Source organism: Phoenix dactylifera, chromosome 10 (genome assembly GCF_051530095.1).
Source record: "Phoenix dactylifera cultivar Ajwa chromosome 10, Ajwa_hap1_PhDact_Kaust_v1.1, whole genome shotgun sequence".
Lineage (NCBI taxonomy): Eukaryota > Viridiplantae > Streptophyta > Magnoliopsida > Arecales > Arecaceae > Phoenix > Phoenix dactylifera.
In genome coordinates, this window is record NC_143199.1 from 29,486,192 (window position 1) to 29,542,084 (window position 55,893).

Genomic DNA, 55,893 nt, shown 5'->3' on the forward strand with positions numbered 1-55,893 from the left:
TTCACACTATTTGTAGGGTGAATGAAGCTTCGGATGCAAATGAAACAGCTATTCTTCAGTCAATGTCTAAAAGCTCTCTATTGATTTTTCTTTTCTTTGATTTCCTCTAACTCACCAATCAATGCCTTATTCCCTTTTATTTTCTGATGAAGGAATGGTATGTATGTCAATGTCAGCGGTAGCCTTAAAGGATTTCAAGACGAGAAGTGTGCTATTGCCTTCTCCATTTGGTAAGCTATATAATGGCTCTTATGTTCCTACAAATAATCTCTAAGCCTTGTTCTGTCAATGATTGTTGATCAATGATACTTTAGCTTCCTGACTGGTTGGGTGGAGTTGGATTTCTTATCTCTGTTACATCCATTGAGTGGTTCCTTGTTCTGGTGGCTGGAAAAAATTTTCATGGGTACACCATCTATTGTCATGAAACCAGGATGCGCCAAATCTTATTATATTGCCCAAAACTTATCCACTTTTCTGTGTCTGGTTGTTGGGTTTTGGTGATTCTTTGGCAAAATCTGCCATGAATGTATTACTCTGTGGAGGTTTATGCATTTCATGGTGCAAATTGCTTGCATGGCATGGTATGCAAGGGAGACTCATGCAGCATGAATTTGAAGGGAAGGACTTTATGGAACAATCGATATGGTTGAAATATCTAGAATCACATCATGGCCATCTTATGAGATTGTTTAGCTTGTTGAATAGCTCAACATGTCTACTTACAGACCACTATCTTTTGTAAAAAAAATTTATTGCTCTTTTGTGTTTTTCTTTCTTGCAAATCCTTTATAAATAGTTTTTGTAAACTCTTCCTTTTTCTAATAAAGGCCGGGGAGCTTTGCCTCCCTCTTCATCAAAAAAAAAAACAGTTTGGTATCTATTTCAAGAATAATAAAGAGTCTAGTGTCTATCAAGATAGTGATATACTAAAAGGGAACAAAGTTGGAGAAAAACTGAAGGATTAAGGGCATCTGTACCTGCTGTTAAACTAGTTGATTGTCAGCTGTTACAGCAGAAAAGAGGTGTAATGGTAATATGACAACATCATCACATGAAAATGCCATTGTTAACGTAACAAAACTTTTATTTTTGAACATGCGTGAAGATTCAAATTGAAAATGTCATTTTAAATTTTTAATCGGATCACCAATGAAAGTATCGAAAAAAAATTATTGAAAAAAATTTAAATATCATAGCAAGGTTTTGCTAACCTTGCTCTATCCCAAACCTTGTGCGATATAATTTTTTCTTTCAGCTTCTCCTTATTGATCAATTAAGCTTGTGATGGAAGAAATGAGACTTTGCATCTTCCACTTGTAGGTGAGCAAAAATGATAGGAGGTCACAACCTAGTGTTTTTCAGGGATTGCATTTTAGAAATGGATACAGCTATGGTCTTCAGGTGATTATGTTATCGAAAATCTCCAACTAGACAGTCATCTGGATGTTGAAGCTTGTTATGGAGACTATTGAACCTGTTATGTCTTGCTAGGAGATGGATGGGGAGCAATCATTGGATGTGATTTAACCCAACACTCCTCCCCTCCGAGTTGGCTGTCAGTTTGATGTCCACTCTATGTGGAGAACTTAGTGTAGTATTTGAATGATATTGGAGGTTTATGTGTGCCCTGAAAAAATTTGCATTTCTGTTCTATGATAGCATCCATGCATGCACTTGACTACGAGTATGCTACTAGATGCATGTCTGTGTACATCAACACTTGATCTTACTTTAGATCACCATGTGTTTAACAGCTTGGAGTTCCTGCCTAAATTCAGGCAAGTCCTGTCATGGGGAACCTCTCTTCTGACGGGGCCCAAAGAACCTCAAAATCCTCCTCCCAATCAAGCTCAATTAACATTTCTGATTTCCTCCCCAAGCTTCTTAGTGTGGTACAACTGAAAACAAGAAGACAGACTCATACAATATTCTCTCTCTCTTCTAGATATCGGAGCCCAAAATCATGAATGGATTTTAGGAGGACATCTACAAATTGGTCATGAATGTTTTCCAAGAGCCTGCAAGCCAGTAAGTTTCCTGCGGTATCTTTTTGTATTTCACAATTATTTTTTAGCACAAGTTTTTTTTTTACTGAAACGGATGATTCATTCAGATCTAGCATGGATATATCTAAAAAAGCCAAAATACAGCATATCTCGAAGCACACTAGGCAGCTCACTCTCTCTATCCTATAGAGAGTCTCTGGAGTGGTTGTCCATGTACAAGGCCATCTAGTTCGTAGCCTCATTGGCTTCTTTATAGACATGCACAGTCTGAAAGGCCATTCCATTGCAGACAGTGGCTCGGATGTCTCGGACCAGGAGGTAACACTTTTTCGCACCGCCAGCAGTCCGTTGAATCCATCCAATGACCGTAGCTGAATCTCTCTTGCAGTCCGCACAAGTTTAACTTATATCATGATAAAAGGCAAAGACTTAAATTCTTTCTTTTAATTTATTAAATATAAAAAGAATATATTTTTTAGATTCAGCATAAAATCTGGTTAGCTTTATTAACCATGATAATTTTACGTTGGGACACATCCATCCCTTATGTCTGGATCTATATGGTTATGGAAGCAAGATTGCTTGTGTCTAAACTGAAAATATAATTCATTAAAGAAGGCACTGTTGCCTTGTAATCTATATTGATTATTGAATAATCATGCCTAGGTTTAGAATGTCTTATTTTTAACTCAAAAATGAAATCCCTAGTGAGCACCTGCTCAAGGCCCGCCACTTCCAATCTTCTTAGTGGAGGATCCATTCAAGGGGAAGTTAATCCCTACGGAAAGCACTCGAATCCAGGCCAGATTCCACTCTCGAGATTGCTGGAAAGCACGTGTACCCCATTCAGGAGGACACCAAGTGGGCCCGGAACATCTCCCACGAAGGATAACTGGTATGCGGTACCGTTTAAATCGCACAAAACAATCCTTCGCACCATTCATCTCCCTTGAATCTTACCGACGCTGTGAATCGCGTCGGTGCTTTTCTGCCACGTAGATAAGAAAAGTTCTGGTGAAGTTTTCTGGGACCTCTAGCATTCCTCAGCTAATCTGGTGGTCCCTCCCTTCCCTATCAGGCTCCACTTCGCCTGCCACGCGTCAGTCTCTTGTTGGCCTTTACGTGCGCGTTCCCACCATGGGCGTGCCACGCTGGTGCACACGTGATCGCCGAGCCGAACACGCGCCCGCCACACCACGTGGCTCACCGACTCCCCGTTCTGGATCCCGTGGACCACAACAAATCCCGACCGTTAGATCGCCGCGCGTCACGCCGGTCGCAATCTTCACCGTGGGTTTTAGCACAAGGGAAGGGTAGGTCGGCCTGACCTCCGGTTGGTCCCAACCCACGCCACCGTCCCTCTAAAATAAATAAATGAGGGAGGTAAAGCCGGCCCGTGAGGAGCTGGAGGCCTTGGAGAAGGTTTCCTCCTCGAGGCGACGGGTTTCTTGGTGGCTCTGTGCCGATACCTTTCGCGATCTCTTCTCGACAAAGATTTCACTGTTTGTCGGTCAGGGCGGCTCGGGTCGGCCGCCTCTCCGCTCGTGAATTCCAGGGCTCCAGTCGTTGGAATCATTTCACGTGAGCAGATTTAAACTTCTCGCCTACCGATTTGCTGGAAATTTGTTCTTTTGGGAATTTCTTTTATCGGATTTTAACGAACATTTCATGTGTAGGACGCCATGGCGGCGAAGAGCGGGGCGCTTCTTTTGACTGATGATGCCATCTTTCCCGTCCAAGCGGGGCTGTCCGCGATAAAGAATCTTGGAAGTGAAATGGTTGTAGAAGATGATAACGTTGTTGTTATTACTCAATGCGGTACCCTGGGTAATCATCGCTTCCTCTCTCTTTTTCGTCAGCTGCAATCGTTAAAGTTCCGCCTTTTCTAAGTTACAATGGTGAATTTGATTGACATTATGAATAATTTTTATGTTTGGACCTGGGATGTTGCCGAACTAGTTATCTGAAGCTTATTTTTCAGTTAGATTCAAGAAACATGCCGATAAAATTTTTTGAGAACTTTAGGAAGCAAGTTAGGGATCATCATTCTCGCTTCCATAATAAGGGTTGTTGGCTTTGTGTTATTTTTTATCTTTTCGTTTTTCTAAGTAATTTTTTGTAATTACTTACAGTGTTTCTGGTTGATTGGAAATGTGGATTCTAATCTTATGGTTGATAAAAGACATTGGTTCTTCTATTATGTATCTGAGGTTTACTTAATTTAGCTGTATAATTGCGCTAAACTGGATGGTTTGGCAACAGGAGGGAAGTTGCAGATCGAGCCGGGGTGTTTGGATGTTGTTGTTTCGGTCTGGAAGAAAGCACCAGAACTTGATTTAGAGCAGTGGCTCGCAGAGATCGGTAGGGTGTTGAAACCTGGTGGGTGGATCTTGGTACAGACACCTCTTCTTTCTACTGAACAGGATAAGGTATTATTTCCATGTTTCGTGGTTGATGAGTTCATTCTGTTTCATGTTGATGAATGTTTGATGCCCGTGTTAAGATGATAAGAAATTTTTTTCTCGCAGCTGAACTCCACGCTTGAGCGCAAACTACTCATATCGGGATTCTTGGAAGTGCAAGCTTTAGAGTTGAAATCTTTCTTATCGCTTGATGATGTTCAATCCATTACTGTGAGCGAAGACTCCAAACCGAGAGAGATTTATACCTCTTTTCTAGTTATACTTGTCATAATCTATGTTTTACCTTCAATTCTTCCATCTTCTTGCAGATTAAGGGAAAGAAGGCATCTTGGAGGGTGGGATCATCTTTCCCCATTAAGAAGGCAGTAAAGACTGTGCCCAAGATTCAAATCAATGATGAATCAGATCTCATTGATGAAGATAGCCTCTTGACTGAGGAGGATTTGAAGAAACCACAGCTACCACCTGGTTCAATTCAAGATCGAACTGATTTTGGTTATGTTTCTTCTGATGTTTCTTGTGGTAAAAAAGATTTTAACACTTCATTGATCTTGTGCAGTAGGAGATTGTGAAGTTGGAAGTACAAGGAAAGCTTGCAAGAACTGCACTTGTGGTCGGGCTGAGACAGAGGAGAAAGTGCAGAAGCTGGGGCTGACTGCCGAGCAGATCGACAATCCCCAATCTGCATGTGGCAACGTAAGCAGCGATAGCAAATCCGACCTATAAATGTTGTTAATGCTTCCACTTGGTGTTTAACCAACGCTATCTTGCTTTTTAATCCTGCAGTGTGGGCTTGGGGATGCATTCCGGTGCGGTAGCTGCCCTTACCGAGGTCTTCCTCCATTCAAGTTGGGTGAAAAGGTAGCCACTAACTAGGGTTTGTTGCATGTCACCCATTTTTTTTATTTTTACTTGGTTATGCATGTATAGAGATGCGAAATACATTTGTTGTTATGTTCTGCTGATATATGATTCTCAATTTTAGGTTTCCTTGTCCGGTAACTTCCTTGCGGCTGATATATGATGGTCGAGAAGAGCCAGCATCAGAGTAGAATGATGTATTTGGCCATGATTTATTTTGGTTCTCACTGTTGGATCCTTAGTTGTTTGTTCTTGCCCTGAAAGAATCGGACCGATAAAGAAGAATGATTCGGACAGACATTGTTCTCAATGAACTAAGATAATCGAAACTTTGTTCATCAGTTTACAATGCATCATGTTGGTCACTGTGTGAGTATTTTTCCGGGACTTTTTCATGCACATTAATTCTCTTAACTTGTTTAGATAAAGAGCACCAGGAGCCCTTGAAGACCAACTAATATTTCGTTTAAGAAAGTTAATCAATTCAAACTAGACCACTGGGGCTACATCCACCCCACCAAGAGGGAGGTATCAGCTTCCTTGTTACTCTGAGAAGCGGTTCTGTAGGGTGCATACAGGAAGTTCCCCACTGGGAGCTTTGGATACCAAGACATGACTACCCGGAGGATGAATAAATGGCCAAAGGCTGCAAGAAAAAGACCTGTGATGCCAAGTGCTAGCTTTTCTGTAGCTGGGTCCAGATCTGCTACTACCAGAGCCTGAGATCAGTCAGAGATGTCTGTTTGTAAGCTCTGAGGTATAAGCAGTTCAGGTGCTTGCAGGCATCCAAATAAATCTGGACCGGCCAAAGCATTAAGAGATGTTGATTGTACCAAGCAGGCAGCTGGCGCTGGTTTTACTTCTTCTCAAGCCTACGCTGAATTCTTAGCAATTTATCAGTATAAGTTCCTAAAATAAATCTTAGCAATTAGCAAAATAAATTCCTACAGTGAGAAGGACCATTGATGTGCTGCAAATCATATGCAAATAAGGCAAACAAATTATGGAGTAAGCAGTTTCATAAACATTTCTAAGCTTAAATCTACTGCTGATCTTGACTTACCCTGATAATAATGGTCCATCTGCTTGGATTCAACATGCTTTTGGGTTCTGAAAAAGTCTTGACGGCTGACCATGTTTTAGATCCTCAAAAGGAGGTTAGCTTGCCAAAGACTCGTCACTGCCTTCCAAATCTAGGGTGATTCATTGCAACTGTATGTTTCGCTGGTGGAAGGAGTTCGACTTCAATACACAGACCTGCTGTCTTGAGTTAGATACATCAGTATAGTCACTTGTATCATCATGAATCAGCTTTGAAAGAATGGGAACAGTGAGGAAAATTTTACGATGCAAAACTTTCATAGTTTTATTTTAAGGCATGAAACATTGAAGATTATCCTTTCTATACGCCTAAAATTGGTCGATCTGTTTCTTCTATATGGTGGGAGGGTTTGACTTCTCAGCATTCCACATCTGGCCATTCTGAGACTTGATACGAGAACATTAAATAAATCCGAGGTCTCAGACAATAGTGTGACTGCTTGACATGGAAAAATCAGCTTCGAAGAACTAAAGATTGGAAGCAAATGACGCTAGGTAGTGTTGTAGAAGCTACACAGATACCTTTCCACGTAGTTGGAAGTTCAGCAAGACTCCATTAATGAAACAGCCCCTGTCATTAGAACCTGGCTGTTATCATTACAAATAACATAACCAACAATCTTAGAATCCATTTTTACCAATCCTAAGGTGCCATGGTTAAGGGGACTTCCAAGAAATGAGTTTACCAGGAGAATTATGGGAGGTAGCTCTGACAAAAGTGGAGTTCAATCATCCCTAGACTGCATGGTAGTGCTCTGAAAGGGTCCTAATTTGCCAAAATATGTAGGCCAAGTCTTCACTCTATTCATTTTCCTCAAAAAAAGTCTTTCACTCTACTCATATTATGAGCAGCATGGGCTGTGGGCTGAAAGAGTTCTCTAGAAGTAGTCGGGGAGGTAATTCGTTGCAGCCCATCAAGACCAATTGTGGGCCGTAAGAAAAGTTGGGTTTGGATTTAAGGCAATGCCAGACCCGCTCCAGACCCGGGCCGTTTGGAGGAGACACCGTAGGGAGAGAAAGGGACAACCAGAAAGCGCGTGCGAAGTTTATTTAAATGAAATCTTCCGAGTTTAGCCCTTTTAAAGACTTAAGGGTACCGACAAATCTTGCGGGAAGCTTCAGAGTCTGTCTCCTTTCCCCTTCTCTCCTCTGTTGTAGTTGGCGTAGAAGGAATTCCAGCTACTAGAGAAACGGCGAGAGGATCTCTTCCTCAAAATAACCGATGGATGATGAAAGAAAGGTCAGGGTATCATCTTTTTTTTTCCTTCTTCTTTCCCCTTTCAGTTCTCTGCGGTTCTGTTTATGGAGTTCATTCTTGGTCTTCTTTTCAGGGTTGTATCTGTATAGGGTTTTTCTGGGTTGTGCAGATTTGGGTTTGAGGGTTTAATTAGCTGAGCCGTGGCTTTTGATTGGGGATATTTTTCTCTTGATGCTTTCCTTGCCTTTGTATATTTATGGGTAGTGATGGAAAACCACTGGAAATTGGACTTTGCTTGTTGTTTTGATAAACTTTTGATCCATTATTTTCACATTCATGGTGTCCCAAAAGGTCGGCTGTGCGGATCAAAATTTTGTGCAATTTTTGCCCAGCCTGCAATTCTTTTTTTTTTTTTTAAATTTATAAAAAACAAGGATTGCTGAGCCGATAAGGGTCTCTCCTGGACTTCCGATATAATCTTTTGTTTTTTTCTATAAATTACATTGAACTATTCTTCTACTAATTTTATTTCTTTTATCTTGTTTCATGATTATGAAAGACATGCCCAGAACTCTAATAGATGTGTGTGTGTGTGTGTGTGTGTGTGTGTGTGTGTGTGTGTGTGTGTGAGAGAGAGAGAGAGAGAGAGAGAGAGAGAGAGAGAGAGACTACCTCTCTCTTCCCCTTTCTTTTTCTAAAAATACCCTACAAGAATAATAATTGGCAAGCCCTTCAGTGATTTATAGTTTCTTCTAAAGCCTTTAACATGTGCAGCGCAGTTTATAATTAATAAGAACTAGTATCTTGGGTTATGAAGAATGGAAAAATTGATGGAGATATTCAATGTAATTCGAGTGTGATGAATGGAGTGGAGCTGCGCCTCTTGAGAGTTGACATGAGTAAGGCGGCCGGTGTTGTATTGAGTTTCAAAATGCTAGGGACAAAAGAAAAGTGAGACACATTGGATGAGCATTGCATAGAATATAATGCTCAAATAAGTGTATTGTACATCTAAGAAAGTTTTGACTAGAAAGCTTTTACAAGTGATTTACAGTTAAAAAGGATGATATCATACACAATAAAGACCAGGAGCACGTTGCCAACCCTTGATACTTTAATTGGTTAGGCGCCCTGCCTTCATGCGAGGTGATCTCATGTTGAATTTCCATTAATGTTGCATTTGGCCTTCAAAAATGGGATTATCTTGTGTGGTCTTGTTTAGTATTAGGTGCTAGGGTTGCAGATTGGTATGGGCTTCCGGAACTCTTTTTTGGGCATGGATGTACTACATTTCAAGGGATCTCTAGAATTATGTTCGGGCTAAAAGCTCTTTCAGTCTAGGATGGTTTACTAGTCTTCTCCATCAGTCTATTGATGTGACTGTGGGTTTTCACTCATTACCTTGCAAAACAAACTGCTTGGCTGGATCAGCTAACAGGAGGCTTGATGCTGATTCTTGATTGAATTGTTTCTTTTAATGTTCTTTGATGAAGAAATACCTTCCAAACCTCAAGATGTTAGTTGTTTCATGTATGAGAAAAATACATTCATACCACATCACTTAATTCCAAACCTTTATTGTATGTAGGAAGAGCAATGTGTTGCATCCATCTTAGAGAATCATGAGACAACTTGTTGGGGCTGCGGGTTACACCTTCTTCTTGAAACCTATTCATCTATATTCAAGTGTGGATGGTGTGGAGCAATAACTCACCGAAACAAAGCTCTGAGAAAACCAGACAGTGCATGCTTTTCTCATTGGAGGCTTGTGCGAGATCGGTTCTTTGTCACTATTCTTCTCTTCTTCATATTGTTTGTGATATGTAAGTTGCAAAGCCTTTCCTTTCTGCACTTACTTTACGTGTTTGATTGGTAAATTCTGTTTGCATTTTTTAACATCAGTATGTGGATATTAAGTTTTCTGATGCTGCATTCACTTTTTGGATTAAACCATCTCATATATCTTTTATCTTGCATTTTTTCTGATGACAGGTGCTGGTGTTTGGGCGGTATACCCAATTGTTTTCTCAGTCAGCTATTTCTGTGGGATTTTTCACTGCACATTAACTGCCATTTTGTCTATCAGTACCATATCTAGCTTCTGCATGGCAGCCTTTAGATCTGCTGGGGCACCAACAAACATTCTCTGGGGTAGTTATCCAAGTGTGGCAAAAGGCGACCTAGAAAACTACACTTTTTGCACGTACTGTGCAAAGCCAAAGCCTCCAAGAGCACATCATTGCCGTTCCTGTAGAATGTGTGTGTTGGACATGGATCATCATTGCCCATTTGTAAGTGAAATGATTACTTAATACCCCTTCTTCCACTGTTAAGATTTATTGGACTGGATTTTTCTGAATCGTAACAGAAGATGATGGATTGACCTAACCATGACCAACAAGCATTTTTCCATTTCGTTCGCCTTATGATTATAAACTTATATAAGCTTAGAGCTTGGACGGCTGCTCATATAGATTATGTGGATCTTTTGGGAGGCTATTAGGTTAGATACTAATCAGTGCATGCAAGACATACTCAAACTATACTACTTGAAGTAGAGAAAGCTTTTAAAAGGATGCAAAAGGTTATGCCTCGTTGTGGGACGGACAGAAGAAAAATAATCATTACATGTGATGCAGCACATGGGCCTGAAGCGAATAACAAAATTAAAGAAAAGGAACTTTTGAAGTGGGTGTGTGATTACTATGCCATTTCATGGGGTACATGAATGGGATAAGTCTGACAACTTTCTTTGAAAATCAGACTTGCAAATCTAATGCTGTTCCAACATATATTAGACTGTGAAACATTTGTGTTATATTTACTACTAGTTTCTTTAAGGGTTTGAGGTATTCGAAGACTCAACTAATTAGTTAGATGTCTTATTGTCGTCCCAAGGTTTGGTAGTTTATTGCATTAAGCAATTCCAGGTTGGGAATGTTTTAAATTCAGTGAACGAGATCCATAAGGATCGGTGCTATCATGTATGAGGAGAGAATTTGTTTATTCTGTATGGTTTTTGTCAGAAATCATTATATGCGCTTTATACCTAAGATGGATAGAGTCAGTATTTGTACAAGAAAGGACATTTAGGAGTTGTAACAAGTGGTAAAACTTAATTGGTATACCATGTGAAGAGAGACAAAGAGATGTGTAAGATTCCATTTCTCGTAGGGCTGAAATGGATTAGCTATCAGTATTTCCATATACATATATGTTTTTATTTGACGAATACCATATGGATATTGATATTAATCGGATTCTAAACTTTATAGCCATATTTATGTTGAACAGATATAGATACAAATTGGATACAGACAACATGGGCATAAACACATATACAAATTGGGTAATTAAATTTTATGAGTCATCAAATAAAAAATATCACTGAATGGAAGATGATGTCGCCTAAATTTGATCCACCCATCATAGGTCAACATCTGGCGAGCATTTTGAAAAGATTTGAATTTTTTTTAAAAAATAAATTCTTGGTAGGGTCCAAACAAGGAAGGAGACTATAACAAATTTAAATCTGGATAAGGCATGAAGAAAATTACGGCAAGCCCTTGATTTTTGCCTCCAAATCACGGATCCACGCTCCCTCTTCTATATAAACAAGGCGAAGGGACTCCAAAAAGAGAAGGTAGGAATAGCTGGAGGCTCCCAAGCACAGACCGTGAGAAGCTCCCAAGGAAAGGCTGTTAAGCTTTCATAGCAACAAGCTCTCATGGCGAGAAGCTCCTACGGAGAGGCTTTCAAGCTCTTATAGCTAGCTCTGTGCCCAACTCCTCTTCCACGACCATCCTCGTATGCTATCTCCTCTCCAGATGGGTCGCGCATCCTTGGAGACTAGGATGCACATCCTTGGAGGCCGTCCTTTCATGCCATCAGAGATTCGAGCGCCCTGCATATGGATCCACATGCTTGGAGACCAAAATGCGAGTCTCTGGAGGCTGCCCTTTCATGCCACCCAAGATCCGAGCGGCGTACATACAGGACTCGCATTCCTAAAGACCAAGATGCGAGTCCCTAGAGGTTGTCCTTGCATGCCACCTGAGATTTGAGTGCCGTGTGTACGGGACCCATGTCCTTGGAGATTGAGATGCGCATTCTTGGACGCTGTCTTTTTGTGCTGCTGGGGATCCAAGCACCTTGTGTATAGAATTTGTGTCCTTGGAGACTAGGATGCGAGTCTCTGGAGGCCGCCCTTTCGTGCCACCTGAGATTTGAATATCGTGCACACGGGACGCGCGTTGTTGACCAGAGCCATGTTGAGCTTCTAAGCCAAGTTTTCAGTCTGCGCATCCTTGGAGACCAGGACGCGAGTTTCTGGAGATCAAGAACGGATCTCTGGAGACCAGGATGTATATTCGCTGGCTAGAGTCATGCCAAGCTCCCAGGCCGCATCCCATACTAGGCACTCAAAGCTGAGCTCCCAGTCCGTGCATCCTCAAAGATCAGGATGCGTCCCTGGAGACTAGGATGCACGTCCGCCGATCAGAGGCATGCCGAGCTTCCAGTCTGCACATCCTTAAAGATCAGGATGCGAGTCCCTAGAGATCGAGATGCACGTCCGTTGACCAAAGCTATGTTAAGCTCTCAGTCCGCGCATCCTCGGAGACCAGGATGCAAGTCCCTAGAGATTGGGATGCACATCTACTAACTAGAGCTATGTCGAGCTTCCAATTTGCGCATCTTTAGAGACCCGAAGGCGAGTCCTTAGAGATCGGGATGCGTGTCTGCTGGCTAGAGCCATGCTGAGCACTCAGTCTGCGCTACCAGGCCACGCTCTCATGTTGAGCATCTAGGCCGAACTTTCAGTCTGTGCATCCTCAGAGATCAGGACACGAGTTCCTAGAGACTGGGATGCGTGTTTACCAGCCAGAGCTATGCCAAGCTCCCAGTCTATGCATTCTCGGAGACTAAGATGCGAGTCCTTGGAGACCGGGATGTGTCTGCTAACCAGAGCCAAGCCGAGCTTCGAGTCTGTGCTCCCAGTCCATGCATCCTCGGAGACTAGAATGCGAGTCTCTAGAGATCGGGACACACGACCTCTAGCTAAAGCCATACCGAGCTCCCAGTCTATGCATCTTTGGAGACCAACACGCAAGTTCTTGGAGACTAGGATATGTGGCCACTGGCTAGAGCCATGTCGAGTTTCCAATCCACGCTCCCAGGCCGAGTACTCCAGGCCGAGTATTTCGGGCAAGGCACTTAAGGCCTAACGATTCAAGAAGATCATTCTACTTTGATACTTTTTATTCTCTTGTTATCTTATGTTGTTATTCCAAAGCATTGCCTGACTTAAGCATTGGAGGAGGCCCGGTTGGAGCTACCTCAGCGGGTCTTTCTCGTCTCTTTATGTCCAGATCCGCGACTCTGCACGATAGTTGGCGCTCCATCTTCCACCACTATGGACTGAGTGGGTTGATCTGCGCCCTCTACGCCTCCAGATCATCAAAACATGGTCGGACATGATTTGGGCATCAACAGAAGATAAATCAAGGAGATGCCAATTTTGTTGCTCATTTTTCTTTGAAGTTTATAAGAGCTATGTGAGATTAAATAGGATTGCAAACAGAATTGGATTTTTGGATATGGATTAGGTAGTTATACATATCCACTTTTTTTTTCATGGATACAGATACGGATATGGATATTAGTTATCATATTGGATAGATTTAGAAATGGAAATAAATGCATGTGGATATTACCCAATCTATTTTCACCCCTAATTTCTAGGGTAGATTTGCTAATCGAGATAAATATTTTAAGAGGAGATTCAAAAAGGTATCCCTTGATAGAGAATATAACCTTTGGTTGGAACTTATTTTGAAGAATGACGTATAAGATTTTTTGTTTCCTGAATAGATGGATAGAGCTTTTTGATTATCGTTTAAGCTAGCATTTATTATTTAAATTTGCTTAATAAAATGTTTGTAAGATTACTTAGTCATGTATAAATTAAAATGAATGTTAGAATGCAGTGAAAACTAACTGAACTAATGAACATGTGTAAACTTGTAATAATGATAAGAACATTTGTTGGGAGTTCATATGGATCCGTTTGTATGTTTTTTCTTTGCAGATAGGCAATTGTGTTGGAGCAGCAAACCACCGGTTTTTCGTTGCATTCCTTATCTCTGTAATCATTAGTTGTATTTATGTCGTCCTGATGATGTTATATGCTGGGTTTCATACATGGCCTCCTTTGGAGTTAAGAACTCTTGGCTCAACCGGCTTCCACACTGTGAGTGGTACAAGGTTGGCAAAGGAGATTGTCGCAGCCCTAGCTAGCTCAGCATTGCTCTTGTCAGCAAGAGGCCTTGTTCTTATTTATTTGGCATTTGCATGCCTGACTGTTGGGATTGGTTTAAGTGTGTTATTGTGTCAGCAGCTCTATTATATCTTTGAAGGTAACACCTACATCAACCACATAAATTCACAGAATGGTTGGCGTGGAGAAAAGGGGTTCCAAAACCTTTTGCGTTTCTTTGGTTGCCCTTACTTAGTTTTCAAGGTATTACCGGGTCTTGCTAATGCTGGAAAGTCGCAGGACACATCAGGATCCAAGCTCTTGTAGAGGTAACCTAAGGTTCTTTATTTTCTTATTCTAGGCAAAAGTTTTATCATTCCTTTTGAATTGCCTTTGGCATAATATTACAATGTAGATCAGAGAAGTGATGATAAATTGACTAACAATTTTAGGGTCATGATAATTTATATCTGTTTGACCTAGAATTATGATTACATGTTAGTGTATTAGTTAGATGCCCCAACCATGCTTAGCAGTGTATATGTTATGCTTTAATTTTTTCCTCTACCAATGCCAGGCAGCTTTCTTTTTTCCCATGAGGGACTTAAATGCTGAACTTTGCCCTTAAAGAATTTGTCATTGTACATTTTTATTATATTATGGAGGCTGATTTGCAGATATGATACTTAGATGTACTTGCCTCAAATAATATGGATTTTCATAATCTTCATTGTGAGATACTCTGCTTACCAAGATGTCAAATGCTAGGAGCAGCCTCTTATGGTGTTCAGTAGGCTAATGAGGTAGCAGATACTTCAGCTGAACTTGAGGACATTCTGGTATAGACGAAAACTAAATGGATTGGCAGCTAGCTGGATTTTTTTTTTTCATTTTTCTTTGTGTTTATATGTCATCTTGCAATCCACCAGGCTTAATTATTACTGTACTAGCCGGTTTCATCGGTGCAAGGTCCTCTGTTGTTAAATTAAATACTTTAAAAGCAAAAACTTCATTTTCTGCTTTTATTATATTCTTGTTGTACGAGGAAGAGCCCGACATTGTTTACATGTAGGGCTGTTCTATGGTTGACTATCATAGACCTGTGAATTAATTTGTTAGAGATAACTGCATGATTCATATATATGAAGTTTTGGATGCTTTCATGGTGAAAGGAACATTCTGTGTGATCAAATAGTAAGCAGATCATCTGCAATGGAAAGTTGAAAACGTGGTTGGAGTTCGAGAGAAACAAGGAGGCTGTTTCCAGATCCTTCATTTTCAATAATTCAGTATCATTTCATCTCTAAGCTGCAGAAATGTGTAGTATGTGTACGAGAGTTCGTTTTATACTGCATCCGTTAATTTAATTGTGTGCAGCCATCTGAAATGGCCGTTGTTTATAAGGTGATAAACATCATTCAGGTCATACACTGCTATCGGGAGCTCACTATATGGATATTAAGTGGTGTGCAGAAACCCAACATTTTTTTAATTTGTTGTCTCTCATAAAAATTAATAATCACTATAAAGTTCGTCGAACTTTTTTTTTTGTGTGTGTTTGTGTGTGTGCTTAATCTTGCATTGTTTTAATAAGATCTCCATAGTAATAATGGTTTTCTTGCATCTGCGCATGAAATTGAGTGGAGCATATGTGGTGCTATTATCTTTAAAATTTGTTTCAGTTCAGATGTGAAAAATTATAATTGTTTTCTATCTTTGTTGTTGTTAGCTGCAAATTGCAGTGCCAAGCATGAAGAACATTATTCCTGGTGTGGCTGCTTAATGAATTTTACTTTCTGACAGATAAATGGAGATCAGATGACAAAATATTGGCCTACTGCTGAAAGGTTAGCAGTTTTTCTTTAATGTTTGTGTGTTTTATTAGATGTAACTTTTCTAATGTTTGGCTAAATGAAACATCTGGTGTCATCGCTCGGTTTCTTTGACTAAACTATATTTCAACCTTGTGTTAACCATATATGTATTACTTACCAAACCTCTTTGACTTAACCTTGTACATTAAAAAAGAAAGAGAAAAAGAAAAAGAAATGAGTGATCTCACAGCCTTGATATAAATGTATTCAAAATCGATGAAGAGTATCAAAGTGCAGATCTAGTTTTCTCTGTGTCTGCCATCCGGTAATTATGCTCAGAATCAGCTAGGATGTTCGACCATCTCCATCATCACCAACCTGGTCAACATAAGCCGCATCCGGTCCACCAATTGACTGCATCTCCTCAGCTCTGGCATCCTGATCCATTTTGTTACCCTCCAGTTTCCCACTGCAGAGTTCGGCCTACCCACCTGAGGGCTGTAAGAAGTCTCAGAGCATCTTTTCTTGGGACTTCTCTGATGCACCATCTCGCTTGCTCCGAGCTGCATTATCGCCAATCTTGGCCAACCACCTGCAGCTTGGAAACCCTCTGCCTCATCTTCCATGTAACTGCTGCATCTCTCTCTCTCTCTCTCTCTCTCTCTCTCTCTCTCTCTCTCTCTCTCTGTGTGTGTGTCTGTGAGCATGCACCACTTGCACCACTATAAAACACATGCGACCATGCATTCAATGTTGGATTCTTCCATGTTACTAGAAGGAAGATGAGGTGGAAGTCACCTAGGCAACTCCATGTAGAGGTTGCCTCATCGGGAAGACAGGACCTCTACATGGAGCTGCGTCACCGTACAGCCTGGAGCTGGTGTTTAGATGGATGAGGGAGGAGCTCTAGGTTGTTTTGATTGTTTTAATTTATTAGGTTGCCAATGTGCTAGCTTATATTATTCTTTTGAAGCAAACACTTACGTTGCAAATAACAAAATTTTAAGGATTATTGCATGCTTCTATTTTTCTTTAATACTATAATGCTGTTTTGCTGCTCCATCCGAATGATTCCTGTGGAACCCATTGGCAATGTGTTGGTCAAGGTGTAAGGATTGGATTGAATAGAGGATAGGATAGGATTGGATGTTAATCACCAGAAAAGGTACAATGATTGGATAGACCCATGATTGCCTACAATTCTCACAGAATTCTCCTCAAGGAAAAAGGAACAACCTTTTTGGCGATGAAAAGAAAAAGAGAACAAATTTCATGGACTCCTGATTAAATGGGAATTGGGACCTAAGTAATCACGTTAGTTAGTGAATGGCGGCGCACTTAGGTTTTGAGCTGTTCTACTGGAGTGTTATTGCCTTGTTGCTTCGTTAGCATTGCTCTGATATGTTGAGTACTTGAAAGATGTAACTTAAAAATATGATTGCATTTGGTAATTAATTGAAGCATAGCCTCATATACCCGCCAATGTAACAAGCTAACTTGCACATACTTTACATGTTTTTTATTTTTTTGTACTTTAATTAAGCTAATTAAATGACATAGCTGTAATCCTACAGGCTTTAGATGTTATGTTCTCTCTCCTTTTCGTCCAATGATAGGTGAGCCTTCTTCCTATTGGTCTCATTAAAAGAGCAACAAAAGTTCCCAAAAAGCCAACCATTAGCGTTTCAGGTTTCAACATTAATTCTGCAGTTGACAAAAGCTACAGAATGCAACCATCCAAAAAACAAAGGATAAAAGCTACATTGTTCATGAGTAGCCAACGCCTGTTTTGATTAACACATCTGTGAATAGCTGTGTCTCATTTGGAGAGCATTCTGTGAGAGGCTCTCCCTTCTAATTATACATTTTCAGCGGTTAGCCATGACACTCGGCTCCCTCTAGACCTCGTCATGCAGGTTTGATTACTTACCGATAGATTGTGCCAGACTTGGGAGCCCAAGAGTTGATGGAGGCATCCCTCCCTGCATTGCAAATGGTGGAGATGGGAACAAGACATAGCCCTCTACTTCTCAAGTCCTCTTTACCTTCCATTTCTTTTTTAATTTCATAGCTCTGGAAAGCATGAGCAGAAATATTCGAGCATGAGTCTGAAAATTCTCAATTGTTATCAAGGCTTGCAACGGATGAAGAGAGAAATTCAATAAGATTTTTGTTTTTTTAGAAATTTGAAAACCTTTTGATCTGAAACACAATGGTCATGAGTCGGTGATTGCAGTTTGGTTAGTTTTAGTTTCATCTCATGATTGTTGCATTTCGGGTAGTATTTAGGGGATATTGGTTAGAAATCGAAGTGAACTACAAGAACAAATAACATCAAAATTCACTGTTTGTTTAATGGTTAATGTATAAAAGGATACCAACCATTTTCACATATGGAGCGCATAGCACCTGAAATTAGCATCAGAAAATATAAGATTCAGCATTTAATTACGAGCAACTTATGATAATCCATAACAAAAAAGTGGTTTCCAAAAGTTTAGTGGAGTAGAACATTACAGTCAACTGCTCATGATGACACTTGATGTATTCAATTGCATCCAACAATACGGAGGCTGTGTCAGTCTGAAAAGATGCATACAGAGAATGAATTAGGATTTTCCGATAGGATCTGGTACATTAGTGCCCGTATGATTGCATCCGAACGAATTAGGGTTTTAAGCGATTGTAATATTCAGCTTATCATTTATTTTGAGACACAAACTAGTGAGTTCTAAATATTTGCACCTTCCCAAATGGTGAAACCAGCTGCTGCAGCATGGTGATTCTGTCACCAAGTTTCTCTTTTCGGACCTGGAAGACCGATACAGCATGGTAGTTACGAGTATTTCTGGCTTTGTACATGCAAGATTGTTTGAGGACTTACCTTAAGTGGTGCAACATGGGAGATGATGGGTATTTCCGGGCACTTTCGTCCAGAATAAATGCAGCAACTATCAGGAGATGTCTTCCTTCTTCGACTATTATCATATGATACCATATGGCTGCTCTGATTCAGCACTGGAAAAGGTGGGCATCTTCCCCCTCCAGTGTTCTTGAGCAGTGATGATGGAACTTCAGAAAAGCTTTCAAGAGGTTCCTCCGAATCCTGCTGATGGCCTTCTTCTTTGATGGGGTGGAGAGGTGCTGCTTCTGCAAACCAATTGCTAGTCTGAGAGCTGCTTGGGCCACTACATATTGGAGGAAAAGAGAACCAACTTAGAGTTCATGTTTGCTTGCTTTCCAGCTTAACAGTAGAGTACAATAACTAATAGCTATCGGTGGAATTCTCCCTCCCTTATTCCTTAGAAAAAAGTATAATAACTACACAAAGAAATCACATGATTAAAGGCAAAGAAAAGGTTGTAGAACCTAAGCTCAACCTTAGACTCCTCTTCTCCACTAGGAGACCAAACTTACATTGGCTAATATGTTGGAAGGAAAATAAGTAGGAACATTAACACTAACAAATTCTGATTGCTCCAAGCTCTCAAAGGGTCATTGAATTCGAGAGACGTGGGTGAGTATGTGGAGATCATGGGAACATTTTCAGGCAAGTTGAACCATTGTTGCATCTCCGTCATCCATCCGCCTCCATGCGTGTCTTCACCCATTCACTGTCATCTATTTGCTTCCCCTCCTACAGTCTAGTCTCAAGCAATTCAGGAGTGTGATCTCTGAACTCACTGTACTGTTTGAACTACAATTAGTTCAAAGATTTTTCTTTCTTCTAGATCTCTCTTTCGACTCTGGCTTCTATTTTGTCTGCCTCCAAACATCACTTGTGTCCAAGAAAAATTTAGTGGGCTGGGGAACATTGGCATGGGAAAGTCGGAGGAGGAGGAAAATTCTCCTCCATCATTAGTCAAGTTGATAGAATCTTCAAGAAGAAGCAACAACACATTTGCTATAAAAAAAAGAAAGAAAATTCTTGGAATATTTCCTTATATCTTTTGTGATGTCAATGGAAGGGCCATCGTTTTCTTCTTTTTTTTACTTGGAGGTGTGGGCTGTTAAAGTAAAAGAAGCTTTGGAAAGACCCTGCCATGGTGCAAGGGCCATCTCTAATGAAGAATTGCTTTATGAATGCTACAAGAAGAGCAACCTAAACTAATTAAAGAAGAAAACCAATGGAGGGAGGGAGGGAGGGAGGACCTTCAGTGTGGACATAAGTGATTACACTACAAGACCACATTTCTCCTTTGTTTTATTAGTTTATGAATTCGTTCATTATTTTGATAACTTCATTTGTGAAAGCCGTACATTTTTAAGGTTTCAGGCATGCGATTAAAGATTAATTACTATGACGATCTCCTTAAGATTTTATTACATCAATGATAATTTGGCTATGTAAATAGTATTATCATTGTAATATAAATTACCCAATCTTACATGGGTGTAGCGTTTTTTTTAGACCAAATATTTGAGTCCCAGACAGGTCATTAGTTAGCCCTGCTGAAAATTCTGGATATTATAGTTTCAAATTAACCTCACTTATTTGTTGCTATGATGAAGTTTGGCTCTCCTTCCACACTTTAGTACAATATTTTGGCTTATTTTCATGCACATTTTTAGAATACGCAGCTCAAATACTAATTTTTCTTTTATCAAAAACATATCAATCTTCCTTAAATTATGAAAGTTTTAAGTCCTTAAGTTTTAGGTGATGATCAAGAAAAGGTGAAACTGAAAGCTAGAGTCTACTATCCTTTTTGTTAATAGCAACGCATGGTATACTTCCAAAATTATGTCACCATATATAGACTACCAATCTTTGTTGCTGGCTTGCACTTGATGAACAGCCTTGACAGGAGGGCCTGTGAATTTGTAGTTTAAAGAGCATTTTCCTTATATCAATTCTGAAATTTCATCTTGATTCGTTGCCTTTCTCGGTGGAAATATCCTAATCAATGATTGATGGTGGAGATTATAATTCTAGGTGACAAAACAAAAATGTTTGAAAACTTAATACTAAACCTTAATAGAAAAGGATTCAGAAGAAACACTAGCTTTGCCTGATTATGAAGAAAAAAAAGAGAGCAGATTTTGAACTACATAGGTACAATTTTTTCACCTTTTCTCTCGGATCTAGTTGTTGATTTGCGGACCAACTTGATTGAATAAATAATTTTTGGAGGTGAATTGGCAATGTAGTAAAATATACGACGAGAAAAAGCAAATAATGACAGCTCACCCACAATGAGATTAAAGTTGGTCTTATGCATAAACAAAAACTAGGTTGTTGAAAATATGTCACTGATGTGATTAATGATGTGAGTTTGATGGATATTTGGATTCCTTGAGATCATGGCTTCTATCTGAAAGATAATAAAATATTATCAATCCTAGAAGCAAGATGGAGATGTAACATGGCCAATTGTGCCAATTTATTCTTCCTTTATCTCATTTGTTCTCTAGGAGTTACTGGAGAAGTGATTGAGAATGCTTTTTTAATTATGGCAATTAAACTGCACAATACACTGCATAATATACTAATCTTTTTATAAAAAAGTTGCTCATAATCAGAAAATAGAGAATATGACCCTCTTCTTCATCTACTAGCTTGTTCATGAAAAGTATATCCAGATTCGAAAATTTGCGATTTATCGCATTTGAAGGCCCTTATTTGCTGAATATCAGCTATTTTAATGTAGAATAATAACAATCAAATAACAAGGAACCCTCAGAAATTATCATAATCCATTTTATTGCCTTCAAACTAAGAACCAATAAATATCTAAGCTTTTAGTGGCTTGTTACTGTGGTGTCTCCAACACAAAGTGCTTCTCAGGAATCATGATGGATAACTCGGAGGCTATCTTCAATGTAGCATCACATCGAAATGCTAAATCTAAGACCCATTAGCCTATTTTATGTAGAAATAGGCAGATCCAGATGTATTTTAACCAAGTTTTCCAATAGGCCTTGTCAAATGACAAGTTGGCTCACAAGTCTTCCCATTGATGGTCTCAACTACACTATGACCAGTTCTTCTTACATTTAAGAGGCACCACTAAAAATCCAGGCATGTAGATGGATATATAACCACCATAAAAGTTTTTAACCTATCTGATATGCCATCATTAATTTTTAACAATTACAAACAAAAAATTATATATTTTTTATATATAGTAGTTCATAATTGTCATAATTTCGCTCTATTTCAAAGATCGGGATTTTTTTCCGCTGGTCTGAGATCATATGCATATCAGCAGATCAACATATTGTTCGAAAAACAAAAAAAACCCACAATTAATTTGGCTTCCACTGCTTCCCTTCGTGCAGATAATTTTTCAGAAAATAATGACATCCAATACATATCCCCAGATATGGACATAGGACTTGCCTTACGTCAAAAGAAGAAATTTAGCAGAACAATGCAGTTTTCTTCCTGTAGCCACGTCAGGATCCATATCTGATGAGATGGATAATGTTGTAAATACTAAGCAACATGATGCTGCTATTTATATCAGAAATTTTTGTTTACATAGTTTTTAAAAAAAATAAAACTATATTCGTTTTGTTCTTATTCATGTAAGGCAAAGACGCAAAGTTTGGGTAAGATTTAATATTTCGTTTATGTCAAGTCAAGATCTAATACATCCAAAGAAGTAGGTTTGATATAACTTAATATGTTATTATTTTTTCCCATCCACTGCCCAATACTCTCTTGTGGCTGCTAATAAGAAGTTTAACAAAGACATTTAGGATTATGACTCATGGGGGAAATTCACAAATGATGTGCAATCTTATCTTAAATGTTGTCTGTCTCGACTTTGCTATGTAGATATTCTCTACATGTACATGTCACACTGGGGACCCATCTAACTGCTCCTGCTTCTATGAACTCCCATGCAATCGTCACATCCAATGGTGCATGGCATGACATATTGGGATTGACTTTCTAAGAAGAAAATAAAGAACATCAGCTAGAGACAAGAATTACCTTACTAGTTAGAAAGAGACACCTACCAAGTGTGCAAAATTATGAAATGGAGCCACAACATGTCGAAGCTATCGTTGCAATGCGCAAGCTAAGATTTATTGCAATTATTTACAAAAATGTGAGAAAGGTAGATGGACTTGTCTATGAGATAGAAATTTGATATAGTGTTTATCTTATTATAATGTAAACAAACTCTAGACGTGCGTAGTGTGGCAGGAGCAGCCTACATTCCATCCTCTAGATTTCCTATACCTTATGCACATTTGATTTTTTGACAATATTATAACAGAAAGTCACCTTCTTAAATAAATTTTTAAAAAAAATGGCATCAACTCTGCCTCCCATTCTAGTAGAAATAAACATTGTCCTATGCTCGGTAGGTAGGGAAGCCACACCCAAGGGTAGGATGCTTGAGTATGTAATATTTGAAAATGTGGTTTTTGCATATTTTGTTGATTATGGAAAAGTGACATATTTTAAAGTCGTTTATGTTTGGTTGAGCGTCTATTTTTTTGAAAAAATTGTATAAAATATGCATTACGCTCTTAATTCTATTTCTCTATAGATTTTTTTTTCATAAAATGTAGGAATCTTATGTCCGTAGAAAAGCTATTTTTTTCATTTTTTTTTATTGAAAATTCCAACCAAATATAAGATATTTTTTCGTTGATTACACTTGCCTTCTCAAACCAAACGAGTCCAAAAGATAATAAGAAACACAACCATATTCCATTATGAGGAAATGGACCATTTCAATCGGGCATTTCATGAGTTGATTACTAAAATATTTATATATTTAATAGTATTTTTATTTTTGATAGTGCGGATAGTATGCATGCTAGCTCTAACAATGAGGCTTAATTTCTGGACTTTTATGCAGGATGCGAAATGGGAAAGGAAATGGTCGTTGGTTGCCTAGACCAGGTCTTGCTTTAGTTGTCCTTAATTAATTTTCCATCTTAATTGTCCTTGATCTATGGTGTGGTCCATGATGGATACATAGCGGTAGTAAGCTAATGATCACCAATCTCAAAGGTTCATGGTGGTAGTAAGGGATGATCACCACTGTCACAGTCTTATTGTTGCAGGGGAAAACTAACCCATGCGAAAACTAGCATCTCAAAGCCTAACCAAGCTGATTCTTTCACCCGAAAAAAACGATTCAAAGCAGAACTTTGATATCTCAAAGCACTTCAAACTCCATCATTTATCCATTGACATAGATTTCAAAACGAACATCTAATGATCAAATGGCGGCTTTGCGCTACAATTATTGTCAAACTGAAAGAACGATAACTTACATAACTCTCAAAACCAGCATCCTTCTGTGCCACCTCCATTTCTTGAGGTAAAAAAAGGTGTATATAACACCCTAGGAAAAATTGAAACATGTTATGATTCACAATTAAATTTTTTTACCATTTTTTAGTGTGATTTAGGAAAAAAATATCTATAACAACACCAATAATCCTCTCATCCCACGTAAAACTAGAATATGGAAAACTCCCCCCATTTGTCCCTACCCTTCTAGATTAATTGAATCCTTTTCCAACCATTTATACTAATACTAACCCATTTTAGATGTGTTTATAAGCGTTTTTAGGTAGGATTTTTTACATGGATACCCTTCTAAAAATATCGAATTATGTATAAATATCCTTCCAAAATTGATATTTACATGTATACCCTCGTAAAACTTTATTATTGTACAAATGCCCGTAATATAACACTTGTTCTAATGATTTTAAAAATATATATTTATATTAATTAAAATAAAATAAAATTTTAAAATTATGCTATTGCTCCATCTTCTTTTCGATCTATTTGTATGTCTATCTATTAAGAGTATTTTAGTTATTTTAATTTGAAACTATTAATTTTTTAACGTCGTTAGATAACATCAATGGATACGACAAAACAAGTATTTGACGAAGGTATATATGTAAATTGAAGGATATTCATGTAAAATTTGATATTTAAAAAAATATTTATGTAAAAAACTCTTTTAGGTATGTGAAGCGCCAGTCTTCCTAAATTAGGGGAGCGGCTAGTTACACCCTGCTTCCGTTGGAAGAGGAAGAACATTGCTACGTGACCGGGTCCCATCAAACAAAGGCATCCGGCGGTAACCACCGGGCCCCATCGCCAGTCTGCCCCTTCCTTTCCGTGGCTCCTACCGCAGTCCCCCACTTATTCTGGAAGAATCCGGTGCACCAGAAGACGCTTTTACCAAAGTATCAACGAGGAAACACAAAGACACCGAAGCAATTGACTTGCAAGACTAAAGACTCAAGCAGGGCCCACCAAAGTAAGACGTGGGTTCCGTTTTAATTCGGTCTTTTTAAAGCCTCACGTTCGAAGATTCTTTTTGTGGCAACCGTTCGGCGGTTAATCCGGCGGGCGGGGCGGTGGACGTGGAGGCGAGCCCGGAAAGGGCGGGACGGCCGTCCAATCCGCGATGGACGACCCACAGGAGCCAGGTAGCGGTTCGCTGAACCCGGCCGCCCTGGACCATCCAGCTTCGGGAACCACCGCGCACGACATGGAAAGGGCACGCGTCGGAACAATATTCGCAGAAGGCACGTGTAAAGGGCATCTGGACCGGTTGCGGTACTCGGAGATGGAGTCGCCGGTTTTTCCGACTCCCCTTTTTGGTTGCTTCCTTTCTCAAGTAAAACCCGGGTAGGACGGTTTTTCCACTCACGAAAGTCTGCTCTTCTTTTTTTCTTCCCTTCGGCCTTCCTTCTTCGCCTCTGTTTTCCTTCCTCCTTTGCTCATTTCGCCTTTTATTTTCCATTAATTTTTAAATTTCCTATACCTGCCCTTCAAATCTCTCTTCCAATTCTTCACTAATTCGATAACATAATTCTATATATTAAATTTTTCTTCTCGTTTGGCAACGGATTTACTCCTCGGTTTCTTATAATTATTTAAATACCTGTTCAGCATTCAAATTTCCTTTTTGAATTCATTTCGTTCTGTGCGATTAATTACCTTTTATTGTACCATGCCCACACCTTATCTTCTTTATCTTTTTAGCTTAATTTTTCTTAGATTTTAGTCTCCTTTTCCTACCCATTTGCTCAATTTTTCTTTGTTGAACAAGGACATAATGAGATTATCGATATGTTTTCCCCAGAGCTTTCTTGAACTATGCGCTTGTTTGGATTTCTTCTTTATGCGCTTGTTTTGCAAGGAAAGTTTCAAGAAAAAGGAAGAAAGGGGCAGATCAGTTAGTACAAGGCATGGGAAAACATAACAGGTCTTCGAATTCCACTCCTCATATAATTGGTAATTGCCTACACCTCCTTTCCAAATTCTTGCAGCTGTATTCTAGATTTCCTGGTGCAAAGGCAATTTATAGGGAATTGGTTTGTATTTTGGTCAGTTATTCTCCACATTTCATTTATCCTGGAAGGCTTTTTAATTTCAAGAAAATTTTCGTTTATTTAATTTTAATGTTTCCGAAATTTGCAGAGAAATGGTATTAATTGTTTTATGCTTGACTAAAGCAGAGTTTATCTGATTAGGGTTCTGAAAACTTTGAATAGTTTGAGCCTCCATTTGTCCCATTAAAGAACAAAATAGAGGGGGGGAAGAAGGTAGTGACCTGGTGGTATTAATCTTAACCCACCAATCGACAGAATTTTCAGGAATTGTCACTAAAGTTACCAAAGGCTGAGCTTATTATCTGGCCACAATCTCCTTGTAATCAAACAATGAGTGTTGTACACAGTAAAGATCCTTCAAATTGCAACCCACTATTTTCTCACAAAGAAAAAAGAAAAGAAAAGGAAAAGATTCATTCAATTATATTGTGGAAAGCAGTGAGTTTTTGATACATTATAGTCTTGCACCATTATCTGCTCAGATGATGCAACAAGCAAGTGCTTAATGATCATCTTCTCCTTTATATCGGAGTAGTATTCATCTGGCTAGCATTTTTTTTTTCCAGTTTATCAGTATCCACAATAGATGTTATGATATGCTTCTATTTACAGAGATATTTCTTTTCAAAATCTTTATGGAAATATTGGTGACGGTATACTTTTCTGTGCATGAATGGGCCTGGAAATACGTATTTCAGTGCATGGAACTGGTCACGAAAATTGGAAATTGATGGTTATAGGATTTTCTTCAAAAAAAAATTTTCTTTCATTTCCAAAATAAAATAAGAAGTGAATGGCTATTGGCGGATTATATGAATTATTCTTTAGCAGTAATGAGGAAGTGCTCAGCTTTTGGAAGAGCAGCACTGGGCAGGCAGAGGAAATATCAGAAAGAGAAAGGTACAAAGGAAGAATATGGGGAAAGGAAAGAAGAAACTCATGGGAATCCTATGTAGGAGGGGACTTTACAGACTCACAAGCACACAAGGCATGAAAGGGAGGTGGACGTATGTGGCTTTTAGAAAAGGAGAGAAAAAAGTGCTTAAAAAATACTCACAACCGACGTCTGTCCCATGAACAAAGATCCCAGTGATTTGCATGCAGAGACCTTCAGATGTATTACATATAGAGACATCTTTTGGAAGAAGGTCCATTGGAAGTAGGATTCAATCTCAGAAGTTTTTAATAAATATAGTAGAGCTTGAATGGGAAAGTTAGGGATAGAAATAATTGCGACTTTTTTTGGAGTCACTTCATGAGGGATTTTAGTGATTACCAAATCTTAAAAGGTGTTCACTTTCTTGAATTATAGGGCTGTTATTTTGAATGATAGCATGCAAAAACTAGACCTGCTCACATTCTTTGGTAGAAAGGGCATGCAAATTTGCCAGTTTTAGCATGTGCTAGTGCCTCCTTCCATATGGAGTTATTTGACATATATGTTTTTCTCACTACTTTCTTAACCTATCTTACTTCTACATACATGTATGTATGTATGTATGTATGTATATATGTATGCATGTATGTATGTATGTGTGTCTGTCTGTCTGTATGTATGTATGTGTGTGTGTGTGTGTATGTATGTATGTATGTCTGTGTGTCTGTATGTGTGTGTGTACATATATCTATCTATCTATCTATCTATCTATCTATCTATCTATCTATATCTATATCTATATCTATCTATCTATATACACACACACACAAAAATATATGCACATACAAACATACATACATACATACATACATACATCCATACATACATACATCTCTCTCTCTCTCTCTCTCTCTCTCTCTCTCTCTCTATATATATATATATATATATATATATATATATATATATATATATATATATATATATATATATGTTCGCACCATTGTTTTTTTTTAACTGATCTTAACCATCATTTATTCATTTTTGTAACTGTTCTTACTTGACATATATGTTTACATCATCATTGACTCATTATTATAATTGGTCTTGTTAGGTGAGAGAGTGACAAATGTACATGATTGTAGTCTTCAAACATGTTGTTTCACCTGTGCATATCAGTAAGCTTTGGACTAGCATTAATGATACATAACCATGAGATGACACTGCATGACCAATGCAAATGTATCATGATTTCTTGACTCAAAACATTTTGCTAACGAAAGCTGGATGGGGATGACTCTTATCCCAATTGTCACTCAAATATTGGGGATACCATTTCAATCTAAGCTCGTGAGTAGAGTTTATGATGGTGGTTTTTATTACCATGGCTAGCAAATAAAAACTGCTGATAGAGAGTTATGGCCTCCTACATGGACCTTAGGGATGTTTTAGGGCAATCTTTCCGATATGGACATGATTGGTTCGAAAATATGAGTTACGAATGGCGTATGTAGGGATTGAGTTTCGAGATGTTTTAATCCTGACACTGATCTCTTTCTTCCTTCACGGGCTCTTCCAAGCACCCTAGTTTATAATGGAGGCAGTAGAAGATTGCTAATTTCATTAGGAAATGTTGTTTCGAAATTTTTTTTGAAGTTACAATTTATTTCTTTTGAATATTTATGAATGCAGAAATAATTAGTGCAAAACTTTTTCTTAAGGAATCACTTGGAGTTGTGACTGCATGGTGTCAATGAGATTGAAAAGTCTCTACAGCTAGGTTGGATGGTTAAATGAAAAGAGAATCTAACAAAGACTTTCATGGCCTACCAAAATCCTCTACACTACTTGTAGGATTTTTCCTTCAACTAGGGCTGCAAATGATCCATTGCCGGTTAATATATGGAACAATGGGGAGTGATTACATCTGTTTGAGGGTATTTTTCCGTGAACTCTCTAAGCTATGTTAGTAATATGCTTGGTGAAAATGAATAAACATGTAATGAAAAACTACAACATTTGTTGAGTGATTTTATTGAGTGTATATATCTAAGATACACTATCAGCCTTTGTCCTACAGATGGATGAAGCAATGCAAAACCACCATATTTGTTTACTGTAGTTTGGAAAGTATCTAGATATGCTAGCGACTTTTATAGTGCTACTAAAAAAGAATAACTAGAATTGAATTGCCACATCTAGTTAGGGTTTGTTTCACTTGCATAAATTCATTAGGAATAAAACTTTAACTTGCATATGTTCCTCATCTCTTTACTCCTCTTTGACGAAGTAAAACTATTCAATGATTTGACACCTCCATCTAAGTAGTTAACTTTATATAAACATAGTTAAGTACCACCAACTAACTTTTCCGCTAACCTAACAAAATTGCCCTTGTTTGCAATGTTATTCAAGTACGAAAAAAAATTCTAATCCAAATAATCAAACTTTATCCAAATTATTCAAATTTCTTTGTGACTAAATAGGGTTTTTTAGTGAAATGTCTAAGATATGATAATAGCATTCCATATGGTGTAAATAAATGAAGTAAAAGGAAATTGTCACATTCATTGAATAGTTTTATTGAGTTCATATATCTAAAATATACTAGCAACCTCTTAGGATGAAAGGATATTGGGAACCACCATATTTGCTGATTATTTTTTTCTGAGTGGAAAATATTAAAGATATCCTAGCCATCTGTACATTGCTAATGAATGAATAAGCAATGGTGAATTGCCACATCTACTTAGTATTTGTTTATTTCTAGCATAACTTTATTCAACGATTCAACCATTTCCTAAGAAAGAATTTTAACTCAATGAAGAATAAGTATCGGTAGGTGCTTCCTAAGCTAACTTGAAACTCCAAAATTGTTCTTCTTTATTGCTTTGTTATTTGAGCAACGAGAAAATTATATTACTAATCTAAATTCGTAAAGTTTATTTAGATTTGTTTGTGAAATAAACATAGTTTTTTAGTAAAATGTCCGAGAATGTTAACAATTTGTATGGTGCAAATGAATAAAGAAGAAACGAAATAATGGCAAATTTGCTTTGTGGTTATATTGAGTGTGTATGCCTAAATATTGATAAATGAGTATACAAGCTGCCTTAACCTTACTCAGATGCTCACCCTTGCTCCTCGACATTCATCACTTTTCTGGTTATTTATGGGCAACCACTAGTGATTTCCCGTAGGAACTTAGAGATGGACTGTTTTTTGGCATTGCCGGATGTATTTACACTCTTATATATGTGTTGTAAGTCCATCTACCTCTCCAATATGAGGAAACCACCATATACATCCACTAATTTCTAAGTGAAAGATATCTAGGATATTCTAGAGATATGTACATTGCAAATAAAGGATGAAGCACTAGATAATTGCCACATCTATTTTAGGATATACTTTACTCCTGCATAACTTTAATAGAAATAAAATTTTAATTGACATAAATTCTTTTTTATTTTCCTCTTTTGCAGGATAAATATTATTCAGTAATTTGACTTCATAGAGTTTTCACTTGTTTAAAAACAAATATAAGTACCAACAACTAATCTAAAATTTCAAAATTACTCTTCTAAATTGATGCAATATATATCCAAGCATGAAAAAATTATTTTGAGAAGCTAAATAAGTTAACTGCACTCAGGTTAATGATATTTTTGGAGTATACTGCTAACTTTAATTTAATTGACACTCTAAACCCATGGCCTACCGCAGGATATGATGCATGCATGTATACTGGCTAAAATGATAGACGTGAAATAGACTGCGGCGTCCCGCCATAGAAATCAACGAAATCTTGACCCCTTGGCGTACCCGCAAGTGGATGGAGCGGGGCACGCACGCGCGCAGTCACTCGAGAGCGCGTGCGAATGCGAGCAACCCGGCGAACAGATACGGAGGACGCGGACAGAACGCGAGAGCCTCTCGTTTCCTCTCACTCTCATCCTCGGGAATCGTCGCGTACGGCGGATGGAAGAGGACGCGCGTCGCATGGGCATTGACCACACGCACGTGTGGTGGAGGGAATTGGGAACGTTTCTCGCACGGACGAATCTCTTTCGGTTACGGCACCGGACGTCGCCGGTTCCCGCGGTTCCTGCGTCCGGTTTTTGTTAGTTTTCTACATATATTTAAAGTCCTGGGTGGGCCTCGCTCTTATCGTACTTCTCTTTATATCTCTCCTTCCTCTCCCCCGCTCTCCTTTTCTCTCTGTGGTGACTGTTTTCTTTTTTTTCTTTCTTTTTTTTGATGATAAAGCTGTGGTGGCTGTTTTCTTCGCTTGCTTTTGGTTTTGGTTTTATTGCAGTCTCCCTAGATTTTTTTTTTGTCTCTGTAGATCTACTGTTGTATTGTTTTTTTCACTAGTTCTATATATGGTTATCATTTGATTACAGCAAACGAGGTTAGATCCAGGTTTCTTTTTTCAGTTGTTTTCGATCTATTACCTTTCATTTTCTTGTCTTATGTTGCTGTTGTTTCTTCTCGCATATGTTTTCTTTTGCTTAATTTTGATGATGATTAGTGTGTGGATTTCGATATTATGGGCTTCTGTCTTTGTGATCTTATGATTTTTTGGTGAGTTTTTTTTTTTTTTTGGATTTAGTTATCTGTCTGTGTTAGCCACCTTATTTCAACAATTCTTGTTTGCATGTGAGGTATTATGAAGGAGTGATCACAAGATTCTCAGCATGTTTTCCACGCTTTTTCGAACGGTGAACTCATTTAGGTTTCAGCTCTTATTCCGTCTTTCCCGGAAAAGAAAAAAAAAGCATGGGAAAGAAGATTAGGGATGAAACATACTTACCGTTGACTGTTCAACAAAGCCGCTGGAAAAGATGACAAATCTTTTCGAGAATTCCACATTAGCTTCTACTTCAGGAAGTAGTGAGTTCTTGGTCCCCCCCCCCCCCCCCCCCCCCCCCCCCCCCTCTCTCTCTCCAAACAATTATTTAGAGAATCATTGGAGGTCATACCAATATTAAGGGCATGTCTTCGGCTTTTGTGAGAATTTCAATCTAGCTTCGAGATCAAGTATTAGTGATATCTCCATTCCTCTCCCTGCAATTCAACAATTTTTGGCTTTGTGTGAAGAATGATGGAGGAGATGATGACAAGTGGCTTTCCTGAATTTCTTGAACTGTGAAGAACTTGGTTTCAGGAAGTCGTTGGAAGGAATTGCAGATTGTTTCATGTATTTCAACCTACCATCCATCTTCGGTATTGCTGATATTTGAATTACTTTCCCTTTCTCTCTCTCTCTCTCTCTCTTTCTTTTTTTTTCTTGATGAAGAGAGAGGCAAAGCCACCCAGCTTTTATTAGAAAAATGAAATTTACAAAAGCTATTTATAAAAAATTTACAAGAAAGAAAAATATAAAAAAGCAATAAAAAACTTTTACAAAAGGTAGTGGTCTGTTAAACTATTCAACAAGCTTTACAATCTTATAGGTACTTTCCAAAAAAATTACTTTCCCTCTCTCTAGTAAGAATTTTCGCTTATATGTGAAGAATGATGGAGGAGATAATAACAAGATTATGGATATGTCTTCCACAGATATTATTGAACCGTGAACTTGTTTGGATTTGTGATGAAAGAACAACACTGTTGATAGCTCAATAAAGTCGTTGGAAGACATGCATGACAGATCTTTATTAGAACTGCAATCTAGCTTCCATATCAGGTATTATTGATGCCTGAATTACTTTTTCTAGTTCACAACTTTCACGTACGTGAAGAATAATGGAGGAGATGATAACAAGATTATGGATATGTCCTCCACAGGCTTTCTTGAACTGTGAACTCTTTTGGGTTTATTAAGAGAGAACCACACTGTTGATAGTTCAAGAAAGTCTCTGGAAGACATGACAGATCTTTATGATGACAATTTCAATCTATAAGGTATGGTCATCTCTCTCTCTCTCTCTCTCTCTCTCCCTTGGGCCCCGCGCCACCCCCCCCCCCCCCCCCCCCCCCCGGGGCAACACACATATTAGAGTTCATGGAATTTAGGAATTTATGTTTTATTTTATTATCTGTCGAGTCTGAAAGATTACGGTTTTACATTGCCTGCTGTGGAGTGATATTATGTCATTTGTTTACTCTGATCTGAATTGTGTCCCCAAAGCAAGACTCAACATGCTGGTTTGAAATAGATTGATTTTAATTTTGATTGCCTGCTCGGAAGTGATCTTCCATCTTCTTCTTTTGTTTACTTCAATCTAAATTTTATGTTCTCAGATCAAGATCTGACAAGTTCTTTTAAATAAATATACACTGATTGATTTTAGTTGCAAATTACCTACTCTTGAGTGTTTTTCTAGCTGCTTTTGTTTTCCTCAAATCTGAATTATGTGTTCCAGATCAGGATTTGACATGCTTTCGTGAAATTTATCAAGTATGAAGGATTTTAACTGTAAATTACCTAGTTTGAAGCGGTCTTCTACCTTTCTAATTCGTTTCCTATGATATATTACCTTTGTATGGATCTGGAATTTACATACACTTGATCCTCTCTGTCTTTTTTTCTTTCTTTCTTCTTTTTTGAGAACCTTCTATATATTTCCTTTTGGTTTTGTTCAGTCTAAATTAGCTGTATCCAGACCAGGAATTAGTATGCTCTTTTAAACAATTCCAGATTTAGCGATCAGTGTTTATCATTCTTTTCTACTTTCTTTTTGCTGTGAACCTTCTATATTTCTTTTTTGTTTTGTTCAATCTAAATTAGCTGTGTCCGGACCAGGTATTAGTGTTCTCACTAAAATAATTCCAGATTTACCGATCAGTATCATTTCTTTCGAGTTTTAGACAAGACAAATGGAAATGGAATATAAAAATTGATTTTTTTTTGGTGAAAATAATTGAATTGTTCAAGCATCAAGTGGTTTTTGGTTTTGTGAAGGCTGAGAATTCACAGGACTTCTCCCTCACAATTGATATGTACTGCTTCTTGTTGGTGGATTGCTGTTGTTTCTGCTGTTTTTTATTGTTCCTGCCGCATTAGTAAATCATTAATCTTACAATTTTATATTTAAACTATGGAATTTTTCCAACTTTTTTACTTTCTGCATTTCTTTTGCCCTGCAGGTCTTCAGCTCTAACCAACTTGCTCTCGCGACACTGAAATTTCCTTATTTTTGAGGAATTTCCATATTCATTGGTATGTTTGGTTTAAATGGAGGTTTCATTTTGTAGCATTGTTGTTAGCTGCTTAACTATTCGTTGGAGATCGAATGAGTAGAATTGAGGTGCTTTTGAGCCTAGGAATAAGCTTTTCTGTGCAAGGAAGTGGGTTTATGGAATACGTTTACATTGTTATAGTTTCCTTCTCTTTTTTCCCCCTCTCCTTTGACTACGGAAACAGGCTTAGTGATAAATATTTTGTGGGAAGTGCTCAACTTTTGGTTCTCTGATAGCCGCTGCAGGTACAGCCAGAGAACAAAAAGGCGAGAGAAAGGGGAAGAGTGTGAGATAAAGAGGAGAAGTACACATGAGAATCATCTCTAAAGAGGGAGGCTTTCAGGGCTCAGAAGCACAGACATGCAGATTGGATGGTTTATGACATGAGAGAGAACTCAACCCGGCCGGTGAAGCCTCTCACTCTAAATTTTGATGTGTTACAAAAATTTGGCAATCCTTTGGCCATACTTTTTTTTTTTTCGTTTTTTTTTTCCTTGCATTATTTGATCAAACAAGGGTGTCCTTTATGTTCATTTGGGGAACTCTTCTTAGAACTGTGCTCCATTGTAAACATCATATTGCTGGCAGAAGTAAACCCTAGTAAAGTAGTGCTCTCTCAATGGTTATTTGAAAGTTTACCAGTCTTACAGGCCAACATGGATGGATCTCCAACCTCAAATCCTTGATGAGACCCCTACAGAACAAACTAGATCCTGGAGGGATTGGAAGCAGACTTGGATCCAGTTTAGACTTGATGGAAGGGATATCCATCAACACTTCACTGATGAAATGTAATGTATCATAAGAAACAGCCAGTGAAAGGGGGATTTAGGACTCCTTAAGCACACCAAAAGCAGAACCAAAAGAGAAAGCAAGTTAAAAAATAATGACATCACTTCTATTAGGAGTTTCTGCACCAAAATCTGATTCCAATGGAATTGCTGAGTGCAGTCTTAAGATCTTATTTGTGAAACTATACTCCATCCTCTGAAAGGAAAGGAGCTTGTTTATGGTAGTGCTGAAAATCTATTAGGAGATTAAGGGGACACATACCAGTATTTATTTTTGTAAAGTTATTTGGTTGATTTGATATCATAATCTGAGAGCTATATGAAATTTAAATTTATTCTGAAATTGTTCTCCCTAATCCACCGTATCTCCCATGAAAGGTGTGCAGTAATACTTAAAGGCTGCCCACAAAGCTTAGCTGGTATACAGATGGAGTAAATACTAGTATAACTCTGCTTCGTTGTTTTACCCTCTACTTCATTTACTGTCAAATCTACAAAATCTGATCATATTTCTCTGCTACTTTGCTGTCTTTCAACTATGGAAACTAAGATAACTTTTCAATGTAGGTTCGACCAATTCGTACTCCCGAACTCTTCGATGACGGGCACTGACCCTTGTCTATATAAATTTTTTTCGAGTGAACCCTCCAGGTAAGTACTCTCAAGCCCTCTTATACGTTTGCAGTACCACTCTGCCACTCTGACAACACCTTCATTGTTTCTTGAGAGTTCGTTTGAGTTAGGCATCGGATGGTTCCTCGCTAGACACTCTTCGGCAAGAGGACTTTCTTGTCTTTGTTGTTTCATGTCAATTCTAACTATGGAGTGAAGGTGCGAGGATAGTCTCCTCCTTCCAACACTATCTCAGGAGCAACCAACACTGTAGCTATTGTCATCCGAGCATGGCGGCCATCACATTTCGGAGATATATCGCAATCTTTAGCCGATCTTTATGGCTTAAGCAACTGATCATCCGAGCACTTCAGTAGCTCAGCTAGCTCGGCACCTTAATTAGGCCAATTCCCAATGGCAACGCTTATGTTGTGCTTTTAAATGATGCTTCTTTTTTTTTTTGACTTTAGCGTTTGAAACTAGTCATGGAAATTTAAGAAAGTGAGAAAATGAATGCTAATGGGCTTTTCTATATGGGTTTGCTTCCATCATTCGGTCATTATCAGGCGCCGAATGTTTATTCTTATAATCTACTTGTACGATGGATCCCAACTGCGCAGCAAAACGACCCGTAGAGAAAACCCGCCCGGTTCGTTTTCTTGGACCAAATATGTCTACATACAAGTTCCTCGGCCAATCTTAAATATATTTACATGCAAGTTCGAAAAGGTACACGGAAATGAAATTATATTGTATTACTTTTTGATGCTGCATGCAATGTTTTCTTTGATTTATTTACGACTGCACTATACCCCGACCATTTTTTTTTTTTTTTTGAGAGTGAAAATTTGTAGATACCCATGATTTTATGAATTATGACTATCCCGAACTGCTGTATATAGTGATTTTTTATTTCATATTTTTTCCAACCGAGTGTTAATGGTGAACTCATCCACTAAAAGAAACAACCTCGTAAACTTTTACCATGTTATAGCAGGGGAAGAGTTCTGGAGCATGGCTAAGATACAGTGACTAAACAGCCTCTTATTTAGCAGTGCAAGTCTTTTCTGAAAGGTGTCCGTTTAGACCCCTTTTGTTTTTTAATTTTAAATCTTCATTCCACGTAGAAAATAAAATTGGAAACAGAGAAGGGAGGAGTAGGCTGAGAGGGAAATCAAGTTCGGGCTTCCTTGAAACAAATTTTCGGACTTTCCTGTCTGAACGTGAATGGAAGCCTGGACTGATGAATGTATGATGCCCAGCGATCGTTTAGATTGGAAAGAAACAAGCGAAAAAGAAGCCTAGGTACGAAACAGAGCATGAGACGGGGAGAAAGGAGAGACCCTCCCGACCCACCCCATTCCCTGTCTCTGTGTTGTAAAAGAGGAGATCCAGTCAAGGAATGGGTTGAGGTACACAAAGTGCTATTCCATTAGAAAGATTACTTCCACACATCCTACCAAACAACGAGACAGGTTATCCCTGTTTGCATTGCTCTGGCTAAGCAGTGAGCTCTGTTCTTGCAGATCGGCTTGATCGGTCCTACGATGATTATTATCTGAGGAAACCTTGGGATGTGGCTAGCTTCGATTGAGTCTTTAGGTAAGCTTTGGTTGTGCTTGCTTTCAGTTGAGGCTTGTATATCCGATGAGGGTAAATGATTGTTTGATGGGCTTGTTTGGATTGTTGTGGTGGAGCAGTGTATTCTGTTCCTACAATTTGTGAGCTTGTGATAAGCCATGTAGGTCCGAAAGAGCACCAAAGCAGAATATCAAGTATGGGGGAGGAAGATTAGGCATAAGAACAGAGCAGGCGTGAACGTTGAACCCATGCATGCTTAGGCGTGAACGTTGAACCCATGCATGCTTGAACGTAGGAACCGAAGCAGCTAGGCAGTAATTCCAAATGGCTATGAGAGGCTTTACCGCATCAACTAGTCATGGAGAAGTTTTAGGCATCTGTTTTTCCATTCTGTTTTACAGTAGAGTTGATTTCTATTATTTTCTTAGTAGAACCTCTATTTTCGGCTGTATATCTGAATAGTTGGTTAAAGTTTATGTATTAATAAGTTCTGGACATGAATAAACGATATTTTACTTTTAACTTTTTTTGGATGTATTCATGGTCGAATAGTGTGAATCATCCATCTTAGCAAAAAAAATAAAAAATAAAATAAATAAAAGATGGGAGAGGGAAGGGAAGAGATTTTGTCGCTTCTACATGAGATGTTTCCATATCGATGCAAAAAGTTTAGAGCTACATTTTCACATAGAAGGTTCTACTATTTTCTCGAAATATAATTTTTGAAAAATTAATAAGTTATCAAAAAAAAGATATGGTAGACATGCAATGGGATTTCTTGATGCAAGCAAACAAAGCTGCTCCATCATCCCTTTTTATTTATTTATTTATTTTTGTGAAAACGGGAATTCATATAGCTCTAACATGAGTACATCCTACCAAATCAGAAGAAAGCAAAAAATATAAATAGGACGGAAGTTCTACTGTGGATGTCCAGTGGAACTCCCCGGAATGCCGTGCAATATAGGAGGCAACCCAGTCTGCTGCCCTGTTCGCCTTTCGAAAAACGTGTACTGCCTGAAGCTCATTCATCTTCATAGCCAATATGCGGGTCTGACGAATAAGTGGATGATCATCTCCATATCTGTCCGTACTCCGGATTCAATCTATAACTATAGAGGAATCCTCCTTGTCCATCACCTTTAGCTACATACGTGTTTACGCAGTATCTATCCAAGAAGAAAAGAGGTAAGATCATTTTGTCTCTATCCTATGATGTAACTCTAAAGAGAGAGAGGCTCTAACACTCCTCCTTTTATCATCTTTCTATCTAAGTTGATTAATAATAATAATAAAAAAAGACTACAGAAGTACATTTAACTAATCATCACTAATGGTCCATCTATATTTATGTCTCAAAGTCAATGCTACGCTGAAATGGTGTGAAGCATCCATCTTAGCAAAATAATAATAACAATAAAATAAATAAAAAATAGGAAAGAGGGAAGGAAAGAAATTTTGTTCGCTTCTATATGAGATATTTCGATATTGATGCAAAAAATTTAGAGCTGATTTTTTTCATAGGTTCTACTATTTTTTTTCAAAATATAATTTTAAAAAATCAACAAATTACCATAGAAAGATATGGTGGACATGCAATGAGATATGTCCACGCAAGAAAACAAAGCTGCTCCGCCATCCTCTGCCGTATACGTGTTTATGAAGTATCTATCTAAGAAAAAAAATGAAGAAAGGATTATTTTGTCACTATTCTACGATATAACTCCAATACTACATAGACAAAGAGGATAAGATACTCCTCTTTTAATCATTCTTTCTAATCTATGCTGATTAATAATTAAAAAAAAGACTACAGAAGTATATTTAACTAATCATCATTAATGGCCCCTCTATATTAACGTCTCAAAGTCTTAGCCTGAACTTCACCTTATAAATTGCGAGGAAAACCGGCTCTCTCTTCCACTCGCCGTTCCAGGCTTCCATCCTTCTCTCTTGGAGACAGAGGACATAGAAGGAAAGATCGAAGTACAGTAGGGACGACGCCATGGACCGGATGAAGCCCAACGCCGCGAACAGCAGCCCCCTCACCCCTCTGGGATTCCTCGAGCGCACCGCCAAAGTCTACGGCGATCAGCCCTCCGTCGTCTACCACGGCACTGTCTTCACCTGGTCCCAGACCCGCCGCCGCTGCCTCCGCCTCGCCTCCTCCCTCTCCTCCCTCGGCATCTCCCGCGGCGACATCGTATGAATCCAATCTCCTCCTCCAATTCCTATAAAAGATCCAATCCTTCCCCTCGTGTCCTTCCAACCTCTGCTAAAATTTCAGACTTTGTGCTAAAAATTCGATCTTTTTTCTTTTTCTTTTCTAGGTCTCGGTGCTGGCGCCCAACGTGCCGGCCATGTACGAGATGCACTTCGGCGTGCCGATGAGCGGCGCCGTCCTTAACACCATCAACCTGCGCCTCGACGCCCGTACCATCTCCGTCCTCCTCCGCCACAGCGGCTCCAAGCTCGTCTTCGTCGATCACCTCTCCCTCCCACTCCTCCGCGACGCCCTCCGTCTCCTCCCCGCATCCCACCGAATCCCCCAAATTATTCCCATCGAAGACCGTTATGATGAGGAAGCCAAAAGCTCCGACCATTCCGCCGCCGCCGGTGGCCTCACCTATGAGAAGTTGATCGAGATGGGCGACTCGGAGTTCGATTGGGTCCGTCCCAAGAGCGAGTGGGATCCCATGGTCCTCAACTACACCTCCGGCACCACCTCCGCCCCTAAGGGCGTCGTCCACTGCCACCGCGGCCTCTTCATCATGACCGTCGACTCCCTGATCGACTGGTCCGTCCCTAAATGCCCCGTCTATCTCTGGACCCTCCCCATGTTCCACGCCAACGGCTGGAGCTTCCCCTGGGGCATCGCCGCCGCCGGCGGCACCAACATCTGCCTCCGCCATTTCGACGCCGCCGCCATCTACGCCGCCCTCGCCGCCCACCACGTCACCCACATGTGCGGCGCCCCCGTCGTCCTCACCATGCTGGCCAACGCGCCGGACTCCGCCAGAAAGCCCCTGCCCGGTCCGGTCCAAATCCTCACAGCCGGCGCGCCGCCGCCGGCGGCGGTGCTCCACCGCGCGGAGGCGCTCGGCTTCTCGGTCAGCCACGGGTACGGGCTCACGGAGACGGCGGGGCTGGTGGTGTCGTGCGCGTGGAAGGGGCAGTGGGACCGGCTGCCGGCGGCGGAGCGTGCCAGGCTCAAGGCGCGACAAGGTGTTCGAACTCTGGGCATGGCCGAGATCGACGTTATCAATGGCGCCACCGGCGAGAGCGTCAAGCGAGACGGCGCCACGATGGGCGAGATAGTCCTCCGCGGCGGGTCCGTGATGCTCGGCTACTTGAAAGACGAGGAAGCGACGAGTCGGGCGGTGCGGCCGGACGGGTGGTTCTACACCGGCGACGTCGGCGTCATGCATGCAGACGGGTACCTGGAGATCAAGGACAGGTCGAAGGACGTGATCATAAGCGGCGGCGAGAATTTGAGCTCGGTGGAGGTGGAGTCGGTGTTGTACGGCCACCCGGCGGTGAACGAGGCGGCGGTGGTGGCGCGGCCGGATGAGTACTGGGGGGAGACGCCGTGCGCGTTTATCAGCATAAAGGAAGGGGTGGCTGCGCCGCCGACGGAGGCGGAGGTGATTGCTTGGTGCCGGGAGAGGATGCCTCGCTACATGGTGCCCAAGACGGTGGTGTTCAAGCCTGAATTGCCGAAGACGTCGACGGGGAAGATTCAGAAGTATGTGTTGAGGGAGGCGGCCAAGGCCATGGGTTCCCTTCGCCCAAGTCGGATGTAGGTGTTATATATTGTTTTTGTTTGTTGTGGGGTTGAATTCACCAGAAGCTTGGAGATTTGAATGATTCAAGAGGTAGAAGTTTTTCTAATGATGTTGATCAGGATGCTTCCAATATACTAGGAAGCTAAACTGATGGCAATATGCAACATTATTAGGTTTTTTAAACTATAATGCTGCGCATGAAGCTACCCCAACAAATTGATTGGTTTTGAGCAAGGGGCCATCTTGGTTGTTCAAGAGTTATTGCATTCCTTGCATATGATTCTTAAGCTAGATAAGCTTATCTGGGAGGCCCTTATGCAAGTTATTATCTGTTTGCATTGTTTTTACCAGGTAGATCAAGTGAACTTGGGCTGGTATCTCACATGGTTTTCATTCTATAATTATTAATGGACAGTATAGTAGATGGACTTGTTCTCATAATAATTGGGAGATCTTTTATCCCATTACCTGATTATTCTTTGTTCTCATATCTTTACTACCATTCTCAACTCTCATATGCATGATGGGATGATGGTCATCTGAAAGGCATTGAAATCGGTAAGGGCCGAAGGTTTTGTTATTATATGTTCTAGAGCTTCAATTACAGACTATAATGCTAGATCATGCATTGGAAACATATTAGAACATTAGAAACTGGCAACTAAGCGAAGGTAAATCTCGTGTTCCCCAATTGTTTTCAGGCGTCCAAATGGGCTGAGGCGGATCTAGCCCTAAGAAAGCCAGGCCAGTTCTACTCTCGTAGAATCAAGCCGGAGCCTGGCCTAAATCCTACCTCTGGTGGAGTGCGGCCGGGCTCGAAACAGGCCCATTCTTGTTTGTTTCCCCGAAAATGCGTGGGCCCCAGCCCAAACCACGGCCCTAAAACTTGAAGCTAGGCAGACTCAAAAGGATTCTTGGTTATAACTTAGCTTTTCCCTGTCTGATAAAGCTTGTAAATATTTTAATGTCACAGAAAAAGAGAGAGATAATCCATGTATTACACTGAAGAGAGTGCAGATGAATTACAACTAAAGCTTCGATAACAGAAAAATCATGAAGATAATCCATGCACAGATAATGTACACGAGAGAGAGAGAGAGAGAGAGAGAGCTTGCATTCCTTCAGGTTAGATTACTGTCTCAGGATAAAAATTGAAAACCTTCAAGTTAGCTCTACTCTCTTAACATTTGTTACAGAAAAGGACCACAGACCTGTGAAAGAACTAAGGTGAAGAAACCTTTTGCTCAAAAGAAATGAATGGCCCCCTACCGACTCTGTGATACAAAGAACTCATAATCCGGATGTCTATTCACAGATCTTCGGTTGCCCTTGGAAACTGAGGCCCTTGCCATTACAGTTGCAGTTTGCTTGAGTGACCTCAATCTCTCTTTCAAAATTTCCGAAGGATTGAAAAATCGAGCTTCTTCATTCCTGATGACCTTCGAATACGAGTTCTTCAGTTTAAACCAACACTCTCCCTGCATGAAAATCATATGTCATGATAGATACCACCCATGTGTGAATGCAATACTATACCTTGAGAACTACTTTAAGACAATAACACCAATAAGTGGGGAAAACATGAAAGTTACAAGTTACCTATGTCAAGAAACAAAGTGGAAGTAATCTGAAGAATATTGAATGCATGAACTTTCTGGCAGACAGCATTCTCTCTAAAGGAATGGATCTGTCCCACCAGTTGCAAACTGATGTTGGAATCCACTTGACAATGGATTGATACTGTCAAAGAACTTTCAGACACAAGCAAGAATCTGAGCACCATGTCAAAAAGTGCCTATAGCATTTAACTTATTAAAGTGTCGTCATAGGATATGCTTATGGATGAAATGCAAGGGCAGACAACGCTTTAGGCTTTTAGAAATCAGATAAAAAATCTGGAGAACAGAAAAGAATGAAGACAGAAGATTTTGCAACCCCTAAAATTCTGGTACGTTGCCAATCACCTCTAAAAATAATTGCTATGTTCCATACAATGGTGGGGCTGGAGATTTATATGTTCCAACCAATTCCAGCACAAAAGAGTTCTGTGTAATAACCGAATCATAAATCTAATGTTCCATCCATGCTATCCCTTGTATAGCATAACATGGCATCCAAATATACCACCAAAGCATGTAACCCGCACCCTGAGGACCCAATTGGACCCAGCTAACTCCAAAGCCTTGCTTTCTAGGACCCCCAAATTAGAATGCTAAGTGAAGGTCTATGGAACAGTACTATGTCTAGAACAAATTAGCAAGATTTATCATGTGGGATTATAGAAGTCCACAATGCTTATATGTTGATAATATAAAACAGGATAACTGAAACTATACATATTCATCCTTGAGATCAGTTAAGCCCTTTGTCAACAAATACAACTCAAACAGAGTACCAATTATCTCTTGGATTCTCGACCAAGGTCAACATTGACACTCAGAATCAGCTCATCACTTGGTATTTGAATAAGCAAATTGAGGACTGAGAAAGTTGAAAAGCTAAAATTCTGTGGGAGGAAAGAAAGTTAATAATGTTATTTTTTAAGAAAATAGAAAGTTAATAATGTTTGGAGAGCCAAAACACAAGTCTGCAATAAATAGTCGAAGCTCATGGGATGCAATAACAGGTCACTACCTTAAGTGATATCCCACTGTTCTTCTTTGCCCTTTTCTTTTCTATCTCCACTAGCCTTCCCTTCCTTTTTCTTGTGTTCATGACAATAATCATCCCCACTTAATCCATCATGTGCTAGATGAAGAGGTATGGTAGAGAGCCGTATATCTCATTCCTCTTGAAAAAAGAAAACATCTGTATCTCATTTTCTCGCATCATTCAATTCTTCAACTTCTGTATGCCCTTTTTAGACAACTAGCATTTCCAGTCCTTGTAATTTTTCCCATTCCACATCATATTTTTCTTTGTTGTTTTTACATAAATCTACCAGCCCTGAGCAAACAATTCACCATTCCAGTGGTATGCATTAACATCCTTGATCCCTCCACTCATCCACCCACAAATCTTTATCTCATGGTACTCAACATTTTCATCTCTCTCTCTCTCTCTCTCTACATTTCTCAGTTATGAATGACAAAAACAAATACACCTGAGGCTAATTTTGGATGCTATAATTGATTCTTTATAGTGCTATATGTCTGCTATTAACCTTCGCTTTTTTTTACTCAGTTTTATATATATATATATATATATATATATATTTCCTTTGGGGAGAAAAGCAACTTCCAGTAAGTTATTTTGTCTGCTATGGTTTCCTTGTTGAGTTGATTAATGCAGAACTCCTAAATTCAGTTCTTAGGTTTGAAATTTATGCATATACAACTCTAGGCTGCTATAGCATGGATAGAACAGCAGATATTGTATTCCAAAAATGAACTCCGGTTAAACCAGGAAAGCTTCGATGCAGCCTCAATTCTACCTGTACTGCATTTGTGACTCGTAATTATAATACAAACTGCAAACAACTTTTATTTATTCACTCATCTTGAACCAACAGAAGGATACTATTGATACTTCTTTCAGTAAATAACATAACTTCTTTAAACATAAACTTGAAAAAAAAAGGTACCTTATCATTGTAACTTAGCAAACCAACAACTGGAGAAGCTATGCAGCTAAGGCCGTCAGAGGGACTTGAGGAGAAACTTCGATGAACAAAATGGCCAAGAGAGTGATAAGTTAAAAATGCAGCATGAAAATTGCCATCGGGTATACGATATATTGGATACCATGCGACAGAATACCTGAAACTCAATGTTGGAATTATCAATTAAATTGTGATGGAGAAGAAGCTCCATAAGTGAAGAAAAGCTGAAACACCAATCTAAGAAAAACTTGCCACCAATAACAAAGCAAAAAATATTAGAATAGTATGAACCAACCATGAAGCAGGGTGAAGATCATGCAAGTTGATGTTTTCCAGCATCAGTGGATCTCCAAATGCCCGGCAATTAGATAATGTGTCACCACCAATCAGCTCCTTTATCCTAATTTGGATTATAGAAACATCTCAATAAGACAAGTTTTTCTCAAGGACATTTATAGAAAATGACACAAATTTACAGTCGGTGTAAGAGGACCCAAAAAATAATCCACCAAAAATCTGCTTGCATGAAAACCAATTGACCAACCAAAAAAAGAATATGGCAAATCTACAAGATTTCGTAGTTGATGTCACAATAGATTGTAAAAGGGAGTTCAACATTCCAATTCAATTTAACAGTCAAAGCAGGACAATATAAACTGCTCTGTCCAATCAAATGCTATTTCTTTTTTCTGAAGTTAATTTAGTGCATGAAGAATACATAGATTTAAGAAAATCGGAGGAATTAATCATGTCATCTGAAAATGCTTGCACCGATAGCATCATAAAAATGCTTTCAACAAAACACATGCAATATTCTACCTTATTTGCATTTAACAAGTTTGTAACCAAGTTTGTGTGCATGATGAGTTAAGTGTGCCGAATGGTTCGGTAATTACCTTTTCTCAGTTTCACCATCTATACAACTTGTTTCATCATTACAAATCCTAAACATTCTCCAATTCCATTTCCAAGTTGTTTGCACATTTTACAGGCATTAGAAAATAAAAAAAATACAATAGGAAAAATCTGCACACAAGAAAAGGAACCTTTCAATGTATGTGTAATAGAGAAAATGCACACGGTTAAACAGCATGGTTTCAGGTGCTGGTGCCAGTTGGTGTGCCAACCCCCAGCCTCCAGGCCGGCACACTTGCCATGCCTTTCAAAAGTAGTAAATTTAGAAAAAAAGTTAATGTCCTTTTGAACTAAATATGTTTTAAAAATAAGTTAACGGGTGCTGCACTGACCTGTGACAGGTGCTTGGAAAGGCCTGGAACATTACGTGTGGGCTGGCATTCGAAACATTGGTCTAGAGTAAAGATTTAGTATCGCAGTTGGTGGCATGCTGACCTAGCATTGGCATGGTACATATCTTGCCATGGCATTCTATGACTGCTTGGCACACACTAGCACAGCAGAATGCCATGTACTAGCGTACCATCTTTCGAGCTAGTGTCACATGCCAATAAGGCACTGGCATGATAAATATCATGCCGGCGCTTAAGCCAAAGGCATAGAGAGGATTTTTAAATTAGAACATCTTAAATAACAAATTCTGCAATATCCTATGATAAAAATTTAGTTTAAGCTTTACACTTAAAAAACATAGAAAAACATATCATCAGGAGATTCTAATAAACGACAACAAAATACATCTGCAAAATGAATCTCTCAGATCATAATATTTGTATGTCAAATGAAAGAAATGATGATATGCATCCACATAAACTACCCACAGGGCCAACAATGCAAGCTCAGTAAGCCATGTTAACCCCACTTCAGTGGAACACCGATGAATTCCATAAGAATGGCATTGGAGAAGGCACATGATGCTGGTGAAAAGTTGGTCAAATACTAGACTCTTTCAAGGAAAAAGGCAGAAGCATAAATCCTCATAGAGAAATTTTGCATAACATACAGACTTGAGCCAATTTTTAGTTCAGTATTTACCCGGAAAAAAAAAAGAAAACATCAAGAAACAAGAACTAACTTTTCAAATAATGGACGCCGCCATGGAGGTTGGTCAGATTCAAAATATTCAAAAATGAGCTCCTCATCACCCACACGTGTGCTCCTATAAAACTGATCGGAACATTCATATTTGGCAGAAGAAGAAGAATCCAATGAGCACTTATCTGTTCCGTTAAAAGGTTGTGGCAGTAGCATTGAGAAGATTGGGAGGGAGCGTAAATTAGATAATGGAGTTTCTAATGTCTTCTCTGCCTCACAACCTATTGCTGCTACTTCGTTGGCGCTGTCATGTCTGGTATTCCTGGATCTCCCAAATAATTGCACAGCAGAAAGATAAGGTACAAAATATGCACTGAATTCAGAATAACCATTACACAACCTTTTTGAGTTGTGATACTCTTGTGCCTTTACTTCCAAACCAAAGCACCCAGGTTCTTCATACCACTGCCAGAGTCTTTTCAAAGATATATTAGGAATATGATGCAAACACATTGAGTCACCAATTAGTTGTTCTTTGGAGCAAGTCCTGCAACTTCCAATGGAATGTGTTTGACCAATAACTGGAGAGGCAGAATAAAGAAATCTCTCAATATCAGCTAGCGGACTGCCAGAGGCTTGGTGAGCACCTGCTGCCATATGAAATTTGTAGGCATCATGAACAGCCAGTAGTATCTTATCCAGATCAGTCTCAAATCTAGAAAAGCCTTCATTTTGCACCTCATGAGTTTGACAGCTAGAAACAGGAATCACACCACCTGACTCTTCAGCCACATAAGGGTGGTTTCTTAATCTGCTATTTACTTGATCAGCTTCACCAGAAGAAAAATCTTTATCTTCAGCTCTGGGACTTGAGCATGGAAACTGACCCCTAGTTAAAGGAGTGAAGTACTGAGTATTTGAAGTTGAAACCTCTGCTTTAACATTCCTTGATTCCAATTTATCAGGAAACAAATCTTCCACAATAGAGACATTCATATTATCTAAATGGGTCATATTGGACATCGTTGATTCTTTCCTTCCCACAGGGACCCACTTCTGCAATACAGATCCAGTACTACTATCTAGCTTGCTACATTCCTTTTGTGAACTTTCCATTTCTAATTTCAAGCAATGATTTTCTTCAGAGTCTGTATGGCAAAACTCTTCCTTTGAGTACCTAGTACTATGGATATCAGAAGTCCCTTCAATGCACACTTGATCTAAAGAATCTGATGTTGATGCACCTCCATCATTATAAGCAGCTGGCAAACTCACACCACAGGCTGTTCTACAACGATTTCCTGATGATGTTGCTTTCTCTAAATAATTCTCTGCCTTCTGCTGTGACTCTCGGCGACAATGGTCAATTTTGTCAGCTGGTGCAACCAAAATTTGTTGGAACTCAATGCTACAAGGTGATCTTAATCCACCACTTATGTGTTTTTCATGAATCACCTGCGGCAAGATTGGCATTCCTTCATTTTGTGGAACATGATTTTTAGAAACCTTGTTCATATTAACTTTAGCTGCATAAGATCCCTTCCTAGAATAGTGATTTGCCTGTTTAAAGGCTGAACTCGCTTTCTTTTGGACATTATTCATTGAGTTTCCATCTATCAATTCGGATGCTACTTCACTTGTACTGACAATATTAGAGGTTACATTGCACAAATCTGTTTTAACCACTTCATCTGAACAAGCATTTTTGCAGGTTTTTCCACTCTGGTTTTGTTTCAGCCCCACACATGTACCAAATCTGATCCTTATGTTGGAATGTTTTGATGAAGTGTTATCCTGAGGAGATACAGCATTGACAGTCTCTGTTTCACAGATGCATGCCTCCATGTCAATCTTTTGGACCTTCTGCCAAACTGAATGGTTATTTTCTTTTCCTGTGACACCAGGAAATCTGTTTGGCACATTCTGATTTGCACCACCAGTCATTTTCCTAGCTCGCCTCCCTCTCTTTCCCGATATTACGGGATGGAAATCATTGCTGTTATAGGCCTGGCTACTGCATGGAGCTCTTTCAATACTGTTACAAGTATTGACAACATCCTTTGACCAACAAGAGTTACCAATGCAACCATCATTTAACATTTCAGTATTTATATCATATAAATTTACAGTTGTGGTCCGACATGAAGTGTCAGAATTCCTGGAGTCTGAAATCATTCCTCCTCCTGAAGAATTAAATCCACTTTCATCCTTGATGGATAATAGAGTTTCACCATCATCATTGCGGTTTTCACGGATATCACTGTTCCAACCATTTAGATATGAATCTTGCACTGAAGTATTATAGGGATCGAAGGAAATGCTGGGAGGATTGTCAGAAAAATTGCTATTTTGTTTTGGATTGGCATTTTTATTATCGTCATCAAAGGTGGAAAGAATTATTTCTGGTGTTTGTGTAGTGCTTAATGCATTATTCATAGAAGCAGTACTGTTGCAGTTAGATTCCTCACCAGCACGTACCTGAGACAAAGATGATACTTGGTCAGGCTCAACCATATCATTGCTGTAAGATGTACATGACACTAAAGTTCTTGAACAGTCTGCGTACTCATGATTGTTATCACTATCATCCTTTTCCACAGAAGTATCCTCAATAGACAAACTAGTGGAAGTTGCCTTCTCAGATACACTATTTTCTGACATGCCCTCACCCAAACAAACCACGTCACTGTTGGTTGTGGTATCAGAAACAGAAGGAACACATATGCTTTGTTCATGTTGAATTTCACATCCAGCGGATACTTTTTTGCTTGTGGCTTTTTTGTACTGTTTTCCCTTCTTTTTCCCCCTCTTTCTTGAACTTCTTTTCACAGTCTTGTCCCCTTTGGGAATAACTCCTCCAGAAGAGCTGCACATTGGAAGTGGCTTAGCAGAATCTGTATGTTCAAGCCAATTGATCTTCTTTTCTTTTGGCAGGTCAACCGGGACAATAATAGCTGGTGGTGGCGATAAAGACTCAAGACCATCCATGTCTGATGAAACTCCAGATCCCACATGGTTTTTCTGATCAGCCCCTCGCAAGGGTGGTAAAAAAGGTGCCAGTTTCCAGTATGCATCAGCTTCAAGGGCAAACAGTGCGAATATAATCCACCTGGTATATAAGAATAGGAAAACCTATGAGCAGAGAGCACTTAACTGGCAACAAAGAATAAAAGTTAGAAATCACATTGGACATTTAAAAGGAATAGGCTACATAATCATTTGCAGAGGACAAATGAACTTTTTGATCACTTGCAAAAAAATTGAACTTCAAATAGGAGGAAGAAAGATATAATCAAGAATCCTCTGTCCTTTCAGAGTGTGATTATTAACTGATTGCACATTGGGGTGTCATGCCCAGTGACAATGCATGCAGAAAGAAGGTATGTGAACCAAATAAAGACATACAAATGCCACCCAATGTCAAAAATTAAAAAAAAAAAAGGTGGATCAGCGATGGTCACAACAACAGAAAACATTCAAGATATTCAGCAGAATGAAAGTTTGTTTAGAGTCAAGGGCAAGGGACAACCTCCACTTAAACATATGTAAACCATGAAATTAGTATAAAGGTGGATCACCAATGCTCACAACAACAGATAACATTCAAAATATATAGCAGAATAAGATTTTGTTTTGCTGCTTAGCATCAAGGAAAGCAACAGCCTCTGCTTAAACCTACGTCAACCATGAACTTAGTATAAAGCATGCTGGTAGATGATGATACAAAATCAACAAAGAGTACCTCTGCTCAGAATTCCTTGACACAAGTCCAGGTACTTCACATTCCTGAATAAAGATATGACATGTATTATCAGCAACTACCAAATCTCAAGTCAGCATCCAAAAAGAGAGTAATTTAAAATTTTCATGTACAAAAAAAAAGAAAACGGTACACATTAAAAAATAGCTAACCTTTGGAGTAAACTGGTAGTTGTTATGATCTGGTGCTCTTTTGAATAAAGTGCGACTTCTTCGACCTGCAACCTTTGCGACATTGCTATTGGTCCTTGTGTGGCCACAAAACATCTTTAGTCTAGCCTGTCTATGCAGAAATGAGTAAGGAAATACATAAAAATCAAAAGGTAACAACCAACAACATAAAAGATGCTATTCCCAATTGGAAGTACCACCAAGTACCAACAATCTAGTGTTGAATAAATTAAAATGGAGTTCAATGTATTAAAGGGAGGAAAACATAATGTTGCATCTGCTTCTGCTTTTCTAAGTAAGTGGATGTATCTGCTAAAAGGGTATGTAGATCATTATGCAGAACCACAGTGACCATGCTAAACTGAAGATGGAAGTAGTAAAGTTTTGAACAGTAGTGATAAGGTATCATCCAGAAAATGTATATTTAGTCATATGCGATGCTCATCTAACAATGGAAAAACGGCACTACGGACCCAAGTCATACACTTTTGAATGCATGAACCCAAACAAGGGACAAACAAGAAAATACGTTATAAATTGGTGGATGGCATCATCTAAACCTTTATCATATTAACATCTCATAATGACAATTTGCTTAAAATTAGTCTTGAAGCAGAATGGGATGAGAGGTTTCATGAGAAAATCTGTAAGGTAAAGCATCAAAAGGATGAGGAACAATTTGTCTTAGGCAATAGTAATATCCACCTCAGGTTAACTCCATTTACTTGAACTCTGTTTGCAGAGATCAACATGCACTTTAAGTAAAGGCATGGTCTGTCATTTTAATACTTAGAGTGGAATAACTATAAACAGTTCAAATCTATATTGTTTGTCATTGAGGTAAAGTTAGAAAAATAGATGATAATAATAATAAGGATATAAGGAAGTAATTGACAAAATAAAGAACAAGAAAATAGATATTTAAAAAAAAAATGGAACTCAAACTAATCATTACAAAGCTAACCAGAAAAAATGATTGTAATGGTAGCTGGTAACGCAATAAGCTGATCAAGTCAGGATCCAAAAGACTGGATCTAAATTCTTGTTATATCATATTTGGATCCATGAGGTCCAAATATGGCACTTGGTAACCATAAAATAAATGTATATACTTTATATGGCATGTACAAGTAGTAGAAGTTTATACAAACATGTTTCTCATGTCATAATTCTAGTCTTGAATTTGCCTTTAAATCATATTATAATGCTCGTTTGACTCCCTCTACACCTACCTACATGTTAACCATAACTATAACACTCAAGCCTTTACTATTTGGGGTTTGAATCCTTTCTCGTGAATTATTCCTACTTAGGGCTGTCTTTGGTGGTGCAAAGTTTTTCAAATCCTCTTGCACATCTTTCATTCATGGTATCCTTGTCCTCCTCTTCTCTACATAAATCCTTTGACAAAGATTCAAGTACCTCTACTTGAATTAGCCCCCACAGGTTTTTGCTGTACATACACTTATTGTCTTACTCAACTCTCACCCAATTTTTGTAACTCCCAGTACTGTCCTTCCTAGTTTTACCGTGCATCCATCTCAATATCCTATTTATGTTGCATTCACCTTTTGTCGTTGGACTCTCTTTATTGCCAACATCAGGAGTCACATAACATCATGGCTCTCACTACCATTTCATAGGATTCTCCCTCAAGTCATGGCATTATACTTAGAAGCCCAAAATCATCTCGCTGCTTCAGAATCCAGATCTAGTTCTGTTTCATCTATATCCATCTCTCCGTCTTCCCTGAAACAAAATGCAAACATAAATTTTAATGAATGTCAGCATGTTCCTCCTTGATAAATTCCAATAGCTATTTGAACCAGCCTCCTAATATTTCTAAACTTAAAATCGCGGCATGGTTAGCAGATTACTGCATCATCTACCGACACTTTTTAACTCTCTGTAGCTAGTATTTGACAAGGTCAAATGTCAGAATTGATCAACCATAACTCAATCTTTGGAAAGATTATCACATAACCCCATAGGCATGTGCAAAGAAAATGACTTGCAGTATTTATGCATTTAATCTTCCTAACCTGCAATATCTTCACTAAGACTAGAATCTCTTAAAATTCCTAATCCTAACCACCAAGACATATCCTATCCAAATGGGTCTTCTTCATGGATCAAGGTATAATATTACAATTTATGACTCGCCTCATTACAGTGACACCCTTATCATAAGTAGCAGGGGGAGAGAGAAGATATTCTGCACCTCATTGAGGCTACCCAATCAGATTATACTGGACTCACTTAGTCTACAAATTTACTTTAGTAACATCTCCTATTAGTAATATCTACCATGTGCCAGCTCAACTTGAGACTCTTTATAGAGTTATAACCTTCCAATGAACTCCTGAACATGTCTCAGCTCCAGGTCCTCGATTTGACGTGCAGGAACCATGCAATGTGTCTTCATCACCATGTTTGCTCATAATGTGCTACCGTGCTATTATATAGCAATGCTAACCGACTACAGAAATCCCTTGCCAGTCACATGATTCATATGAAAAGAGGACTTGACAAGAGGATACTTCTTTTTAAGCAACAGTAATGTATTAACTATATTCAAAACAAAACAAAAAAAACAGACTGTAACCAGAAGGGCAGAGAACAAAATTGTAGAACCTGACAGCAGAAATAACCTTGACACATATGAAAAATGTAAGAGCTAACAAAAACAGAGGGGGAAAAAGTAACAGAAAATTTCTCAACAAGAGTACCTCAAGGCCATCGAAGTAAAGCATACGTTCCAAAACTGGCATCCCTACGAAATCAGAGCCATCTATCCCCATAATCCATCTATCCCATTCTCACAAATCGATAGATGCAGCTTCAAACCAGTTCGAAGAAAATGAGAGAGATCAAAAGAAAATGGATTCTTCAATCCATAACCAGGCACTCCGAACGCGGAAACATTTACTTATATACACTATACCTAATCGCTTCCTAAAATCGACCCCTATGTTCCTAAATGCAGAACATGAATGAAAATAAAAAGAACAGAAGGCCTAAACTCTTTGAGAACCTTTTCTCGCTCGATCTTTTATGCATGCGTTCTCTAAACGTCCTTTTTCTGAAGCAAAATCCCGTCTTTTGAAGAATTCCCCACTTGGGAACCGTAACAGATATGAAAGAGAAAAGAAGTACCACCGCCATATCAAACCAAAACCTCCAAAATCTAAAATAGAATGGCAATTCAATTCAAAAAACCTTTTCCACCAAAAATCTCCTGACATGTTAGCCTCCATTAAAACGAAAAAAAAAAAAAAAACACATCATGATCACTAAAAAAGATTTAAAAAAGAAAGGCATACACTTAGAGTTAAAACTTCACTACGAGAGGCAAAATCCTAAGCAATAAAGTACACTACTGAACCAAAATCAAGAAACACAAATTTTAATCTATTAAAAACGCTCCGATCAAGGTAGAAACAGGGGAAAATATTCCAACAACAAAATGGGGCTGGAAAATTTTACTAACAACAGTAACAATCGGAATAGAGAAGTCAATCCATGGACATCGAGAAGAAGAAATCCCTCGATCCTTTGGACTCGTACGGCAGCTTTGCTAAAAACAGAAGCCGCTCGAGGATCGCAGAATCCTCGGCCAAGCCCCCATATATTTCCGGAAAGAAAGAGAAAGAGAGGAGACCTTCGCGAGCGAGCCGAGCTGCGGCTCTCCTAAACCTTGCGCTCCCCGCTTCTACTTTTCTTCCGATTTTTCTCGCCCTCCCCACCCCTTTTTTTTTTCTGACTCCGATGGCTTTGCCTCCTGAATGCTTATTTCGGCGATCGGCCGAGCGTATCTCCGAGCAAGAGACGAAGAGATTTTATTTCATAAATAAACTCCCTGACTCCGAGGAAATCGGGAAAACGAAGACCTACGTAGGACAAGGTTGGTGGAGAGACTAAAAAGGGAGCAAGGATATACCAACGAACGAACAATAAATTTTTTTTTTCATAAATATCTTTCTAAAAATTTAAATTTATATAAATATTTTTTTTTAAAATTTACATCTACTACTATATTCTAACATCATTAATAAAAATTATATTTATTTTAATTAAAAATAAAATATTTTAAAGTTATTTTTTTATTTTTTATTGTGATTAAATATTTTATTTACACATCTATTTATTAAAAATATTTTAGTTATTTTATTTTAAAACCGTTATTTAACGGATTGATATATATATATATATAAATAAAAAAATAACAAAATTAGTGTTTTAAGAGAATATATACATTAATATTAATTTTAGAAAAATATTCATGTAAAATTTGGTATTTATGAAGATATTTATATAAAATAAAAAAATAAAAAAGAGTAAAAGGGGAAGAGTTTTGACGGCGGGGGGAGGGCTCCATTTGCGATGCGGGAACTTGGAGTACCTGTTGGCTTCAAGATTCGTGCGTCTAAGGGACGTGGAAATCATGGGTCTGAGCGACTTTTTAAAGTACACTTGTAAATCAATGGGAGGCAGCGGGGTGCTGTTCTCCGCTGTGTAGCGATGCTTTTGCGGGTACTTCGAAGCCAGTGCTCGGAAAGGAAAGCCAGGGCCGGAGACTTAGGTCTCGCATAAAGTTTTTCGTGCGGAAGCGCGACCTAATTTATTCGTCGGCGGATGATGGCTTTGTGACGGGAATCGACGGCGCGCGTGGAACGGAAGCGGGAGTACTGGAGTTGTGCGCGCATGGATCTGTTTATGCGGTCGTCGGCATTCGGAAAAATAATGCCTATGGCTGGGACCGTTACCAGAATACCAATTTATACATACACCTCTGGTACAGCGTTGAAACAACAATTAATCCTCCAAAAAGAAGATTTATGGAGTAGGGTTAGTCCTTCCTAGAACCAGAATCTTTCTTTTTCTTCTTCTTCTTGTATGAACAATGATTACTGCATGTACCAAATTCAAACTGAACTATTTATCAAATCCTCTTGTTACCCCCTTTTAGTGATTACCTAGGCACAAACTTTGTTTTTATACAAATTATATTTTGATAAATGTTTATTAATAGACCATTATTTTTCTTGTATAAAGTGCATTAACTAAAAAGTAAAATCTAGACAAGATTATTGATGTATTACAAAAAAATAATAAATATGTACCATCAAGGGGCAGAACGGGGTGGGACCGTGGGAGGATGCAATGTCTTCTCCACGCTTATTTGTTTTTACAAGTACATTTTTATATTTTATTTTTGTTGCTTCTAATTGGTGGATCTAGATACATGCATCTTCGGATAAGTTGTTTAACTATGTAATCTAGTCTCTATTCATACCCATTGTTATATATATAAAAATAATTTATTTTCTTAATTACTTAAGTAGGAAGGTTGATCTTGTTTTGTTATATAGTCAAACATTCTAAATCTTTTGTAGTAGTTAAAAAGAAAAAAACTATAATGGCAATCTCACGGCATAATGATGTCATCATTTTAATCTATGTAAGAATTTTTTAAAAAAAATATTAATTTGCCAGTTATGTAATTTATTAACTTTTAGTGATCACTAAATACCATGCCGTCATGGATTGCAAAGTCATAAAAGCATATTGCCACAAAAGAGAAGGA

At 38.8% G+C, this 55,893-nt stretch overlaps 5 protein-coding genes across 32 annotated transcripts; 3 read left to right on the forward strand and 2 right to left on the reverse strand.

Moving 5' to 3' along the window:
• Window positions 1–3,346: 3,346 nt before the first annotated feature.
• LOC103722519 (anamorsin homolog) lies at window positions 3,347–5,642 on the forward strand. The gene is made up of 8 exons (XM_008813108.6): window positions 3,347–3,590; window positions 3,686–3,836; window positions 4,272–4,438; window positions 4,538–4,642; window positions 4,741–4,900; window positions 4,992–5,128; window positions 5,219–5,293; window positions 5,418–5,642. Exons 2-8 carry the CDS (start codon window positions 3,692–3,694, stop codon window positions 5,454–5,456), a joined length of 828 nt encoding a protein of 275 aa, XP_008811330.4. The 5' UTR covers window positions 3,347–3,590; window positions 3,686–3,691; the 3' UTR covers window positions 5,457–5,642.
• LOC103722529 (protein S-acyltransferase 11-like) lies at window positions 5,523–34,610 on the forward strand. 17 transcript variants are annotated; one of them, XR_015969467.2, is made up of 6 exons: window positions 7,455–7,640; window positions 9,181–9,415; window positions 9,585–9,883; window positions 13,681–14,177; window positions 15,578–15,695; window positions 17,565–17,855. XR_015969467.2 is itself a non-coding variant. In XM_026800015.4 (6 exons), exons 1-4 carry the CDS (start codon window positions 7,617–7,619, stop codon window positions 14,173–14,175), a joined length of 1,053 nt encoding a protein of 350 aa, XP_026655816.3. In that variant the 5' UTR covers window positions 7,456–7,616; the 3' UTR covers window positions 14,176–14,177; window positions 15,652–15,695; window positions 17,565–17,855. The 17 variants fall into 17 exon arrangements, 8 of the variants coding, with proteins under 8 accessions (XP_026655818.1, XP_026655811.3, XP_017702278.3 ...); XM_026800015.4 differs by having other exon boundaries at window positions 7,456–7,640; window positions 15,652–15,695; XM_026800010.4 differs by lacking the exon at window positions 17,565–17,855 and having other exon boundaries at window positions 15,578–16,703.
• On the reverse strand, window positions 17,410–19,273 carry LOC103724092 (transcription factor bHLH68-like). 3 transcript variants are annotated; one of them, XM_008815248.5, is made up of 6 exons: window positions 19,128–19,273; window positions 18,547–18,850; window positions 18,408–18,473; window positions 18,180–18,245; window positions 18,045–18,071; window positions 17,410–17,735 (listed from the first exon to the last, which is right to left on the reverse strand). In XM_008815248.5, the coding sequence occupies exons 1-6, from the start codon at window positions 19,271–19,273 to the stop codon at window positions 17,589–17,591; spliced, it is 756 nt and encodes a 251-aa protein (XP_008813470.4). In that variant the 3' UTR covers window positions 17,410–17,588. The 3 variants fall into 3 exon arrangements, with proteins under 3 accessions (XP_008813470.4, XP_038971343.2, XP_088562007.1); XM_039115415.2 differs by having other exon boundaries at window positions 17,410–17,770; window positions 18,041–18,071; XM_088705881.1 differs by having other exon boundaries at window positions 17,410–17,779; window positions 18,041–18,071.
• Window positions 34,611–38,910: 4,300 nt separating the features above from the next.
• On the forward strand, window positions 38,911–41,298 carry LOC103722502 (2-methylpropanoate--CoA ligase CCL4-like). The gene is made up of 2 exons (XM_039115418.3): window positions 38,911–39,243; window positions 39,371–41,298. Exons 1-2 carry the CDS (start codon window positions 39,046–39,048, stop codon window positions 40,841–40,843), a joined length of 1,671 nt encoding a protein of 556 aa, XP_038971346.3. The 5' UTR covers window positions 38,911–39,045; the 3' UTR covers window positions 40,844–41,298.
• A 494-nt stretch (window positions 41,299–41,792) lies between these two features.
• Window positions 41,793–54,275, reverse strand: LOC103722496 (uncharacterized). Of its 10 annotated transcripts, none has more exons than XR_015969464.2 (8): window positions 53,968–54,212; window positions 50,289–50,414; window positions 50,119–50,162; window positions 46,417–49,485; window positions 44,722–44,826; window positions 44,409–44,583; window positions 42,425–42,576; window positions 41,844–42,303 (listed from the first exon to the last, which is right to left on the reverse strand). XR_015969464.2 is itself a non-coding variant. In XM_026799984.4 (7 exons), exons 2-7 carry the CDS (start codon window positions 50,400–50,402, stop codon window positions 42,091–42,093), a joined length of 3,720 nt encoding a protein of 1,239 aa, XP_026655785.4. In that variant the 5' UTR covers window positions 50,403–50,414; window positions 53,968–54,275; the 3' UTR covers window positions 41,793–42,090. The 10 variants fall into 10 exon arrangements, 7 of the variants coding, with proteins under 7 accessions (XP_026655785.4, XP_008811302.4, XP_038971345.3 ...); XR_005506814.3 differs by lacking the exon at window positions 53,968–54,212 and adding an exon at window positions 53,036–53,246 and having other exon boundaries at window positions 42,165–42,303; XR_015969465.2 differs by lacking the exon at window positions 42,425–42,576 and having other exon boundaries at window positions 41,793–42,303; window positions 46,377–49,485.
• Window positions 54,276–55,893: the final 1,618 nt, after the last annotated feature.

Bases quoted from the DNA above. Each gene is read 5' to 3' on its own strand.
- LOC103722519 (XM_008813108.6), top strand. From the start codon at position 3,692: ATGGCGGCGAAGAGCGGGGCGCTTCTTTTGACTGATGATGCCATCTTT. The intron at 4,901-4,991 runs GTTCAATTCAAG...GATCTTGTGCAG, and splicing joins GAAACCACAGCTACCACCTG to TAGGAGATTGTGAAGTTGGA. The intron at 5,294-5,417 runs GTAGCCACTAAC...TCTCAATTTTAG, and splicing joins CATTCAAGTTGGGTGAAAAG to GTTTCCTTGTCCGGTAACTT.
- LOC103722529 (XM_026800010.4), top strand. From the start codon at position 7,617: ATGGATGATGAAAGAAAGGTCAGG. The intron at 9,416-9,584 runs GTAAGTTGCAAA...TTCTGATGACAG, and splicing joins CTTCATATTGTTTGTGATAT to GTGCTGGTGTTTGGGCGGTA. The intron at 9,884-13,680 runs GTAAGTGAAATG...TTTTCTTTGCAG, and splicing joins TGGATCATCATTGCCCATTT to ATAGGCAATTGTGTTGGAGC.
- LOC103724092 (XM_088705881.1), bottom strand. From the start codon at position 19,273: ATGGGTGAAGACACGCATGGAGGCGGATGGATGACGGAGATGCAACAA. The intron at 18,474-18,546 runs GTAAGTCCTCAA...TCGGTCTTCCAG, and splicing joins CCCATGTTGCACCACTTAAG to GTCCGAAAAGAGAAACTTGG. The intron at 18,072-18,179 runs GTAATGTTCTAC...TGCTAATTTCAG, and splicing joins GTCATCATGAGCAGTTGACT to GTGCTATGCGCTCCATATGT.
- LOC103722502 (XM_039115418.3), top strand. From the start codon at position 39,046: ATGGACCGGATGAAGCCCAACGCCGCGAACAGCAGCCCCCTCACCCCT. The intron at 39,244-39,370 runs GTATGAATCCAA...TTTCTTTTCTAG, and splicing joins GCATCTCCCGCGGCGACATC to GTCTCGGTGCTGGCGCCCAA.
- LOC103722496 (XM_039115417.3), bottom strand. From the start codon at position 53,107: ATGGGGATAGATGGCTCTGATTTCGTAGGGATGCCAGTTTTGGAACGT. The intron at 50,415-53,035 runs GTACTCTTGTTG...CTGCATAGACAG, and splicing joins TTTACTTCGATGGCCTTGAG to GCTAGACTAAAGATGTTTTG. The intron at 44,827-46,416 runs GTTAGTTCTTGT...AATCCAAATTAG, and splicing joins CGGCGTCCATTATTTGAAAA to GATAAAGGAGCTGATTGGTG.